At 45.6% G+C, this 60,304-nt stretch overlaps 1 protein-coding gene and 1 long non-coding RNA gene across 3 annotated transcripts; one reads left to right on the top strand and one right to left on the bottom strand.

The window, feature by feature from the left end:
• The first annotated feature begins 837 nt into the window (after positions 1–837).
• Positions 838–36,653, top strand: ST6GALNAC2 (ST6 N-acetylgalactosaminide alpha-2,6-sialyltransferase 2). Its single transcript, XM_079966152.1, has 11 exons — positions 838–1,311; positions 21,586–21,678; positions 22,519–22,576; positions 26,101–26,302; positions 29,906–30,071; positions 30,253–30,391; positions 30,593–30,696; positions 32,251–32,334; positions 33,830–33,929; positions 34,581–36,194; positions 36,553–36,653. Exons 1-10 carry the CDS (start codon positions 1,208–1,210, stop codon positions 34,746–34,748), a joined length of 1,218 nt encoding a protein of 405 aa, XP_079822278.1. The 5' UTR covers positions 838–1,207; the 3' UTR covers positions 34,749–36,194; positions 36,553–36,653.
• Positions 36,654–44,249: 7,596 nt separating this feature from the next.
• Positions 44,250–54,017, bottom strand: LOC307209775. 2 transcript variants are annotated; one of them, XR_013835768.1, is made up of 8 exons: positions 53,892–54,017; positions 53,480–53,575; positions 52,313–52,456; positions 50,007–50,061; positions 47,038–47,246; positions 46,368–46,487; positions 45,889–45,944; positions 44,250–44,625 (listed from the first exon to the last, which is right to left on the bottom strand). It is a non-coding gene; the product is annotated as an uncharacterized lncRNA (long non-coding RNA). The 2 variants fall into 2 exon arrangements; XR_013835769.1 differs by lacking the exon at positions 46,368–46,487 and having other exon boundaries at positions 53,892–54,015.
• Between the last annotated feature and the right edge of the window lie 6,287 nt (positions 54,018–60,304).

Below are 60,304 nucleotides of genomic sequence, written 5' to 3'. Positions count from 1 at the left end.
GCAAAGTGTCCGGGTTTGCCCATTCTTTGTGCAAAGTTGGTCTTGGGGCCTTGGGAAATGCCCAACCTGGTCACCCTCTGGAGCTGGCCTTCGCCCAGTGAAGTTGCAAGGGGTGGGGGAAAGGAGTCTGAATTCTTCAGGGCAGGGCAGAGGAGAGACAAATCTCCCTGGAAATTCAGTGAGTAGTACCTGCAATGGTTGGAGGGGACGGGACGTGGGTCTTTTCCGTGCATTCTTCAGCGAGGGTGGGCGGGTCTTTACTTAGCCCAGCAGCTCTTCCAGGGCTCTTCTGTTTACCCAACAACACAGCAGGAGTAACTCCGGATTTAGATCAGCGTTAACAACCCCTCCCCACCCCGCCAACCCCGCCCGAAACCTCTCACATATCTGCTGCGAGGTTTTCGAAACGGGGGTGCGCACGCGCGCTTCCGTGGGTGCTTAAAAGCTCCTTGTTTCATCGGAAATAAGCGTTTATGAATTCCACCACCCTCTCCCTGCTCCCCCCAAAAGGGGGGGGGGGGAAGAAAACAAAATAAACCACGTTCGCGGGTCAAGGCTAAAGAACGATCAGCTTCCAAGCATGCTCCTTTCCTGCCCGAGTAAATGTTTAATCGCCCGCTGAGAATTAGTAGCTGTTTTAGGAGTAGGAACTCGCGCCTCCCGTCGCCCCCTCCACCAGCGAGCGAGTCTAAATAAGTTAGGGAAGAAGTACCCTGTCCACCCCCCCCCCCCCATTTTACACAGCCTCTCTCCCTGGGAAGGTGCATTGGCAGCTATCAACAGATGGAAGGGCAGGGAGAGGGAGGAGACGCGAGAGAGAGAGAGAGAGAGAGAGAGAGAGAGAGAGAGAGAGAGAGAGAGAGAGAGAGAGAGAGAGAAGGAGGTCTTTATTACGCGCCGCACAATACCCAAAGCCCTGGGGGACCTCTTCCAGCTGGGCTCAAGAGGGCAAAGTCAGGCAGGAGAGCAACTCGGGAACTTTTCAAAAGAGCTTGAAAGAGCCACTGTGGAGTTCCCCACTTCTTTCCACCCTTTTGCTTTTTGAAAGGGAGGGCGGCATCGCTTGGGAAGCGAAGGTGGCTCTGATTTCATTTGGCAGCGCCTAGGATAGCGCGCATCGGGAGGCCAGCCTTTTTTGGAGGAAGGCTTCTTCTTCCTCCTCCTCCTCCTCCTCCTGCTACTGCTGGCGTGCTCCAAACTTGCCTGGATGGGGTCTGCCCGGTGGAAGAGGCTCTGCCTTTTGTTCCTGATAGGGATAACGTTCTCGGTCATCTTTTACGGGCACTACTACACCACGACGGATTCATCCAGGTAAGTCAGGAGGGCGGGGCGCGGTGGTGGTGGGGGAGAAATGTTCCCAAAAGCAGCGTCGCGGGAGAAAAACACAGCCCTGCCTAGCATGCTTTGGGAACAGCCGGCTGCTCAGAAATGAGGGGCATGCCTTGTGTGTTTGGGGAAAATGCGCAATCCCCAAAAAAATCAAAACCAGGGGAACCTGGCAATCGTGTTGGAAACAGAACAGGAAAGAGCGGTGTGCGCACCGCACTTTCCAAGCACATTCCAAGCGCGTTTTCTTTGCTCCCGAAAAAAAAAAAGAACCATGGGAACTGTAGTTTACATCTCGCAGGGCGATAGTTCCCAATACCCTTAAACAAGCTACAGTTCCCATTCTTCTTTGGGTTGGGGTGGGGAAAGAAATGTGCTTTTAAGGTATGGTGTGTGTACCCAGCCTCGGAATCGAAGACTCTTGCTCAATATTCTTTTGTTTGCGTGTGGTTTATTTTGATCCGATGGGGTTGCGACCCAAACCGCAGCTGTATCTAAAAACATCGTGCAAGTTCGTTTATTTTTAAAGCGAGGGGGAGTTTTAAACCTGGAAGAACCTCAAAGCTTGATTTCGGAGATGTGACTGCACATGTTGCTTTACAATGTTGCTTTACACACGCCCTCCGAGGCGCGGGCAGATATGTGTGCAGAAACAAAGCCCACAGCGACAACGCTCCTGGAGAGCGAGGAAGGGCAGGCAAGTGTTGGGAGAGAAGAAGGGTATTGTACTCCCAGCTCCCAAAAGGCTAGGAATAAAAAGCAGGCCAGGCATGCTAATTAAGTTCAGCGGAGTGAGTAATGCATGGGAAGCAGAGAGCTGAGGCTTCCAGACGCCTGTGCATTCAAGAGTTCCTAGCCATAAGGGCACATTCCCACACAGTGGGGCCAGGAAGACCAAGCAGGCGAATGCAGGGTTCTTAAGAGGGTGCCACTAGGTGGCTTCAGGTTTGAAGATGGGGTGCTGTGCATGGTTGCAGCGTGTCCTGTCTTGTTTGTTGACATGCAGCGTGCTGTTGTCCCCCCCACACACACACGGACAAGAGAGCAAAGTGCAGCTCAGATGTTCCCCTTCATTGAGCTGCTATGTCCCGTGATGAGTTGCAGATCCCAGGGAACATGTACTGCCCTTACCTTTGCTTAGGAGCCTTCCTTCTCTGCTCCTGGCAGACTAAAGCCCTGCATTTCTAAGCCAGTGAAGTTGTGTAATCTATTGTAAGAGCAGTGGTGTGAAAGTTGGAATAGACACGTACAGAGGGCTGGAACGATGTTACAGCAGCCTTTGTCAAGCTGGCGCCCTGCAGATGTTTTGGACCATAACTCTCCTCAGGCCCAGCCAGCTGGTGGGAGTTGTGGTTCAGAGCGTCTTCCTGGCGCCAGCTTGACGAAGCCTATGTTGTGAAGTGGCTGCAAGATGGTTCACCCACATTAAGTTCACTAAGCTTAAAGGACTTGCCCTACAGCTCATGGGCTCCTAGATACAGATGTCATCTGCTTTCATTATGGCTGAAGAGTTGGATGAGGGGCTCAGAAGGGATGATTCTCTCGGAACAGGTTGGGACCCAAAACTTAGATCGCAGATAACCGAAACCATTTGGCAAGCATCTAAAGAAAACTTGCTTTAGGCTCCACACTTCATTTCATCCTTAAGTTCAGCTTTTACTTTATACTGTCCACCCACCCATGTTTGAAAGGAGAAGGGTGAAGTTTCACATGGCACCCGCAACCACCCATAGATCTGAGTGCGAGACCCTCCCTCCTTTTTGTATTTTCACTTTGCATTCAATAGTTTTGAATGTAGCAGTATGTTCTATGAATTTCAGGTCTAGTTGTGTATCTTTTGGTTAGAATGACCATATGAAACACTTTATGGACTACCTGTGGTGTGGGGAATCTTTGGCTGTCTGGATGTTGCTGAACTACAACTCCCATCATTATTGCCATACTCTCTGGGGCTGATGGGAGTTGTAGTTCAACTACATCCAGAGGGCCAAAAGTTCCCCATACCAAATGTAGTCCATAAAGTGTTTTGTATACATCAATAATCTTTAAAGCTCTAGTGGGGTTGACCAGGACTATCTCCATGCTATATTTGCAGGAGGTGAGACATAGTGAATTCCTTAACTTCACCCAGCAGGTTCATAGTTTAGCTTTGAGTTAGGGGTGGCCAGCGCATAGGGGTTATTTTGAACAAATGTTTTCTCAGAATAAACTTATCAAGATAACTTTTTTAAAAATAAAAGAATGGAAATGGTTTACTGAATATTTACAGATACAGTGGTACATCGGGTTATGAACTTAATTGGTTCCGCAGGTCCGTTCTTAACCCGAAACCATTCCTAACCTGAGGTGTGCTTTCGCTAATGGGGCCTCCCACTGCCGCCGCGCCACTGGTGCGCAATTTCTGTTCTCATCCTGGGGCAATGTTCACAACCTGAGGTACTACTTCCAGGTTAGCGGAGTTTGTAACCCAAAGTGTTTGTAACCCAAAGTGTTTGTAACCCGAGGTACCACTGTACAGTGGAACCTTGTGTTAAGGACGGGATCTGTTCCGGAGACCCATCCGTAACATAGAACTGATGCGAGGTGAAGTGCTGCATCTACGCACATTCATGGTGCAATTTAGCACTTCTGCACATGCGCGAGCAGCAAAACCCAGAAGTACTTCCGGGTTGCTGCGCGACGCAACACGAAAACATGTAACCTGAAGCGGATGCAACATGAGGTATGACTGTAAATTGTAAACAGATAAGAACATTGGTGAAGGGACGCGGGTGGCACTGTGGGTTATACCACAGAGCCTAGGACTTGCCGATCAGAAGGTCAGTGGTTCGAATCCCCGCGACGGGGTGAGTTTCCATTGCTCGGTCCCTGCTCCTGCCAACCTAGCAGTTTGAAAGCATGTCAAAGTGCAAGTAGATAAATAGGTACCGCTCCGGCGGGAAGGTAAACGGCGTTTCCGTGCGCTGCTCTGGTTCGCCAGAAGCGGCTTAGTCATGCTAGCCACATGACCCGGAAGCTGTACACCGGCTCCCTTGGCCAGTAAAGGGAGATGAGCGCCGCAACCCCAGAGTCGGTCACGACTGGACCTAATGGTCAGGGGTCCCTTTACCTTTACCTAAGAACATTGGCAGGATTATTGTAATAACCAGCAGCTTCATAAAAGTATATATTTAAAGAAGATGAATAAATGCGCAAATTAAGTTAATTTGGATATGCAGAAGATATGCAAAACAGGGCTTTCCCCTTGCACCTCTAAATCTGTGGTGGCAGGTTGGGGGAATCCCCAGAGCAGGTCTAGAGCACTCCTGGGGGAAGGAGAGAGGGGAAAGGTCTTGTTGTATGAGCAGACCTTGTTCCATACACAGATACCCCACTTGGCTTTATGTTGAATGCCACCCACAGTTTGTGGTTTTAACTACAAAACAACCCTGAATCTGAATCTGTACTTCCCTGACCCCAATAGGTGGGTAGAAGTTACCGCTGGTAGTTGCTGGAGCCCCCAAAAGACAGCATCTTGCATGCTGGGCAGGTGGCTGAGCTAGGCCAGCAAAGGACCCACTGAGTCCTGAGCTGGCCCTCCGGAACTGGCGCTGCTGGGCCTCTTTGCTGAGCAAGCTTGGGACATGGCATAGGGAAAATGGGAATGCCTGTAAAAAAAGCACCCCTTTTCTTGCAGAGCAATCCAAACCTCTGATCACCTGTGCCGGAGGTGGGATTTGGATGGGGGTGGAGATGTCCCCTCCACGCAGCCTTAGCCACCTCTGCTGACCTCTGCTGATGGAGGAGCCTTAGCCCCCAATGTTTCAAGGCATACAATAGAAGGAGGGACATTCCTGAACTGAATGGGTCATGTTCAATGTACTGCTAAGTCGCAGAACAACTTTTGCTTGCACAGTGGCCAGGCGTGATGGCTCAGTTGACCGAGCACGAGACTCTTAATTTCAGGATCATGGGTTTGAGCCCATGTTGGGTGAGAGATTCCTGCACTGCAGGGGGTTGGACTAGATGACCCTCGTGATCCCTTCCAACTCTATGAGTCTATGGACTGGGCTACCCCCCTCCCCACTCCCGTTCCATCTAAATATGTTGTGGGGTTTCCTCCAATCCTCCAGAGCAGATTGGGAGATGGCATGGTGTGCACAGGGGGAGGAGGGGAGGGAAAGTCCCATCTTCCAATGAGGAAAAGTCATTCTGCTCACAAACTTGTTTAGTTGAATACTGCCCATTATCTCAAGAACTTGAAAGGCATTCCATATCCCAGCTACATATGGTTTAAGAGCTCTCTCTGCCCCCCTCCTCCTCCTCAGTTTTTCTGCTATGGCCCAACCTTCTCAGCATGACTAAGTTCACAGTGAAATGGACACATTTGTCTTTGTTGTAAAACAGAAAAGTTGTAACTTATAGGATTGCCATACGTCCAGATTTGGCCAGATATATCCAGAATACTGCAGTCAGCAGCATTGTCAAGCCGGAAATCGGCACTGACGTACTGGAAAATCCGGACATACGGCAGCCGATGTCGGCAGTGCCTTTTAAAAATAAAAACAGCATTTTTTTAAAAAGCAATTTTGCCCCAAAAGCTCAACCACTTTGGGCAAAACTTAAACAAGCTCAACAACTGTCTGGATTTTCACGGTTTGAAATATGGCAACCCTAAAGTTAGAGTTTGTGGGCAATTCTTTACTGTTCATGTCCTTCAGGGCAGCTCCTTGGAGTTTAGGAGGCATAATGGCCCAGCCTGTTTCCCAACCTCTTCCTTTCAATTGAGCAAACAACACATTTTGTCAGGTCTGTGAGGGTCGAAGTTCTGATATCTCTTATCCAACCTCCCCTCCCCACCACCCCACAACAATTCCAGTTGAAAGATGGATGACAATTGCCCCAGCATTTTTCAGAATGATAGGAGGTAATAACGTGTCCTATCTTTATTGAGATGGAAAGTTCAGTTTTTCATCTCAACTCGCTTATCAGAACTTTCCATTTCCCACACCATTGCCCTGCTGGTATACGTATAGTCTAGTTGCAAAATAAACATTTGGGTCTCATTGCTTCTTTTCCCCTCTCTTTCTTTTTATACATCAAAGTGACTTCCTCCTCACTGCATGTTTCCAGAGGGGCAGGATCTGGTAAATCTGCACCAGAGTTTTTCCTTACGAAGAAAGCAAATGGCAAGGAGCACTAGAGCAGTGGACTCGTAGTCTGGTGAACTGGGTTCGCTTCCCCACTCCTCCACATGCAGCTGCTGGGTGACCTTGGGCCAGTCACACTTCTCTGAAGTCTCTCAGCCTCACTCACCTCACAGAGTGTTTGTTGTGGGGGAGGAAGGGAAAAGAGATTGTTAGCCGCTTTGAGACTTCTTAGGGCAGTGATAAAGCGGGATATCAAATCCAAATTGACCCCCATTTCTAGGCCAACTAAATGCTCCTAATGAAAACTAGAGCACAGGGAAACACAGCCTTTGGAGGCTGGGATTTGTATCAGATGAGCTGTGGAGGGGAAGGTCCCTTTCTCTGCTCCAGCCTCTAGCTGGTGTTCACCTGTAGAGTTAATAATAATAATAATAATAATAATAATAGTAAATTTTATTTATACCCCGCCCTCCCCAGCCAAGACCGAGCTCAGGGCGGCTAACACCAAATATAAAAACAATTGACTGAAATACAGCTTAAAAAACAAGACTAAAATACAACATTAAAACATTAAAATGCAGCCTCATGGAGTTACATGCACATTTGCCTGTATATGGAACCTCACAGGAGTCTCTTCTCATCCTAAAATTATATGAGTCCATGAGAAAGAAGCTGGTGGGTGGGATGAGAGAGATATACTATTTTCAGCAGGGAAATGGCCGGTGGGGAAAGGATTAAGCAGCCTCCTGTAATGGTTCTAAGGGGTTGCTCGTGCGTAAGCAGATGCCTATCTCCCTGGCTGGGTGCAAACACCTGGCTGGGCTGCCAAAGTGAACCTCCTCTGTCCGGACAGCCACTCACCCGTGGCTGACTCAGTCACTGGCAGAATCCGTGAGTGGGCGTTTCTTAAACTTCTTCCAGCAAAGAAGCTCTTTGACGCCTAGTCTCCGCCTACCCTCTCTGCACGAAAGTCTTCTGCGCAGGGAGGGCGTGGGCAACGGAGGACCTCTACTCCCCCCGCTGGTCCCCGGCAAGGAGTCATGGGACTGCCTCGCCACTTCCCCCACCTGCCCCCCTTCTCCACTGGTGCTACGCTGATTCTCTTCCCCAGAAGATGGGCTGCTTCTTCTGATCCCTGGACGCTCTCTGGAATCCCTCTGGCTTTTGCGCTCTCCCTCCAGTACTGATGGCAGTTCCCTGACACCTCCCCCCCCCCAGTTATTTGTCAGAAAGAAAGATTTATTAAACACATTTGTCTGTAACGTCTACTGTGCTCCTAATAGCAATAAATTGTAGGTGGAAGCTCCTTTCTCTGGATGAAGCAATGGCTTCAGAGGCACAAGGCCTTAGGGGAGAAGACCGGAGGAAATAAAGACTTCCTTTGATGATGCTTCGTAACAGCCATCTTGCTCCCTTGTAGACCTAGCTAACATTCTACTTAACCCAAAATAACACTTGCTGTGCTTTTGGACAATGATAATTTTCCCCAGACACTGGGTCATATTTGAGGAACTGTGTAAGAGCTGCGCCACATTTAGGGCGGTGTGGATTTCTCCCCTGCAGAAGGTGCTGAACCAAAGGGGAGCAAAATAATAATAATAACAATAATGATAATAATAATAATGATAATAATAATGATGATAATAATGATAATAATGATAATAATGATAATAATGATAATAATAATAATAATAACCTATATTAATACGGGAACCTACTGAAAAGATCCATACCAAAAGGAATTATTGTAAAAATAAGAAATATTAAAGTAGGGGGCAAATTTTGTCCTTGCTCAGGGCACCAAGTTATCAAAGTCCACCCCTGGCGACAGCTGCCCTCATCACTCAGCCATTCCTGGGACTATGCTCCAGAAGCTGAAATCAGGTCAGATCCTTTGAATATCTGCTAAATAAGACCACCATTTTTTGCTGTGTTTCCTGATGCTGACTGTCCGGTACCTTGGACAAACTTGGTTCACAAACTTGGTTCCCAGACTTGGGTCTCCAGCTGTTTTTGGACTACAACTCCCACCATTCCTAGCTGGCAGGACCTCTGGTCAGGGATGATGGAAATTGTAGTCCAAAAGTGGCTGGAGACCCAAGTTTGGGGAACCTTGGTCTAAATAGAGCACCACAACATTTGGCAAGGAGCCTATCTGTGGCTGCCCCCCAAAAGATCTCAAAACACAGCTCAAAACCAACTGATTTAGATGCCTCTAGCTTCCACTTCTTCCTTTTATTTGCTGATTCCAGTCCTTGCAGGATTCCCTGCTTTGCATACAGATCACCCAGTATCTCCACAGGCAGTGCCTAGAAATCAGGATGTAATTTCTAGGTTCCTTGCCTGATACATTTAATTAGACTACTATTCCTAACCCTCCCTAGGTCTAACATGTGGCTCCTAATCCTGTTTTCTTCTGTCAGACAAAAACATTGACTGTTGTTGGCGCAAGTCTTTCACACAAATGACCCGGCCGAGACCTGCCCTTATTGCTTTGTAATTCAAGGAACTATGGTAACTGTGAACTGCCACTGAGGTAACCACAACAAAACTTCAATTGCCCTACACATTAGCCACTTATTCAGAGTTTTGCAATTGAGTCAATTGCGTGCTTTTAACAAGTTTACTGATTAAAACGGAATTACATGGTGTCATAATAAAAGTAGAATGTGGAGGGTAATTGAGGCAATAGTTTTAACACAAATAATTTATTTCTGGTAAAGCCAACGTCGAATCTGACCTCAAGGCAACACACTTGGTCAGGGAAGATCTATATCAAATTGGATGGAGATGCCAGAAGGCTGCGAGCTTTTAGCATATGGTGATTAATATGCTTAAAGATGCATTTCAGATGGACACTTTGCTTTGTTCATTTAATTATGTAAAATATAGCACCCTAACGACCTACCAAGTGCGGGTATGATGCATTCCTATGGTCATGATAGGATATGCTAAAAACTAAGGGGAAAGTGCAAGACCAAGTAAAACAGACCTGATAAGGAAGTTATAGGAGCAGGTTGGGATTATAAAATGAACAACCATGTTGAGAAAGCAAGAAAACTAAGGAATGTTTAAATTGTTGGAGTCCAGTGTGTGTGTGTAGTTACAGATTAAGGACCATGGGGTTGATTTGATGATGTAGCTGCTCCATAAGAATTTAAGAAATTAATTAAATCAATTTAATTAATCCATAATCTGGAAGTCAAGCAATATAATAGCTTTACCTTTCTTACCCTTGTAATAATAAATGCATTAATGCAGTGGATTTGTATCTCATTTTCTAAATGTGAAAATGCTGTTGCTGTTTTTAATTTTAAGAAAACAGATGTAGGTTAGCTATAACAATACCCACACCAGTAGACATTCTTTCCTGGCAACGTCTCGAGGGAAAATCTGATTGATGCTTTGGCTCTCATTGGGTTTAACGTCCGAAAGAAGCTTGCAGGGGAGGTGATGGGGAAGAAAGACATGTCTGAGTGAGACAGATTTGTTAGAAGTCATTTTCGCAAGGCTAAATCCAAATACATGTTTCCATAAGTTGTATAGACTTCTGCTGCAGGTCCCTTTAGATCAGGGGTGAACAGTTCTGAGAACCACATTGGCAACATACAATATCCAGGTGCCGGCATCTAATTAGTATATTTGAGCAAATTGTAATTAACAGGTTTTGCACATCATTTGCATAAAGCCGGTGCCTGCCAAGTTGTAACAGATGGACATATTGTGTTTATTTTTGTGATATCTGAAATCATTAACTCCAAATGTGAACGTATCCTCTGCTTAGTGCCGGAGACAATTCTGGGTGGCATCTCCCTTGTAGCCTTGTCACTACTTTGGGTGACCTTTCGTATTCATGAGCTAGAATAGGCAAACCATAGGTTCAGACTGGGACACTCAGGATAGCTCAGTGTAGCAGACCCTCCAAGTTCCCCTATTTTCCAGAGACAGTCCCAGATTTACAGACGTCATCCTGGTTTCTGATTTGATCCCGGAATGTCCCTCTTTTCCTTTGGATGTCCCTATTTTCATTGGAGAAATGTTGGCGGGTATGGAGTTATCCAACCCCTGAGCTATCTTGTAGCACCCTGCTTGTGGTTAACGCTTAGCTGGAATGAAATATTCAATGCAGCAATAGAGAAATTAAAATAATAATTTATTTGTCAGACAAATAAATATGAGGCACAGTGGTATATGGTTACCAAGCTCTGGCCTGCCCTCCTGCCATTCTGGCCAGCACTTATATTTCCTTAATCCAGCCCCCTTGCTCCTCCTGTGGCTGCCTCTGTCCAATCAGCCTGGTTGAAATTCCTATTGGCTGTTTGCTAGAACCAATCACAAAAGATACACCCATTTCCTTCTGTCCTTTTATGGGAAACAAAAAGCTATATATTCTTCTATCTATAAATGACAAATAAGTAGTAATATATCTTACATGTGTCTCAACAAGGAACCTTAATTACCAGCTCACCTCGCCCTATTGCCCTCCAAAACAGATGGTTAATCTTAAATTTTTATCTTAAACAGATGTCAAGGATCATCATTGAAAGATCTCCTTCTCTTGAAGGTCTTTTAAACAAAGGCCTGACAACCAGTGCTCTAATGATGTTTCCTGCTTGGCAGGGGGGGCTGGTGGCTGATGGCCCCTGTGATCTCTTCCAACTATATGAAATAAGAATCTAGCATAAGGATTTAACATTTCTTAGCTTCTAATTCCTTTGCATAATTACATTTAAGCCAAAATATTTTTAATACATAACATAGATAGCTTTTTAGAAGAATAAACCTTTTCAAAGTAAGGAACAGTTTCCAGCCTCAAAAATAGAAAGAAAGAAAACCTATCTTCTCCAGCCAAGCCAGTTGCCTTTTTCACTGCTCTTGACCTTTGAACCTTAGGAAAATATGGCTCAAGTTTAATGGGAGGCACATGGTTTTATTTTACTATTTACCCACTCTTAATTATGTTTATCTCTTTTTTTATCTTCTGTAATATGTAGGGTCAGTGTAACCTTGGCTGTCAGCCTGTAATTCCCTTTTTACGACTTTGAGAATTGTTTTCTGCTATAAATCAGGGGGCCCCCTTGTCTAGGAGGAAAAACATTTTGCCAAGGTTCTTAGGCAGCTGCTCTTCTGCCTGGCATGAACATTTGAAAATCTTTAAGCTCATTTTAAGATACAGGCCCTGATCAAGCCTCAATAAAAATGCAGGCTTATGATTAGATGCCTCAATCTGAAGGCAGCTCTGTATGGAGAAGTTCTTTAATGTTTAATGTTTTATTATGTTTTTATATACAGTGGTGCCTCGCAAGACGAAAAGAATCCGTTCCATGATTCTCTTCGTCTAGCGGTTTTTTCGTCTTGTGAAGCAAGCCCATTGACGGCTTAGCGGATTAGCGCTATTAGCGGCTTAGTGGCTTTTAGCGGCTTAGCGGATAAGTGGATAAGCGGCTTAGCGGCTTAGAAAAAGGGGGGGAAGGGAAAAAAAAACCCGCAGGAACTCGCAAGACATTTTCATCTTGCAAAGCAAGCCTATAGGAAATTCGTTTTGCGAAGCACCTCCAAAACGGAAAACTCTTTCGTCTAGCGAGTTTTCCGTCTTGCGAGGCATTCGTCTTGCGGGGCACCACTGTATGTTGGAAGCCGCCCAGAGTGGCTGGGGCAACCCAGTCAGATGAGCTGTGTATAAATAGATTAATAATAATAATAATAATAATAATAATAATAATAGAATAGTATAAGTAAAGGGACCTATGACCATTAGGTCCAGTCGCAGATGACTCTGGGATTGCGGCGCTCATCTCGCTTTACTGGCCAAGGGAGCCGGCGTATAGCTTCCGCGTCATGTGGCCAGCATGACTGGCGAAACCAGAGCAGTGAACGGAAACACCATTTACCTTCCCGCCGGAGTGGTACCTATTTATCTACTTGCACTTTGATGGGCTTTCTAACTGCTAGGTTGGCAGGAGCAGGGACCGAGCAATGGGAGCTTACCCTGTCATGGGGATTCGAACCGCCCACCTTCTGATCGGCAAGCCCTAGGCTCTATCGTTTAGACCACAGCGCCACCCACATCGCTTAAATAATAGAATAGGTTGGCCACCCCTGGTCTAGGCATGTAAGAAAGATGTCCAAAAGAGCTGCCTACCATGCAGCAGAGTCCTAGAAGAAAAGGTTGCATACGTACGAAGCCACTGTTTTTAGAAATCATTGGGTAAACCACTCAGAATATCCTACTCCTCCAGGCTTCATAAGCAAACTCGTAACTCTTATGCTGATGTTTCTGCCTCCTGCATGAGGTTCCCTTCTTAATGTTTCTCCTTTCTGTCCCCACCAGTAGCTTAGGCAGAGCCTCACATTTGCCCCTGTTGCCATTGTTTGCACTGGCTGTATGAATAATCCTTTCACAAGCAGAACAGTAGCAGAACAAAAACCAGACATTCATAGAAATACATATGTTGCAAAACACATAAGTGTGCAGGTTGAGAAGGGTTGTGCATACTGGTTATTGAGGATTCAAATGTTCATCCGAACAGCTCGAGGTAGCATATACGGTAAGTTTCTCCCCTTCCTCTTTTTATCCTCGCAACAGCCCTGTGAGGTAGGTTAGGCCAAGAGAAAGTTACTGGCCCAAGGTCACTTTAGTGAGCTTTAGGGCTGAGTGGAGATTTGAACCCAGATTCTGGACTTGTACCCCAGAGCAAAAACAAACAGGGCTGCTCCAGTTCACAGATAAGTTTAAACCACCCCTTTTGCTTTGAAAAAGTCTCCGGTCTATATTTCTGAGCATGTGGAGACTGATTCCTCTGAGGGGGGATGTTTTGGAATCCATTCCAATAGTTGCAGTTCAAGGGGTTGACCTTCTGGCCAGGGCCAGTCTGAAGGAGCAGAAAGAGAGACAAGGAAACCTTTGTGACACCCAAATGGTGATTTTCACACAGAGGAGCGAGCAGATCGTGTTTCTTCAGTTCTGCATGTGCGTAGCCTGTGGCAGACATTCCCCTGAAGCCTGTTGTGAGAAAGGTTATTGGTGGCCTTCCTGGAAAGGCTTGTTGTGCAAAGGGCAGGAGTCCTTTCATTAAGGCCAAGCCACAGACCTGTCCATCTAGATGGACGGGGTTGTAAATCCATCAAGCCCCATTGACTTCAGTTGTGGGGGGAAATGGCTTGAATTCTTAATGCCTATGCATCCAGGTCATCAGAGGAAGTCTGTTTCACCTGCAGGAAAAGTACAGTGGCTGTATGTCCAAAAGAAATGACCTTCACTGGGTTGGCACCTGGATGCCAACAGTTTATTATTTTCGGTGCCAGGTTGCAACTTTATTATTTACCCAAAACACACACACACACACTGGTTGGATAGTTATATTCCTCTTCATTTTATTGCATTATTTATTTTTGTAATTCTACGTTTCTTTTTATATACAGCCCTAAAATCCATTTTTGGAGAAGGGGCAGCTGAGGGATAGCTCAATTGGCAAAACACAAGACTGTTAATCTTAGGGTTGTGGGTTCGAGTCCCGCACCAGGTGGAAGATTTCTGCATTGCAGGGGGTTGGACTAGATGATCGTTGTGGTCCCTTGAAATTATTTTGCCATGCTCCTCAATGCCTGATGGTTGTGGGAGCTCTGGTCTACACAAACACCTACACACAGAGAGCCAATCCATTCATTTTGCCGGAGGGAGAGAATCTGTGCTTCCATTCTTTGTACATGGAGGTTGGCTGTCTCTGTTGCAATGAACAAGGCAGTCTGTGCTTGGAGCTTCATTTGCACATTGCAGTGGATGTGGCAGCTCCAGATTACTGCAAGGGAGTACATGCCTGTCTTCCAGTTGTGCCCATGTTTAGTTTCGATGGGCTCTGTTAAAGAGGAAGCAGGTGTTAACTAGGCAGAGCCGCATTAAAACTCAACCCTAAAGCCAGTTCAGGTTTGGGGCGACGCCTTGCAGAAAGTTCAAGCCAGGATGGCGAGTATACTATCAGCAAGAGCTCATATTTCAGTAAATGCCTCTTCAACAACATGTGCCTTGTCTAATCCACAATAAAGCATTTTTCATAGATACACGATGGTGATATTGATTTCCCCACCCACCTGAACTTGGGCAGGCTGCTGTGAGAGTTGCTTTGAAGTCAACCTTCTGTTTCCCAATGAATGGGCCTCTTTCTTTTTCTTCCAAGATGACCCACCTAGCATGTAGGGAGGTGGAGCTGTTGACTGAGAAGGGCTTAGCCAAGTTGCCTGACCTCAGGTTTACCAGTGGCTGGGTAAGATCCAAGACAAAACAGGCATCTGGAAAAGAAGAAGTAGGAACAAAATAGCTAGGGGTTGTGTGGCTGCAACCCACGTTTATTTGTGCGTTAGCCCAGTTGAATACGGGACGCAGGTGGCGCTGTGGGTTAAAGCCTCAGCGCCTAGGGCTTGCCGATCGAAAGGTCGGCGGTTCGAATCCCTGCGGCGGGGTGCGCTCCCGCTGCTCGGTCCCAGCGCCTGCCAACCTAGCAGTTCGAAAGCACCTCCGGGTGCAAGTAGATAAATAGGGACCGCTTACCAGCGGGAAGGTAAATGGCGTTTCCGTGTGCGGCTCTGGCTCTGGCTCTGGCTCTGGCCAGAGCAGCGATGTCACGCTGGCCACGTGACCCGGAAGTGTCTCCGGACAGCGCTGGCCCCTGGCCTCTTAAGTGAGATGGGCGCACAACCCCAGAGTCTGTCAAGACTGGCCCGTACGGGCAGGGGTACCTTTACCTTTACCTTTACCAGTTGAATACAGTAGGATTTACTTCTGAGTAGGGATGGGGGAGAAGTTGATACGAATGACCCAAGTCACACTTCCGGCACTAATAAGATACCCTTCAGAATTCTCACTTCCCCAAATTTTGTGCTGCAGTTATCCAATGAAAAAGTGTGCACAACTATATGGAAATAGTATGCAAAGCAACATAGTTGGGGAAATTCCTTGCAAAAACGATATTGGACAAAATTGCACACAAAGATCGAAAGAAATGTGTGTGAACTGTGAATCTTCATGTGGACTTTTTCAAGGGAAAATGGCAAATGGATGTGAAAATGAAATGAACTGAACTTAAGTTTGGGAAAAATGAGAATCTGAAACTGACAGATTTGTCTGTCCTTCTGAATAAGAAGTGTCAGTTGTTATTGTCTATGTTTGTACAGTACTTTAATTGAGTTAGACTGGGAGACCCATGTCTCAGAAACAATTTTATAATAATATTTATGTAGAGTTTCAGGTTGTATACACACCATACATTTAAAGCACCGTCCCTGCCCCTAAAAAAAATGTACTGGGAACTGTATCTCTCACAGTGCTGCATTTTCCAGTAACCTTTAAATCGATGGTGTGTATGCAGGCTCAAAATGCTTCCTGTTCATTCATTGTACTTTTTACAATAACTCTGTAACAATAATAATAATAATAATAATAATAATAATAATAATAATAATTTATTATTTGTACCCCGCCCATCTGGCTGGGTTTCCCCAGCCACTCTGGGCGGCTTCCAACAAAGATGAAAAGTACACTAAAACTACTTGCTCCTTCTTTAAGTACAGTAAAATAATGGTTTTCACATGCAGATATGCTGATTTGTCCAGACCTACGGCATGATCCAGTGATACTTGAACACATTTGACAATCAATTTGTTTCACTATAGGAGTGAAGCACATGCTTAAATCTCACCAACCTAGAGGTGAAAACAAATCCTAGTTTGGTGTAGTGCTTAATAGTGGTAGACTCATAATCTGGTGAACCGGGTTCGTGTCTCCGCTCCTCCACATGCAGCTGCTGGGTGACCTTGGGCCAGTCACGCTTCTTTGAAGTCTCTCAGCCCCACTCACCTCACAGAGTGTTTGTTGTGGGGGAGGAAGGGAAAGGAGAATGTTAGCCGCTTTGAGACTCCTTAGGGTAGTGATAAAGCGGGATATCAAATCCAAACTCCTCCTCCTCCTCCTCCTCTTCTTCTTCTTCTTCTTCTTCTTCTTCTTCTTCTTCTTTGCATGCTTACTCAGCAGAAAGGCCTACTGCATTCAATGGGACTTTCTCCCAGGTAAGTGTGCAAGGATTGCTACCTTAAATATGCAAACAACAACAACAATGAAGGGTCCTGTGACACTTTAAAGATTAAAAAATTAGCATGAACTTGTGTGGACTAGAGGCCACATCATCAGATGCAGGAATGGTAATATTAATCTTCAATTGCAGGTATGTATACACATGCAAGGGGACGCAGGTGGCGCTGTGGTCTAAACCACGGAGCTTCTTGGGCTTGCCAATCAGAAGGTCGGCGGTTCGAATCCCCACGACGGGGTGAGCTCCTGTTGCTCGGTCCCAGCTCCTGCCAACCTAGCAGTTCAAAAGCACGTCAAAGTGCAAGTAGATAAATAGGTACCGCTCCGGTGGGAAGGTAAACAGCGTTTCTGTGTGCTGCTCTGGCTCGCCAGAAGCGACTTAGTCATGCTGGCCACGTGATCTGGAAGCTGTCTGCGGACAAACGTAGGCTCTTTGACCACTAAAGTGAGATGAGCACTGCAACTGGACTTAGCTGTCAGGGGTCCTTTTTATACACATGCAAAGTGCATAGACATTGGAAGCAATGAGATGCAACAAGTACAGATAACTCCCAAGAGACTGTGATCTACTCCCAGTATAAAAAAAGGCAGTGTTCTACCCATTGCCATTGCCTAGAGTTGTTGAGCTTATTTTGGGGGGAGTGCCCAAAGTTGTTGAGCTATTTTTTTGGGGGGGAGTGCCCAAAATTGTTGAGCTTCTTTTAGAGGGGAGTGCTCAGAGTTGTCATTGCCCAATTTATTTAATCCCGCGATCGACCTGCAGTGCCCCGGCGATCAACCGGTTGGACATGCCTGAATTACAGTTGCTCAAAACAAGCTCAAGTGCTTCTTTACAGGAAGCAGTGACAGATACAATCAACTTGGCAAAACTGAGTTATGCTGTTGTAGGAAAGGAAGCCATTGTCTTTTTTCCGGCCAAGATTCCTTGCTCAGTAAGTAAAACAGCATCTCATACTGGTGCCTCCTTTTGAAATCATTCAAGTAGAATTCCTTTGAAATTCTCATGGACACCTCTAGATCAGTAGCATGCTTGCTTTAAATAACAATAATGATAATAATCCTTCATCTGACCACTATCATTTGGAAGAAAATCCAGTTTCAGGGCCTCAGTGTGGAATGTACTGCATGTTTGATTGGAGTCAGTCCTGCACTGATTTCTCCTGCAAATTGTTAATCTTATGGCTGATACTTCAGCTACCCAAATGGATGTTTACTGCCAACAGCACCTTCGGGAACAAATAGCAGCCAGGGAAGGGGCATTTTCCAGCAGAAAAAAGGAACCTGATCCAGAAGCATGTTCCAGATTGGGCCCTGTGAGTGATTTTATTTCAGAATAAAGTTAGTCAGATTAATAATAGTCAGGATCTTCCTGCATGGGGCAGGGATCCTGAAGCTGTTTTCTTATCCACAATAAATTTAACTGGGCTCTTTGGCTGGATCAACCCTTTGGATTTCCCAAATATACTTTGTGCTCCTTGTTTCCCTGATAGTGGAAGACGTTCACAGCCGCTGCTTTTAACAGGGTCTCCTTGCTTTCCAAGGAGAGAAGGCTGGAGAGTTGTTCCATTCGCTTTCCAAAGAACGTGGACTGGAAAACTTGCGTCTTTTGTAATAATCCCTTTATGTAAAAATGTACTGTTGAGCAATTATTGCAAGGCAAAGAAGCAACACACGGTCAGGCTGTGTTAGGTTTGCAGCAACAATAGTCCTTACATAGTAACAAACAGTAACGTTCAGAAATGCAAATATGGTTGCTCTAGAGAACGCTGAGGTAACCATAGCAGATTTAAAATAAACAGCGGGGGCTGATGCCCATTGAGAGTGGCAGGGAGACCAACAGTGGGCATGCAACCACAGCCCTTGGGAGACAGGGGGAGACAGGTAATTCTAGTTTTGTCCCCATCCTCAAGGGCAACACTGAGACTAAGACTGTGTACACACGACACTCTTAAAGCACATTCTTCCCCTCAAAGAATTATGGGTAGTGTAGTTTACCCCTCACAGAATTACAATTCATAGCAACCCTTAGCAAACCACAGTGCCCATAATTCTTTGAGGGAAAGAATGCGCTTTGAATGTATGTACACAACCTAAGGAGGAGGAGGGTTACAAGCAATGCCACCAGGGGTATGGGTTGAGGGACTGACGGAGGGGAGACTGAGGTTGGTGGGGTGGTCTCCACAGCAAAACAAAACAAAAGCATTTCTTGCAGCAGCTCTCCCTGCCTCCTCCTCCCATTCAACCTGCTCCTATCCTGCAGGTTGATACCAGCTGACCATCCAAGTCAGCGTCGGTTCCAGGTTGGGGGGGGCATGTCTTCCTCACTGCTGCCTCCATTTGCTTGCCCTCTTTCTCTGGGCTGCAGCCTCACACCACCCCAAGGGACTGCTCTGTCTCCTCACTCAAGTCACCACTTGCATTGTCAAAGGAGGTAAGGGGAGGAGAAGTGGGGCCAAGGGGCTCCAGAGATTGGAAGTGGGGGCCCTGCAGAAGAGTTGTGACCCCTGGCACCAACACTGATAAGATCGTAAGAGCCCCCCCTGCTGGATCAGGCCCATGGCCCTTCTAGTTCGCCATCTTGTTTTCACTGTGGTCAACCAGAGGACTATGGAAAACCACAGGCAGGACCTGAGTGCATTAGTACTCTCCCAATCGGTGATTTGCAGATATTGGGAAGCATGAATAGGGTTGGTATTCAGCAACTGGCGTTTGGAGGCATATTGCCTCTGACAGTGGAGAGGGGAACATAGCCATCATGGCTAGTAGCCCTCAACAGACATCCTCCATGATCCAAATGGCTGAGGTGATCTGCTGCACTGATCTGAGCCATAAATTCACACCTGTTGGTACTGGCCCAGAGCCACAAAGGAGGCTTTGGATACTTAATACCAATATTAAGCAGCTGGACATAAAAATCCACACTCCTTGGAGTTTGGTATTCTACTGAAGGCAAAGTATGGGGACTCAGATCCAGAGGAGCAGATCTGCATGCAAAATCCCTAGATCCAGCACCTGGCCAGGCATTGTGCAGGTGTTGTGTTCCTTTGCCACAGATGCAATGCCAGGCAGAGGATGAGAGTTGCCAGCTCACATCTCCCATGTGCGGATTGTGTGTGGCGAAGTCTAAGGGCTGTTCCAATCTAAGCTGACAGCGTTAATCATCTCTTTGATGGGGAGAAGGAGGGGGATCATCCTGCAAAGCCTCCGGCAGGCAGCCTGCTGTTGTGCAGGAATGTCCCTGAATCAGGGCCAGCATGTCTCATTTGTCTCTGGCCCGCTAAGCCTTGTAGGAACAGGAAGAAGTCTGGCTTGCCATTCAAGTCAACAACGTTCCTGCCTTGCCTAATAATATGAGGCAGTTGGGCAGCGCAGAGAAGTTTGATTAGATGTAGGTTTGCCACGCATCTTTCTTATAACATTTGTTTATTCATTGGTTCATTCGTTACACAGATACTCTGCCTTACTACCAGGGAGTTCAAGGCAGCATTTCTGATTCTCTCCCCATTTTATCCTCATCCCTTCCTTTTTTATCCTCTCAGTAGCCCAGTGTGCTTCATTGCTTTAGTGGGTTTTAGAGCCATAGAGAGGCACTCTAACCACCTCACCTCTGCAAAAGGCATGGTTGAGAAACAGCCCTGCGCCAAGCAAGAGATTGCCAAATCACACCGGTTCAAGCTAAGAAAATGTGGATGGGCCGGTTTCAGTTTTACCACAAGACTCTGGCGTTGCAAGTTTCTGCATCTTGTTGGAACATGTCCTTATGCCCTTGCTCCCCCCGCTCCGCCCCCCAAATGCCTTTTGCTCCTTCTTTGTGGATCCTTTTACCAACTCAGGCCAAGTTTGAGCAAACTGGGATCCCTACAAGCACTGGGAAGTCCAGTAGAGAAGGTTGTGTTGTTGTTTTTTTAATGTACCTATTACATACGCTTCAGGTTACATACGCTTCAGGTTACAGACTCCGCTAACCCAGAAATAGTGCTTCAGGTTAAGAACTTTGCTTCAGGATGAGAACAGAAATCATGCTCCGGCAGCATGGCAGCAGCAGGAGGCCCCATTAGCTAAAGTTGTGCTTCAGGTTAAGAACGGACCTCCGGAACGAATTAAGTACTTAACCCAAGGTATCACTGTACTTGAACTCCACATTCTCCATGCTTGTTTCTACTTCACCTGCAATGTAAAAACAAGGAAACCAGCACTGGTGTTCTGAGATCTAAATTCATTGTATAGTTAAGGTGTTGTGCAAAAACTGGGGGGAGGGGGAGGAATTGCTTCATGCTGCCATGCTTTATGGTGGAACACGTTATTCCTCAGCATCTAAATTATGAGTTAATTCAGGAGTTTTGCTAAACACTGACAGCTACATACCTCAGAGCTAAAGTCACACAAAGTTTGCAAGATCTAAGAACTGAGCTATGTGGCAGCTCAGATTGAGGGCCTCTCCAGACTGGTGTTCTTGCAGGCACACTTTGCAACGTGTCCTTGACACAATAATAAGTGCATTAGTGGTGGATTTATCCTGCTTGAGTTTGTTCTGCAATGCTTCCCCAGTGCTATCATAGAACTCAAAGGGACCCTGAGGGTCATCTAGCCCAACCCTCTGCTTTTCAGCAATCTCTACACATGGTTCCCCATCCAATTTGAAACCCATACTGGACCCTGCTTAGCTTTGCAAATGTGCTAGCAGTTTTATTGCTGCTCCACTAGGGGGTGGTCATTGCTGTCTGTAGGGGCTACGGTACAACAAACCTAGGACAAAAATAATCCAGAACATAATTCAGAACAAATAATCCATAACAAAAGGTTATGGGATTTCAGCAGGAGATTATGGGGTATGCATGGACTATTTCATGCAAACCACCCCAAATCATTTAGAAATGCAAACTATTGATAGTGGTATTGTGTGTGACGGATCCAGTAGTGTCATGGGCACAAATAATCATGGATGTGGAATAAAATGGATGTCTCTGGAGGCGAAACCTATAGGAATGCTGGCATGAAATGAGAACTCCATACATAACTTCTCCACCTGCTTCTGTTACTGTATTCCAGACTGCTGCAGCAGGAGACACTGGGGCCAGCGCAAGCAGAAATTCCCCAAGATGTCAGGAACCACAGTCTGCCCAGAGAAAGCATCACAAAGAGGTGAGTGAGGCTGGAGTGAACCCTTCCTCACAGAAATGTTGCCAGAGAATTGGGTGGTTACTTAAAATCAATGCATTTGATTCAGTCACCCACTTCTTCTGGGTCCTTCTTGCCCCTAGAAGGATGTCAGGGCCGAGATAAGTCACAGCTAGCAGATTTGCGCTGTCAGGATTTAGGCTGGAGCTTCTGGGGGTTGTAGCCCAGAGGGTTCTGAGGGCACCATGTTGGCTAATAACCTTCTTGATTCCTCAGTTCCCCAGTGTCCTAGGCTTGCCCACTTCCCTTCTGACAGTAGTTTGCAGCCCTAACCCCCTCTTCCCAGTTTTGTCTTTCATATTCCATGGTTTGCCCTGCACCTTTCCTTCCTTCATCTTTCTTGTCTTTGGACTCCCTGGCCCTTGATTTCCCAGCATCCAGGTTTCCTTCCCAATTCCTAACCTGCCACATGCAACCTTTTAAATCCAGCCATGCTGACAACTTCCCCTTTCCTCACAGAATTACAGCTACCAAATGTTTAGTTCCTTGAGCAACTGAACATTCTGATCGTCACCCCAGGCAAACAGTATCACAGGTTTCATCTTCATAAGTGCACTGCAATGTTGATATATGCTCTTTAATGCTTCCTGTGGGCTGGATGGCAATGGGACAGACCCAGTACAACAAGTTCATCAATCTGTAACTCTCCCATGGCTATAAAAGGGTCTAGATTTCATATCTAAATCACTGGAAGTTGAGCAAACCCTTAGAAAGGGTTGTTGGATAGTGTAGGCATCTCAGTATACAGTGAACAAATGTTTGTGCGTGAAAGTCAGTCTCCTTTTCCTGCTGTTTTCATTCTAGGGGGAACCCAACCAAAAATTCATCTGAGAGAGGAATTCTTAATCATCCTAAGGAGAAGGTAACAAGTCCATCCTTCATTCTAAGGACTTCCTTGCCCTTTGTCCCCTTCCCAAAAGCAGGTCAGCACACAGACATCATCATCATAATGTGTTTACAGCACATGTAAAACATAGCAAAACATCAAACATTGAAAGCTAAATAAAGACAAAACTATTTACTCTCTGCTATTCAAGGCTCACATCGTAAGAGTTAATCTTCCACAACACTTGTTTCTAATTCAGAGTTAGAGAGGTTGACCACATGTCTCTGGAACAGGCATGGCACGAATACAGGTATATCCCTCACTTTCTTGCTTGCTAGTTTACAACCAAGAGGAACAAGTGCTTTAGCGTCAGGTGTGCTTAGTGGAAAAGGGTTGCATGCTGTGAAAATTTATCAGTTGATGGTCTCACTCAATTAACACTCAGAGCAGATGCACTGAAATCCACAGGACTTGAATACCTCATACCTGGCAATCTTTGGGGATTCTAAGGAGCAACAGCAACAACAAATCAGCATAGGTTTGCAATCATTGGTTAAAATCAGTGAAGCTTTGAAAGGCTCAGTCTGCCAGCTCAATTCAAAATGGTACCCTGATGTCCCCAGACATAGATGAAAAGCTTTTCCTTGATCTTGGGAACCATCCTGCAGAATTTAGTTATGATATCTTAAGACTTAACAGAGAAATGTGTAGCATATTCATATAATTGCATGTGTGTGTGTGTGTAATAGTTTAGAATTTATAACGATAAATTATATTAATAATTGCTTAAAGCTAAACTTAGTTGTGACTAATTTAAATCCCATTGAATTCAAGGGATCTACTCTGAGTAAGACTTAAGTTTGAATTCAACATAATAAACAAAATACTTTAGGATGCTTTGCTCACTTTCCCTCTCTCTCTCTTTCACACACACACACAGAGAGAGAGAGAGAGAGAGAGAGAGAGAGAGAGAGAGAAGAAAGGGTTACTGCAAGGCATCAGTGACATGCCCAAAATCTCCTAGTATGCTTTAAGTAGATTTTGAACCTAGATCTTACGTTTTCCTGGTCAATTCAGCATTATACAGTAATTTGCAAGGAAAAGGCAGTTGCCAAGAACTGATGCAAAATCTGCAGGGATGTCTATTTCATGTATCTTAAAGGTAAAGGGACCCCTGACCATTAGGTCCAGTTGTGGCCGATTCTGGGGTTGCGGCACTCATCTTGCTTTATTGGCCGAGGGAGCCGGCGTACAGCTTCCTGGTCATGTGGCCAGCATGACTAAGCCGCTTCTGGCGAACCAGAGCAGCACACGGAAACGCTGTTTACCTTCCCGCCAGAGCAGTGCCTATTTATCTACTTGCGCTTTGACGTGCTTTCAAACTGCTAGGTTGGCAGCAGCAGGGAGCTCACCCCGTTGCGGGGATTCAAACTGCCAACCTTCTGATCGGCAAGTCCTAGGCTCTGTGGTTTAACCCACAGCGCCACCCGTGTCCCTCTTCATGTATCTTATTCACCCACAAATCTACATTCTGCCTTTCAAGTCAAAGGCCCTTCATGCTTTTTTAAAAAAATAGATTTATGAAACAAACCAGTGAAAGAACTAAATACTCACAACAGCTGTTTAAAAGCCCAACACAACACTGCTTAGTAAACACAGTCTGCAACCTTTTTTTTTTTTTTTTTGAAAAGGTATATTGCAAAGGTAACAAAGGTGGGGCCATGTGTACTTCCTTGGGGAGAGAGCTCCAGAGACATGGAGCCTTGAAATGCGCACAGTAAATGGAGAACAACTGCATTGTCCAGTAACTTTGTCTGAAAAGAACCCATTCCTCCATCTGTCGGATCCTTTCCTAAGGGGGATATCACTTTCCCGGGTTAATGCTTTTTTCATTCTGAACGACAGCCAGCAGTATCCTTATCCTCACGCCAACCCTTGCGATCACAGAAATTATCAGAGAATTTGGCTGCTGCTTCACTTTATTTTTATTGTAGGCCACTTAGAGGGTCATTGCGCAAGAGCGGCATCTGAAAGGGTATCCCGTCAAAATAAATAAAATCAGAATTTCTGCAAATGTTTTTGGCTATGAGTTGAATATATTAAAAAAAAAAACCGAAACCCAGCCACGAGCATGCTTAGGTTGACTCTGCTGCACAATATTTGGATTCTGATGCTTGCCTTGGACGTTCTCATCAGAACTCAAATATCATCCATATTTGACTTTAAAAATTGGTATTTGGCCCCCAAAATTGGAATTCAAATTTTGACATTCAAATCATCCGTCTAGCAGCAGATGTCATCCATGCAGCCCGTGTGAATCTGCCTTTGATGTTAATGGCAGGCTTTTAATCATGGGCAGCGTATTTACATAGCCAGTGCAAATGCATCAAACAGTGGGAGCTAGGAATACGATTCTTCGCTGCTGTTTAACATCTGACTTTAAGCTCATGCGGATCCATAGAAGTAAATCTGGAATGCTTCGTTTAGTGCACTAAATTATCTGACTTGTATGACGGTATGGAATGCTATTTTACAGAGTTGCCGAGAAGTGAAAAAGCGTTGATCTCCAACCCCACATCCCAGAACATGTATTTTTTTCCTCTCGTGAGTCACAACAAAGGAGGAAGAACCACAAATCTTAGGCTTTCTCCTCTGACCCACAAGGAGAAGAGAAAAATGGTTCCCTAAACCCTGATTCTTGCCCCCACCCCACTCTGGTGTTTGCAATACTCCTCCACCATTTCTTTGTTCAATATTCAGTGCAGCTTGAAAATAGTCATACATTCCCTTCCTTCCTGTACCATCAAGTGTTATGGGATGCAGGAAAGAGCTGACCCCAAAGAAAGGGCAAAGCAAAGCAAAACTGCTACACAAGTGGGTTGTGTCTGTGTGGGCGGAACATTTGTTTAGTCCTGAGCAGCATCAACCCTTAACAGTCATCTAATTAAACAATGTACCTTCAGTACAGGCGTAATTCCCTGAACTAGTGACCTGATAGCTCCTGCCCACTGGAAGTTTTAACAGACAACGGAAATCCAGCAACCCCTTCTCAGGACACAGAAAAACTGTTAAGAGATCAGATGCACTGATTCAGCACACCTGACTTCCCACCTGTCCCACCAGGGCTGTTCCAGTCTCCTGCATGGCTTCATCCCACATTACGTTTAGCGCAGCTGCTCAGGCTAAGCAAACCCAGAGGGTGTAGCCCAAACCTCTGTACAACGTTGCTCCGACTACTGTTTCCTCCCCTTTGGGTTCAGTGGTCTGTTGTGGTTCTGTCACTGCCATTGGGCAAGAACCAAAGATGTCAACAGGCTTTTTCAAGTTCTGTTTCTTTGCTTGATTTGGCAAAATCGCCCCTGATCTCAGCATTTGAGTTTTCCGAGTGCAGGAAGGTTTTCATCAATGAACATGTGTTTGTAGTGTTGTAACCGAGAACTCCTGTATATAATTTGGGGCTTTGTTAAGGTTGTTCTATGTTCTTTGCCAGTCTTCTCTGTGACCTACCTAAGTAGACATTCCAAAGAAATATTGATTGGTGTTAACTTCTACCACTTTAGGATTTGCTCACACCAAGCCTTTCTCAGTCCGGTTTGTGTCCCCACTCACTGAAGTCCAAAGTAAAGGTGGACCCAACGATGAGGAAGCAGTTTGATTTTGGCATCCCAGTGCTGATGGAGAAGCAGCACTTCACCCTGGAGACCTGGGAGAAGCTAAAAGAGCACAAAGTCCCTTACGGCTGGCGTGGCTTGTCATATTCAGGTAATGGGCTGGGGACATGGCTCTAGAGGGCTACTCTGTTGTATGGTACATTGGATGCATACACTGTGATCTAATCACCCTAGCTCTAAACCGGGCTCACAATGCTCTGCTCCAGGAGGTGTTGGTGGCATAAATACACATGAACCAATCTTGGTGCAAACAAGCGACTGCCCATGGCAATTTTTTGTAATGCCCAGGGAACTTCATACCATCCAGTGCCTGCCAGATGGTCCTAGAACACATGAAGCAAGAATACATCCTTTCTTGGGGCCCTGTGCTTGGCACACTCCATTAATTGATGCTGGTATTCATAACCTCAGCAGCCATGTTTGGACAACATGGTAAGCCATAAAAGCTTGCTGCCAAATCGCTCCCGCTTCACTCATCCCCTGGCATGAGCAACACATCATGACCCTTGCCTTGCTGGAACCTGTAAGCCAGGTGTTTGTCTCCAAACAAAGCAGTATCTGAAGCCAATGTTTTGTTCTTTTGCTTCCCCGTCATGGTTTGTTTGAGAGAAATAAAACATGAGCATTAAGTTTGTAAGGTCGTAGCTCATGATTCCTCGCTCCACTTGCGCTAGGGGAGGAGTGATAAGGCAGGGTGTGCCGCTCACATGTGCTCCTCATTCACATTCAGCCATGGCTCGTGCCTTAACCAGGTGTGCACATTCCGTTTCTGCCTAATCATACATTTTAATTTTTTGATCTGTGTTTATTTCCGTGGATCACAACCAGTGATAATGCAGAGAATTTCCATGTGCTGAACGATTTGATAACATAGGTGGGCTTCTAAAAACAACAACACATTCCTGCCCCAAAAGAAAATAGTCCCCTCTCTTCAACCCAGCTGTCAAAGTTGGCCCTGAGAAATAAAGATCTGGTCCATTGGGCTGAAATGGTCCCCTATCCCTGATTTCTCATGTAACCCAGTAACGGACAGCGGGGCAGGTTGGCAGTGTTTCCCTGGCTTCCCGACAGCTGAATCACTGTTGTTGACTTGGAGAGAGAGGGCAGAGCCATGCCAAGCATTTCCCCACCCAAAGGTTCTAAAGCCCAGGATCAGCGTTGTTGCCTGTAGTTTCTGCACATCTTATCTGCAGCTGCACCCAGAATCTCTTTTCCTCCTTTATGCCCACATGCCACTGCTACTTCTTGGTGCTTCCCACATGGGAGTTGCCCCACAGCCAGTGGAGTACATCACACATCCAGGTTGCCTGATCCAGTCTGAGGTGATGGGGAAGGGGGTGACTGATCCTTATCAGGAATGATATACCACCCCTGATCAGATGTTGAGGAGTGATGTTGTTCACAATTTATGCGACCCAAAAGAAGCATCCTTCCTCTCTGCTCGTTCTGCATGTATTCAGTGAGCATCCTATACAGTGGTACCTCGGGTTAAGTACTTAATTCGTTCTGGAGGTCCGTACTTAACCTGAAACTGTTCTTAACCCGAAGCACCACTTTAGCTAATGGGGCCTCCTGCTGCTGCCGCGCCACCGGAGCACGATTTCTGTTCTCACCCTGAAGCGAAGTGCTTAACCTGAAGCACTATTTCTGGGTTAGCGGAGTCTGTAACCTGAAGCGTATGTAACCTGAGGTACCACTGTATATAAAAAAGGGTGCCTTCTCTGAATCAGCAACAACTGAAGGACATGGGGAAATAGGTAGCGGAAGAAAAGGAAAAGAAAGTCTTTCTTCATCTATCAGCTGCTCAAACCCAAATGAATTTTCAACGTTCTACTTTCTCAGCAATGTCCCAATGTTTGCAAGTGTCGTCATTTTGACGGCAGGCTTCACACAGGCTCTGGCATCTCTTTAAAGAGTTAGATCTGAAGGGAGAGGAAGCCTTTGAAAACACTGGTATCAACGCCTTGTGACATTTGCCCGAATAAAAGGTCCCAGTGTCTTTGTGATGATTAACTTGAACCAAAAGCATTTGGCACAACCTACTGCATTGTTGTCGCTGCTGCCGCCGCTGCTGCTCATGGCCATTGGCTTTTGGGAATTATCTCACTTCCTACCACATTGCCCACTCTTCCTTTTCTTCCAGGCACGCTGTCTGCCTGGCCAGCTGATGTCCTGAATCTCTTAACTGGAAGTGAATGTGGGACATGCTTCAAATCAAAGAAGCAGTGTAGGGGGGAAACTGGCTGCAGAGAGTTTTTGGAAGTGTGAAAGCTTCTGCCTTGAGATGAGTTTAGCACAGAAGCCATGGTGGCAAAGCACCTTTCCTGGAGTTCCCCAGCTCCCTGCACCCCACTCTGTAACCGGTCGCATGGGGAACTGTGGTGCATTTAAGCAACTTTGGACTCTGGGTGGGGCTATTGAGAGTTGGAGTGCAACAACATCTGGAGGCTGTTCAATGGAAGTCATCCAATTTAAGTCATGCTCAGAGCCGATGCACCAAAATCAGTCAATTTAAGTGCATTTATTTCAGTGGGTCCACTCTGTGTATATTATTATTATTATTATTATTATTATTATTATTATTATTATTACCCCGCCCGTCTGACTGGGCTTCCCCAGCCACTCTGGGCGGCTCCCAATAGACTATTAAAAACACGACAGAACATCAAACATTAAAAACTTCCCTAAACTGGGTTGCCTTCAGATGTCTTCTAAAAGTTGTTTGTTTCCTTGACATCTGATGGGAAGGCATTCCACAGGGTGGGCGCCACTAGCGAGAAGGCCCTCTGCCTGTTCCCTGTAACCTCACATCTTGCAGTGAGGGAACCACCAGAAGGCCCTTGGAGCTGGACCTCAGTGTCTGGCCACTAGGGTGAGACTCAGTTTATGCCCTACTTGCATGTTTCATGTTGGTGGGGCAGGTGGGAGTGAGAGGAATCCACATAAAATGCCTTAGATGGTGGCCTTGCCTTAGATGGTGGTGTGTATTACTTCAAAATGGACACCCACTCTGCTGCCTTTGAAGGCTTCTCCTGCTAAGTGGGGCCCTGTGCCTTCTGCCCACATAGTCCTGTCCTGACGGTATCACTGAGAGGAAAAAGTGGGGAGCTCCATGTGGAAGAAGAGGGAAGAGAAGGAATTAAGGCACCTCAAACAAACGCTTCATCTCTATTATCTGCAGGAGTTTGAGCTACCACAAAATGAGTTATTCAAAACAATGACTCAAAGCCATTAATCAACTTGCTGCAGTTCTCAATTGATTCATCATGAACTGTTACTCATTGATTTTGAACAAAAGAACCCCCACCCCAAAAGCTGCTTTGTGCTGGGGAAATAAGTAAGCAATGTTTTATTTGGTGGAGATAGCGTTAAGACATCCTCAACATACTATGTATATTAAGCTGTTCCAAAATTCAATTCATGGATGTTTCAGGGCTCTGTGGAAGTCAAACAGATCAGAAGCTCATTATGTTCAATTCCCTGATGTAGTAAACAAACTAGCTTGTACCATTTGTTTTCAACTAATCAGTTTCAGAGATTCATAGTTCCTTCTGTATCCACTTTGCCCAAAGTGGTTGGCAGCAAAGAATGACACAAGCAATCATTGGGGTGGCAGAGAGGGAACACATCCATCAGCCTTTTGTGCTTGGTACCGCCCTTCTCCTGATGTGCATCTATGTGTTCTGATTGGCAGCAATTGCATCCACCGTGCAGCTCCTCAATGACTCTGCCAGTGGTAGGCTCTTCAGCAAGACCGGGCTCCCTGATGGCTGCAGCCGCTGTGCTGTGGTTGGGAACGGTGGGATTCTGAACGGCTCTCGTCAAGGCAAGGAGATAGACGCTCATGACTTCGTCTTCAGGTACAATGGGGTTGGCATCCCTTCCTCTTAAGTAGGGACCCAAATCCAATTTGCAGATGGGTATAGGTGTAAAAAGCTCCCCGAAAACCCCCGTCAGAGAGTTTGCCAAACAAAAATAAAATATTGAATCTGTTGTTTCTTCTGGTTAACACCTATGTATGTCTGAAAATACCCCTTACAGGCTTAATGGGGCAGTGATCAAAGGCTTCGAGGAAGATGTTGGGACGAAAATCTCCTTCTATGGTTTCACAGTAAACACCATGAAGAATTCCCTCATTGCTTATGCAGAATATGGCTTCACGCAGATACCACAGGGCAAGGTACATACATTGATAATCTTATCTGTTCTTCAAAGGTGAGTGGGAATGGAAAACCAGGAGCCAGGAATGGATGGAGTATCTGGAAAAGAGTCTATATATGGCTGGCTGACACCCTGGAACCCATACAGCAACATTTTGTGCCACATGCAATTCTTAAATTTCTATTCTGTGTTTTGCATTCCTCCCCTATTTTTGCTTCAGGACATCCGCTACATTTTCATCCCCTCAGATCTACGAGATTATATCATGCTGAGATCCGCCATATTGGGCACTCCGGTCCCAGACGGGTATGACAAGGGAGATGAGTAAGTAGGTGTTCCGTGTCTGCTTCTCTGTCCTTGCATTCAGTCCTCCTGGAGACATCCAGAGCAGATTCAGCTAGGAACATCAGCCGCTGTTAGTTCTTAGTGTTGACATCCCTTTGGTCACATTTTTGCACTCTGCTTTCTGTTCAGCCTTAATGTCTCTGTGCTTCCAGTTCCTACTGAGGCAGCTCAGAGGGCAACCTTTCAGGCCGGCAAGCTAACCCTGCAGTAAATAGGTTTTTCAGCAGCCAGACCCCATTGCTAAAAAAGATCGTGTTATCTTGTTCTCACACTTCTGGGGATCGTAGTGCAGTTGTAGCGCATGTCTCCACAACTGTAGATGTGCTTCCTTCAGTCTTCAGTGATGCCAGCCCTATTTTTCAGGCATTCCACTCACGGTTGAAGGGAATTTGCAAGCAGGAAGCAAGGCTGCACTGAATTAGGTATCTTTGCATCCAGCACAAATGTCTGAAGTGGGGAGGGAGTTGTTGCAGGTACAGGATTCTACATGATGTAGAACCTCAGTTGCTCATGGTTCCTGATTGTGTGAGGGGGGGGTTCTAGGTCACATGGAAGCCTTTAGACACATGATAGTGCCCTCCTTTCAGATGTTTGCACAATATGCGCAGATGACAGTGGGAGGTGCAACATAGCTTCACTTCCAGAACACCCAACCAGAGCTATTGTATCATGAGATTGTATTCCGTGTTGTGTGGAAGTCCTAAGATTGAACTCCCATGTCAGTGGTGTGACACTGGTCTTGCAGAGTTTCTCATAAGCACTGAAGAATCTTTTAAAGTTTCATGGAAACTGTTGGGAGGAAGTTCAACTGATCTCATGCTTTCTCTTTCGATGCTTTGTAAGAGTCATGGGTCTAGGGTGCAGGGACACATGGTGAGATGCTTGTGTCCAAACAAGAAGCACAAGGTCTTCCTTTGCGCAAGCATGGATGCAAGCCTATGGCTGGAGCTTACCTTTTATTTTACCTTTCCGGTTCCTTTTCTAAAATTGCCTGCAATTATTCTCTGACCTCTCTCTCATCTCTCTCTCTTGCTCTGTGTTTCTCACCAAAATATCCCTTGATTGCTTTAAAAGCTCTGACTGGCAATACTGCAAGCTCAATCCCACCCACGTTCCATGAACTCTTCATACATTAGTGATCTAAGAGGGGCAAGCACAGGGTAGGCTGGAAGCTTGAGGCATGCAGGGAGATGGAAGGTTTTCAGCACCATTTCAGTAGCTCAACCTCTGGACAGCAGGTGGGAAGGAGGAATAAGCAGAAATCCCTTCTCCTGGACCTCATCCAGCAGCAGGTGCAGATGGGTTCCATTTCCCTCTGCAAATACCATTTGGATTTCCTGTTCCAGATTTCTGGAGAGTTATTTAATTTTTACGCCATCCATTTTTAGTATTTTTATCGTGGCGCTTGACAAATGGTGCAGTTTTTCTGCTTTATGTACTGCATTGTTTTTCTCCCCCAGTCACAGGATCAGTTCAGAGCTGTCTAATTGTTGTCATGTAACAAAACTATTTTTATTTGCTCTATTTCCACAGGCCACAACAATATTTTGGATCTGAGGCATCTGCAGGAAAGTTCAAGTTGCTGCACCCTGAATTCGTGCATTACCTAACAGAGAGGTAATGTTTTGAGACTTTGAACACCACAGCAAAGCCTGTTTTTTAGCAGGACACGACCACTGTTGGTGGAGTACAACTCCCTTTATCCTTGTGTATTGGCCATGTTGGAGCTGGGGTTGATAAGAGCTAGAGCCCAGCAACACCTGGAGATTTATGGCTTTCCCACCCTTAATATGCAACTTAAGTCATGCTAAGAGTAGGTCCACTGAAATCAACATACATAAACACATTGATTTCAGTGGGTCCACTCTGAGTATTACTTACACCACCCAATAGCAATATATGTACTACTTATATCATGTCAGTGGGAGTGAGAGGAACCCACATATTATCACATGAAACACATACAGGGTGGGAACATTTTCAGCTCAGGGGGCTAGATCCTGAGCTGTCTGCAAGCCCCACTTTCAGCAGGGATTGGCCCCATTCCAGAGATCCTGATTGGAAACTCAGGAACATAGCCAATTCTAGCTTGGCTTAAAGTCACCATCAGTCAGCTAATCACTACCAACTTCATGCCTGCATTTGGCAGGATTGGCTTCACTCTGGAGTGCAGATTGGGAGTTTGAGTGGAAAGAATCCCAGTGGGGCTTGTGTTTGGAGCCAGATTTAAAAAACATGGGTACAATCTCCACTTATCAGGGAGCAATTGAGCGTGCGCTCGAAGGCTCCTGAACCATTTCCTTTGCGGTCGTTTCTTTACTGGCCCAGCAGCTGACGTCATCTGTGGGTGGGTGTAGCTTTGGGGAAATTAGGCCAAATTAGGACTCTGACAGGTCTAACTAGGCCAGCAGGTCAGAGATTCCCCACCACTGACCATTTGTTTGTTTGTTTGTTTGTTTTCATTATTCAATATATATACCTCAAAAGATCTCAGGGCGGTGTACAACATTAAAAACAAATGACCAAACATCAATGATAAAAACATAATAAAAACATAGTAAAAAACATACTGACAGACAGCCTAATAGTAAAATAATCATAATAATAACAGTCCTCTTCCCCTACACTTGTACCATAGCTGTCAACGTTTCCCTTTTCTTGTGCGGAATCCTATTCGGAATAAGGGAATTTCCCTTTAAAAAAGGGAAACGTTGACAGCTATGCACTTGTACATACATATGTAGTAGAATTCTGATTGCCCTTCTTTGTCGATGGTGTTTGAATCTCTGGCTGGCGGAAGGGACAAAGGGAACCGTGAGTCACCTGAGTAATTTGGGTGGAAGACTGATACACAATTTCTTGGGGTTTGTGCAGGAATCTTGCCTTTAATTCCATTTTGTATCATGTGAGAGGCAACACCAATGGGCAAAAATTCTCTGTATGTGGAATGCTAGCATGTCAGGGAGAAGAACAGGCTGGACGTTTGAAATCTTTCTGATTGCCACATTCTTATATGGCCCATGGTTCGCACCTGACACAGTCAATTGCTTAAAAACTTCTTTTTTTGTTAATAACCTATAAACACACTCCTGTGCTCCTCTTCTATTTACAGGTTTTTAAGGTCAGAAATAATAAACAGCCAGTATGGACATCTCTACATGCCCAGCACTGGAGCCCTGATGCTTCTAACAGCTCTTCATACCTGTGATCAGGTAAGAGTCTTTATACCGCTAACTTTTCCAGCAGCTGATAAACTCAGCATCGGGGGTGGAGACCTAAGCCTAGTTGTGACGGTGACTTCACACTGCGTGGAAAGGGGAGAAGATGACTCTCACACACCTAGCACCAACGGGGAACATAATCAATTTCCTCCCAACACCTGCAGCTAGAACCTCTGTGACTCTGCGTGGAGAAAAGGGGCAATTTTCATGGGTAATCTGAAAGCGCAAGCACACCGTTAGGTGCCGAATAATAATAATAATAATTTTATTATTTGTGCCCCGCCCATTTGTCTGGTTTGCCCCAGCCACTCTGGGCAGCTTCCAGCAGAATATAAAAACATAATAAAATGCCAAACATTAAAAACTTCCTGATACAGGGCTGCCTTCAGAAGTTATGTAGTTCTTTATCTCCTTGACATCTGATGGGAGAGTGACTACCGAGAAGGCCCTATACTTGGCTCCCTGTCACCTCACTTCTCGCGGTGAGGGAACCGCCAGAAGGCCCTCGGAACTAGATTTCAAGTGGCTTGGCACTGTGCGTGGCAAGGGTGTGTGTGTGGCAGACAAAGCCTGGTAGGTTGGGCCTCAGGTCCACGCCCATCCCTAAGTTGTCCTCCTCCTCTGCTTCTTCCCCTCCCGCAGGTCAGTGCCTATGGTTTCATCACCGACAACTACAGGGCATTCTCCGACCACTACTTTGAGCAGGAGAAGAAGCCGTTGGTCTTCTATGCCAACCACGATATGCTGCTGGAAGCTGAGCTGTGGAAGAGCTTGCACCGGACTGGTATCATGAAGCTGTATCAACGGTGAAGGCAGCTTGGGTGCATGGGCATGGAAAGGGAGAGGGTAGCTTCACCTGATTTCCATCCTTCAGGTGGATCCTGGGCAGCCCTTCCTCTATTTTAGGTCAGCAGCAAAACTGAAAAACGGCAGCTTCCAAATGTGCCAAAGGAAGTCCTGCAACAGCCAGCCTGCCAGCCAGCCTGTGGAGAAATCATCTCCATGGGCAAATTGCACCGTACTAATCCATGCTAGAAGGAAGGCCCATCAAAGCTGGGAGCTGCAACGGCAGTCATGGTCCTGCTGTGACAAAGTGGCAACAGTCCCAGCTCTGCAAGTGTCTCTCACACTTCCGGTGATGTTTCCGGCCAGCATTGTGCTGCAGCTTCTGCTCAGAGGCAAGGCGTGGCTTGGTCTTCCTGGAACATTGGCCTCACCTAACAAAATGGCTGCTCTTGAAGTCGCCCCACTCTTCGCCTCTTCCTGTTAGGAGCTGCCCGGCAAAACTCGTCGTGAAATGGGGCACAAGGGCTGGAGCTCGCTTGTGTTTGCTGTGGCCTCGGTGCAGCCACAAAACTTTGCTCCGTAATGCGATGGGAGCCTGTGGCACTAAGAACAGCTCTCCTGTTCAGAAAAAAAGCCCTACACAACAAGCATTCAGCTCATGCAATGTTATTGGCCCACATTAACGGACAGTACTGTGAAATAGGAACCTACAAGGGGATTTTTTAAGAGGCAGTAATTGTTGCGGGCAAGAATGATTGGATCTTCCACCTTTCACACAAGTTCGTGTTCTTGCACTGCTCAGGCTACCGGCTACTTTCTTCATGTGGGCGCTGAGCATACACACTCCACTCGCCAGTGTCTTATTTTATGATAATCGCTCTTTTCCTCAGTGACACAGCCCAACTCCCTTTCCTAAAGCCTGCTTCCAGATTTCCTCCTCCAGTCTGGCTGTTTATTTTAAGTTCCAGGTGGATCACGCAAAAATATCTCCTCTGCTAGTTGAAGAGATGGGAAGAGCTGTCACTGGTAAATTCGTCCCACGGTCAGCACTGGACAAAAGAGCCAGGCAGCACTTTTGTGTTTACAGAAAAATCTCCACGGTGAAACACTACAGCTCTACCATCCACACTCCTGAGCACCAGCTCTGTCTCTTGGACTCCTTTCAAGTGGGCCAGGACTGGCCTAGTTAGCTGCCTCACAAGAGTTCCCCCTGGTTTTGTGTGGAAGCAGGAATAAGCAGGGAAATTATAGCATTGATATGGAGCCGTCCCTCCCCTGTGGGTAAGGTGCAAGGTTGTGTGTCTAACTCTCCGGTTAAAATAAATAAATAATGCTGTGCCAAGAAAAGTTTAATTCAGTGCATTTGGGACTGTTTCTGTAAGCTGGGTTTCTCTCAGGGTAAACTCAGGGACTGACAGCAAAGACGACTATTAAGGCAACACTACATGCAAAATGTCTAACAGAGTAAAGGTAAAGGTAAAGGTACCCCTGCCCGTACGGGCCAGTCTTGACAGACTCTGGGGTTGTGCGCCCATCTCACTTAAGAGGCCAGGGGCCAGCGCTGTCCAGAGACACTTCCAGGTCACGTGGCCAGCGAGCCAGAGCCGCACACGGAAACACCGTTTACCTTCCCGCTGGTAAGCGGTCCCTATTTATCTACTTGCACCCGGAGGTGCTTTCGAACTGCTAGGTTGGCAGGCGCTGGGACCGAGCAGCGGGAGCGCACCCCGCCGCAGGGATTCGAACCGCCGACCTTTCGATTGGCAAGCCCTAGGCGCTGAGGCTTTAACCCACAGCGCCACCTGCGTCCCTGTCTAACAGAGTAGAGACTACTTATTAACATGTTATATTTAAATATAAATACGAAGGCATGCACATACGATGACAGAGGCAAGAAGATCCTCTTAATAAAGCCACAATCCATTGATATTTCTGTGTCCATGTGGTGTAAAATTCCTTACCTGGGGTGAAGAAGTCCAAGCAGGGAAGTATTGCAATGCTGTCAATCAAGGAAAATCTGGCCGCAAAGATAACAGGTCTGACGGCAACACTGCATAACTACCAACAATCTGTCTTTTACTTTACTGCTGACCTGAATCAGTTGTTCGGGCCCTATTAAAGTGTCAAAGAAAACCTTTTTGGGGCTGCAGCTTGGCTCAGAAAATGTTGCAGGTGGTGGGAAAGTTCGGGGCATATTCTGCTCCAGTGCTCTTCCCCTTCTTTGAAGCTTAAGGAACAATATTATATTGTTAATTTGTTTTGGCATAGGGTCACATCTGCTTTTTTTTTTTTAATTGCGTAATTTGTGACTTGCTAACTTTTGCATAAATCGTACTTCTTATCAAGGAGCTTCCATTATGCTCCACCTTTGGCTTCTGAAATTCACCAGAGCCACGTTTACAGTAGCATTGGCAAGAAACACATTTTCAGAAGGAAGAAGGCCTCTCTTAGAACCATTCCCCCTAGTTTTCTACAGATAGGGAGGCTTTTATACAAGTCAAATAAATAAATGAATGAATGAATGAATGTGCAAGAGAGCATTCAAAAAGAGCACCTCCTACCTGCACTATGAAGCTGGTGGAGTCCAGGAAGTGAAGAGCAGGACAGATGATCAAAATAGGGAATGCTAAATTTCTAACCTGTAAATCAGGTGTCAGGAACCTTTTGGTCCGTCACATGGTGCTGAACCACAACTCCCATCAGGAGAGGGGTTGGGACTTGTAGTTCAGCAGCATGTGGAGAGCTATGGGTTAGCCACCCTCGCTGTAATGTAAGGTTTTGCAATGATGGGTCTCCAGCTGTTGTTGGACTGCAACTCCCATCAATCCCCAGCTAGCAGGACCAGTGGTCAGGGATGATGGGAAATGTAGTCCAAAAACAGCTGGAGACCCCAATTTTGGGAAATTGTGCTGTAAAGCATGATGCCCAGGATATTTGTTAAGGATTACTGTGTTGGTATGGCATGAGATTTCACACCAGGGCAATTCTGGGCCAAATCAGATGTTACAGATATAAAGTGGGCCAGAGGTGTTGTTCTAAACCGTTCCTCCCTAGCTGTTTTTCTCAAGGGTCTCCAAGACCATCAGTAACTACTGGTCGATGAGAACAGCAGAGGGGAATGCAGCCTCATTGTGCTTCAAATGGTGTTCCGTAGGAAATTGTCACGGCAACGTGTAACATGAAAGCAAACTTGGACCAATTTCATGATAAAGTGTGCTTAGTTCCTTGGGCCATTCGTTGATGCCATCAGAGAAGGCAGGTTTGAGGACTGGAATGAAAGCGAGAGGATGTGCAATAAATGGTAAAAAGCCAACAGTGCTTCTAAGGCAGGGGTCAGCAAACTTTTTCAGCAGGGGGCCAGTCCACTGTCCCTCAGCCCTTGTGGGGGGCCAGACTACATTTTGAAAAAGAAGAACGAATTCCTATGCTCCACAAATAACCCAGAGATGCATTTTAAATAAAAGGACACATTCTACTCATGTAAAAACATGCCAATTCCCGGACCACCCGTGGGCTGGATTTAGAAGGCGATTGGGCCTGATCCAGCCCCCGGGCCTTAGTTTGCCTACCCATGTTCTAAGATGTTCCATTAATTTCATACGCAGAGCTGCACACTCGCCTTTGGTATACATGTGTTAACAGGGAATGCTCAAATCTTGTCTCAGGGGAATGCCGACGCCCCCAGATGAATTTTTTAAGTGAAAACGGGCATTTCCTCACTTTTTCAATGCATATCCCTTCTTGTTCATGACAAGTCACATTCAGGCAACTGGCAACACACCAGCAGCACACCTCTGAGTTTTCAGACATCCACAACATTTGTGTAGGACGACCTGCTGTTCTCATGCTGACATTTGCCAGCTTGGTCTGTGGCCTTGCTTAGCGCTAAGGCAGGCCAGTGACACCAGAGGCAGCAACTGAGGGTGCAGCCCGTGCAGAAAGGGGGCACCTTGACCCTTTGACTTCCCGTTCCTCTGGCACAATGGGGTAAGATTCCCTCTCCAGCTAATTAAGCCACAATTAGCAACCAAGAAGCAAAGAAAGCGGGCTTATTGACACCAGTTAACCTTGCAGACCTCCCACTGGTGTTTGTAAGATAATTAAGTGTAAATAGCAACCAAGAGATCAGCATCGGGTCAGTTTTGTTCTGCGGGGAAAGTTACAGCGGCTAGTGACAGACGGAGGGTTGCAGGCGCACAATGGGGGGAAGGTGGAATGTAATCCGAAACATTTTCCCACTTTGTATAATTGCATAAATGTTGAATGATCTTTTCTCCTTTGTGTCTTCCTTTTGTCATGTGGGCGTGAGGTGGAGGGAAATAGCTGTAGGGGGAGAAACAGAGCAAGCAGCGCTGGTTGCGTAAAAAGCAGGACCAAGCTGGTGCAAAGAGGATTGGTGGAGATGGGAGGAGAGAACAAACTGTTTTAAACCGTGTGTTGTTTGAGGAATGAGTGGCAGCCTCTGCAGAAGAGGCGTCATGATGACATGCCACCTGTTCCATGAAATTCCATGAAAACAGATAAACACCCCAGTGCTTTTGACAGAGTATCTCAACTGTGCAGCAAATACTCTCCTCAAAGGTTTTATAGAGGCCCTCATGCACTCGTGAGAGCATAACAGCAGCTGATAAGTGACCAGAAATTTCCAGGTTCAAATCTTGCTTCTGTTATGGACACACCACTTGCCAAAGGGAAGTCACTCCCCTGCGATGCAACTGAGCTCACTTATATGCTTGTTGTAAGGATTCTAAAGATAGATGTATGTAAAATGCCCCAATACTTCACATATATGATGGGATGTGAAGTGCTGAGTAGAAGTAGCAGCAGTTATCAACAGGATCAGCAGCATAGGTAGCATAGTTTTTCTCCAAGAGGCTTGCTCCCATTTCCACTTCCTCTGTTTTATGGAATCATTAGGTGCAGCACCGCAAACTAAAACCCCAGCTAATGCTGCACATTGTGTCCCTATAGATCAGCTGGTATGTGAAGCAGGATTTCCAACATCGAGCCGATTCATTAAATTAATAAATGAAATCGGTGCCTCTGGTTAACTAAGGCAATGGTGGGTGTGGGTGTGTTTTTTAAAAAAGGTAGTAAGTTACCAATGTTCCAAAAACAAAACAAATCTTCAGAACTATTGCTTTAGTAGTCTGCAAATCTGATTAACCCCACTTATCTGGGAGTAAAAAGGCAAAGGGACCCCTGATCGTTAGGTCCAGTCGCAGACGACTCTGGGGTTGCGATGCTCATCTTGCTTTACTGGCCAAGGGAGCCGGCGTACAGCTTCTGGGTCATGTGGCCAGCATGACTAAGCCGCTTCTGGCAAACCAGAGCAGCACACGGAAACACTGTTTACCTTCCCACCAGAGTGGTACCTATTTATCTACTTGCACTTTGACGTGCTTTCAAACTGCTAGGTTGGCAGGAGCAACGTGAGCTCACCCCGTCGCGGGGATTCGAACCGCCGACCTTATGATTGGCAAGCCCTAGGCTCTGTGGTTTAGACCACAGCGCCATATCTGGGAGTAAGCCCTGTAAAATTCAATAGGACTTCTAAGTAGTTGGTTAGCCTTGCAATGTAACTTATACATTCAGTTTCCTACCTTCAACCACCTATGATTTCTTTAATAGGACTGTAGTCCTAATATGAAGTAAGACTTCAAGAGTTTACATTGGAACTAACCCAGTTAGCAAGACCCAAAGGCTGCTTGTAGAGTTGAAGGGCCTCTTGCGCAGGATGCGACGGCAAGCCCACACTTGCCACTGAAAAGGTATACACGGAGCCAAAGCCAGTTCTCAGCACCCTTTCCAGAGGCATTCACGTGCTGCTTTTAAGTATGCTTTTGCAGCATGTTTTGTATACACCAAACAAAATATAACACGCCATGCAACTCTTTTAAGGTGAAAGTTGAGAGTGGGCATGTATAAACACAGATGAAATGGAAGATCGAGAAGGAAGAAATACCTGAGGGGAAATGTCAAAAGTAACCATTAAGGAAGAGGAAAAACCCCTACCTGTGCAGACTTTGTACATAGGTGACAGGAGAGGTGACCCAGGCAAGAGACAAATCCAGGTTTTCAGCCAAAGCTGGAAATGCAAGCCAATATCACAGGGCAGTTTTGGTCAGCTGAAGTCAACAAATAAAGCTGTACCAAATTTAAGTGTTACCTTACAAAATGCAGGTGGGAACCCACCCCATCATACTGCTGCCACATCAAAGCAACTCTTCAAATGGATGCTGAAGAGTGTGGTCCAATTCCACCACAATAGGAAGTCAGAACTTTTTTCCATCAGAGAACTGATTTTTTTTTTTGGGGGGGGGGGGAGGACGTTTTGTGGAGATTTTGTAATGGGCCAGTAAGTCCCAAACTGAACCTTTGGCAGTGCTAAGAGGAGTCTCTGAATGCTTCCTTCATACTGTAGGAAACCTGACTGCACCCCAACGATCAGTGCAACCCTGTACACCCTGACTCCGAAGCAAGTCCATCTGTGTTCAACAGCGCTTACTCCCAAGAAAGTGTACACACAGGATCACAGCGCTTGGAAGCAGTTGACTGATCAAAGGCATGTTTACTGAATCTTCCGTTTCCATTTCCAAAATTGAGGTCTTTTTAAATGTAGAAATTGGCCCATCATAAGAAAGCAGTTCTAGATTGGAGGAAACAAGTAGCCTTTATTGTTACATGACTAACATTTATCTTTCATGCGAATAAGGGAAACTCCATGACTAGCACACGGCTGAAGCCCAAGTTCTTTTGCCAACTACCCTCCCTCTTTACAATCAAGGAACAGCAGCAAAGAATGATGCTGGTTATGCTTCATGGCAAAATACACCATCCCGATTTAGAGGTTTCTCTTGTTCCACGTTGAAATCCAAATAATTTCCTGACAGGTGCGTTTGACCGTTGCGTTCAGTCAAATAAAAGCAGGCTCTGACAGGAACAAACCAGCAAGATACACAATGCTTATGATAGGTTGGGCTGGGGCTGTGATAGAGCCTTGCAGGCAGAAGGTCCAGGGTTCAACCCCTTCTATCTGAATGACCTTGTTGCAGTATCTGAATGACCTTGTTGCAGTATCTGAATGACCTTGTTGCAATCTTAAATAGAGTGGTACCTTGGGTTACATACGCTTCAGGTTACAGACTCCGCTAACCCAGAAATAGTACCTCAGGTTAAGAACTTTGCTTCAGGATGAGAACAGGAATTGTGCTTCAGCGGTGCGGCAGCAGCAGGAGGCCCCATTAACTAAAGTGGTGCTTCAGGTTAAGAACAGACCTCCAGAACAAATTAAGTACTTAACCCGAGGTACCACTGTACCTATCAGTTGTATAGGGTCCTCCTGCTGCCCGTTAACAGAATCCATGCATCTGTTTGAGAAACAAATGGGGATGTATTCCAGGCTCGCACCCCGAGCAATGACCTCTTCAAATGCACCTCTGCACCCGCATAGATGATACGGGTTACACTTCTTTAGGCTACAAATATGGTAAACTGTAGGGATGCAGGTGGCGCTGTGGGTTAAAGCCTCAGCGCCTAGGACTTGCCGATCGAAAGGTTGGCGGTTCGAATCCCTGCGGCGGGGTGCGCTCCCGCTGCTCGGTCCCAGTGCCTGCCAACCTAGCAGTTCGAAAGCACCTCCGGGTGCAAGTAGATAAATAGGGACCGCTTACCAGCGGGAAGGTAAACGGCGTTTCCGTGTGCGGCTCTGGCTCGCCAGAGCAGCGATCTCACGCTGGCCACGTGACCCGGAAGTGTCTCCGGACAGCGCTGGCCCCTGGCCTCTTAAGTGAGATGGGCGCACAACCCCAGAGTCTGTCAAGACTGGCCCGTACGGGCAGGGGTACCTTTACCTTTATGGTAAACTGTGCAAAACTGGCTATGTTGACTCTTGTGCATTAAACAGTTTTATTAAAGTTATTTAGGAGGAAAGAAGGCTGCAACCTCCTGTCAAACATCTGACCACTAGGACACTGGACTACACGAGCAGTTTCAAATGATCCAGAGCTTGTCCTAGCCCTAGAGGGCTTTGGTGGAGCAGCTCCTTTTGAATCTAGGAAGCAGACTGGCATTGCCTTTATGGAGTTTTATGAAAGACTGTAAACCATCAAAAAAATGTACAGGGCAATACTGACAACTTTGAGCAGTAGATGTTCACAGATATGCTTTGTACCACATCCTGGGAAACCTTTTTTTTTAAAAAAAAAATTCCTGTTTTGTAGGATGCAGTTTTGCAAAGAATGCCTACTTCCCCAATCTGCACTATACGTTTAATGCAAGCACCATATAACTTCCAACAGTCATGGCTTCTCCCATCCTGGGGCCTGCAGTTTATGAAGGGTGCTCAGAATTGTTAGGAGACACCCTCTTTTCCCTCACAAAACAACTTTGATATTTAATATCCTACTTCCTGCTCCCCTGCAATTAGAAATCCCTATAGCTCATGCCTTAAGAATTTGAGACTCTTAATCCCAGAATCATGGGTTTGAGCCCCACATTGGGCAAGATTCCCGCATTTCAGCGGGTTTGACTAGAAGACACTTCCCTTCCAACTCCATAATTCTATTATTCCCCAAAAATGGCTCTACTTTGGACTAGCCTGCTGTCCTAGGAGGAAGGGGGTCTAGTATGGCCTTCCCACCCTAGGGTAGTGGGGGAAAAGCCTTGCCTTCTGGCAAGGTGCAAGACCAAACATTTGTTCCATCTCTCATCAGTGGTTCTTGCCTGCTTCAAACTGGAAGGAACTGATCCAGAAAGAGTTGACAGCCTGAACTTCCTTCTTTGATAAAGCAACCAGATATAGCATTCTTGACAAACTGTTGGCACTGTATGAATGTTAAACCACCAGCAGCAGATGAAGACTGTAAAATGAAAGTATAAACTCTAGGAAGTGTTAACTGTTCCGCATAACCTCCTGCTATCAAAAGCAGGGGCAAATGGGTGGCTTGAGTCCGGCAAACAAATTTTGCTCACATGTAACAGGGAGTATCACTTTTCTGACCGCTCTTTGTGCCCAAATCTGCGAGTGATTTAGGGTTCAAAACAGTGGTCTTTTGTGTTCCTAGGAGAGTCTATCAATGTTCTTCTATTCATTACTGTAATAAGTGGATAAAGTTCCCTTAAGCTCACTTGTCTGCCCTTATTCATCTTCCCCAGCATTGTGCTGCCACAGGGGAGTGTGGGGTATTTTCTTGGGAACACTTTGGCTAAGGGCCTGACCCAAACAGTGGGGATAGTGCAGAAGTGCCCCAGAGCCCTCTGCAATGCACAGGTTTTGATGTGGATTCCCTCTGGCGAGGAAGCCTGAAGACCACTTGCCATGTAACAGTTCTGATGCCTACCTTGCTATCAGTGTTAAGTTATTAAGGTTGAATTCCTATGCATGCATACCTGGAAGCAAACACTATTGAAAATAGAAGGACTTACTTTTGAGTAAACATGAAAATCTTGCTTTAGAGGTGAAAGAACTTTAGGGCTGAAAAACAAACACTACCTTTCCCACAATCATCACACACCAGGAGGGAATTTTTTTTTTGTTGGGGGAAAGATTTTATTATTCTTATTCTTATTTTACTTCTCTTTTTCCAAGGATGTGGAAAAAGTGCATGGTTATCCCTCCCCCGTTTTATCCTCACAACATCCCTGTGAGGTAGGTTAACTTGAGAGGCAGTGACTGGCCCAAGGTCACTTGGTGAGCTTCATGGACTAGTCCAAACCTCTAACTGCTCAGCTACGCTGGATACGCGACTTTAGAATCCATGGCTTCCTCCTTTAAGGTTCACTACCAAGGCAGACTGCACTTTTCCACCACTGCTGATCAAGTTTGCTTTCTTGTTCAATGCAGGAAAACCCCTTCTGGGTGGCTTGGCACTTCCAGGCCCTTCTGCTTAAAAGCCAGCACCTGTAAAATGTATAAAACGATGGCAGAGGAGACAAATCAAAAAATGATGGCTCTGAAAGAATAAGGCTGGTAAAAGAGAATGAAGCCAGAATAGCTGTGTTGGAACCACTTGATCTCATGAGCTCCACAGCAGCTTGCACAGAGGTCCATAGGCAGCAGGGCAGAAAGGATTCACCCCATATCTCTGTGGCTGGGTTCCTTCCTTCATGGGCAGCAATGAAGGCCTTTGGCATTATGTTCAGAGCTAACAAAAAGGCAGCCTTCTTCAACACGTGGTGTACAGTGGTACCTTGGGTTACAGTCGCTTCAGGTTACAGACTCTGCTAACCCAGAAATAGTACCTCGGGTTAAGAGCTTTGCTTCAGGATGAGAACAGAAATCGCACGGCAGCGGCAGGAGGCCCCATTAGCTAAACTGGTACCTCAGGTTAAGAACAGTTTCAGGTTAAGAACGTACCTCCAGAACGAATTAAGTTCTTAACCCGAGGTACCACTCTACTACACTCTCTCTCAATGCAGACTAACACGCTAGTTTGATTTAGAGACGTTCAAGGAAACTAGGACTAGCAGCAGTTGTTTGCCAGGAAAACTAATTCATACGTGAACAGCCAGCAAAGCAATATCTTGTAGAGGACAGAGGAAGGCTACCCACATCTGGCATGAGCCTCCTGAAGCATCTCACTGGCTGCTGGTAGACTAGATGGGCCCTCGGTTCTGATCTAGCAAGGTTGCTTCTTATGTTTGTACCCCAGTCCAACCTCTGCTGCTACTGCAGGTGTTTATGTTGCTGCAGCCACACTGTTCTGCCTCTTCATTTGGGGGAAAGAGAAAACAGGTGGAGCAGCCAGCACCATCCTTATGGACTGCAACCAAGTGCTTTGCTCCTAGTAAAATCCGAGTGGTGGACCAAAGCAAAGCATCCCCACTGAAAACTGCTTAACACAACAGGCCGTTTAATTTCTACAACAAGCTACTTGAGTACAGTGTGTTACTAGCAGCACTTGGTCAAACACTACATGATTTCAGGCTGAAAAGGAAACCAGAAAGGCCCCCCAGGTAGGGGGACAGGGGACCTGCCAGAGATCAAGGACTGCTGCAAAGAAAGCTAATGGTATTTTCAGAGACCAACATAAAAGTCTAGCAGTGAAATCTGAATGGGCAACACAGCCAAGGACCAAGAGCTGCAAAAAACGTTAGCTATGAAATGGAGTCCTTCAACCAGTTATTTTCGTTCATGAATACAGAAATAGTCCAGCTTGCTTACCCATAATAAAAAAAGAACTCCTCCGTTCTTGAAATGCATTCTTCTTACAGCTGCACCTGTAGCAAAATAAAGGTTCTTCATTTTTACCTTGCCCTTCAGGTTTTTTGTGCTCAATGTGAAAGAACACCAAAACCCAGAAGTTTCTCAACATAGGCAGTAAAACCATAAAAAGATCACTAAACATTAACAGCAAAAGCAGAGCTAAATGGCCTCAAGGAATGTGTTGCTTTTTTTTTTAATAATAAAAAAACCTGTTTCATCCTCAAACTATTTGCTTGTTATTTCCCTCAAACTATGTTTACGACATATAGCAGTGGTGTCCAAACTTTTTCAAAGAGGGCCAGATTTGATGAATTGAACGGCCGTGGGGGCTGAACAAAGTTGTTGAGTGTTTTACCCTACGAAATAAACTGCCACAGGGGCTGGATTAAACTGACCGGTGGGCCGGATTAGGCCCCCGAGATGGACTTTGGACATACCTGTCATATAGAAATGCTTTGGCATCCATGTTGCCCACAGACATTCATCTGTCACTCTTTGACAGATGTTTTGTCACCCTCTCTGTGCTATCATGTGTGTGACATGCTATTGCTTTGATGCTGTAAAGAGCGATCCAAAACTCCCTTACTAACTTGACACCAGCACTTCTTGCGCCTTACAAAAGTCTGACTCCACTTGTGTGGTGCATGTGGTCTATAAAGAGTTAACAGTTTTAGTCTTTATATCCCTCAACCGATTACACCCTCTAGTATAAACAGCCCTGAGACTATGCCAATAATGTGACATTTAAGACACCTACACATGGCACAACAAGAGCGATTATGTTCAGGGCATCACTGCAAGGCGTTTGCATCAGGCGTGGCATTTGCTTTAACAAAACTGTCGCTCTTCCCTCTGCAAAGATGTGCATACAGAGTCTTCTACTCGGCCGCCTACTGCTGGGTGAGAGTCCTAACAGAAAGCTTGGCTGTTCTGCTTTGTATTCCTGGGCTGATGGGCTTTTATTATTCCCCAGGCAAATGGTCACTACTCCCTTTTCACATGAGCGGCGGGGGGGGGGGGGGGTGTAAGAGAGAAAAGAAACAACAGCAATCATATCCCAAGAGGGAATTTTTTGAGAAGCAAAAAAAGCAGGAACACACTGCTTACCAGGGCATTTGCAGTTAATGGAGAGGCAACTTGCAGGCAAAGTTCAAAGGCAAAACAAGAGATCCCTCTACTTCTGTCCTATAATATCATGGCGGAAGGGACTGTATGATTCCAAGGAAGCTTCACCCTCTTTGCAGGAAAAGACATCACTGCATGATGGAAAAACTGGTCTATGTTCTCCCCATCATTTTTTTGCCTCTTAGCTGTAACTGTAAAAGACCAGAGGGAATTAGGTGATCAACAAGGCCTCTTCTCCAATGAGAAAGTAACAACCGCTTGCTATATGCATAACTGTGGAAAGAGCGCTCTGTACTTAAGTGTTGTGCCCATCCACCAATGCCACCCCTACTACCCTCCCCCAGCCATAGAGGACGCAAACTATGTTCAGGACACCCTGACAGCTTATCAGAAGTTTCACAGGGAGAGGTTCAGTGATGGTGGAACGCCTACGCAGGAAAACAATTTGCTCATCATCATTACCGGCCTGTGCAGCCATAGGGGAATGTTGGGTGTTCGAGGGTGTTTGTGCATGTGGTTTGTTCAGGGTGGCACAGAGGCCCAACAGTTAGAGCAGCACCCCATGTGAAGAGTTTATTCTCCAGAACCCCCCACAATGCTCAAGAGTTTTATGGCAGACAAGCAGATGCAGAAAAGGCCTCTGTGACCCTGAAGATACGACACTGTAAAGCCAATCAACTTAGTTCTCAAACTTAAGAAATTTCTTGTGCTGCTGAGCCAAGGCCTCTCCTTCCAGTCAATAAAAGTGGCAGTAGAAAAATGGCATTTTCTTTTTGCTCCAATGATTTTAGTGCTGCATGGAGGCGAGGCAGCTCCTCCATCTATGTCAAAATACTGGCACAAGGAACAGTCAGTTTTGTCTATCCTGTTCCCAGAAAAGCATACATTAACTCTTTGCCTCTGATACCAGCTTCAGATATATGAATCTCTAGCAGATTCAAGGAACTTTAAAAGTAGACGAAATATTGTTCTCCCTTCGACTGGCATCTCTAGAGTACCCTGTAGCTTCTGTAATAGCCTCCAGAAGGGAATTGGTGTTGCTAAAGGCCTGCTTTCAGAAACCCTTCCATCTCAAATCAATGCCAGAGAAAGAAACTACGGGAAAATGTAGCTCAACAGCTGAATTTTGAATCACGATGCGGCAGGAAGGATACAGCGGTCACACCTATCTCAAAAGAAATCACTCCTGCTGAAGACAACTGTGAGATGGCAAAGCGGGCAAGCCTCAGTGGGTATTTATTTTCCCTCATAGCTGAGTTTTCAGACAGGGATAACATCACATCACAGGCTTTTAGGAGGAGTGTGACAGACGAAAAAGCCAACATCAGGACTGATCCAAAAAAGCTGTAAGTTCTTCAACTGTTTTTCTGTGGTGGCTAAAATATATTCAATCTTTCCTCCAAGGCTACATACCGTATTTTTTGCACCACAACACTCACTTTTTTCCTCCTAGAAAGTAAGGGGAAATGTCTGTGCGTGTTATGGAGCGAATGCCTACAGATGGCGGGGGATCTGCTGCAGTCGTGAGCAGAGGATCCATGGTTCCCCTTCCTTCCCTCCTCCGTGGCTCGCTTTTCAAACAGCAAAGCGGGAGAAGAGCCGCTGAGTGGGGAGGAGAGAGGGACAGGGAGCCTGCTTGCTTCAAAGGAGCAAAGCGGGAAAGGAGAGGAGCCTTCTCCTCTTATACCCCTCTTCTGCATTATTAGCATCCTTCTCTACGCATGTTCCTTCTCTCCTTATACCCCTCTTCTGCATTATTAGCAGCATCCTTTCTCCACACACCCCACACGTGCTCCTTGTCCCTTGAGTGCTCTTCCTTCCCTCCCCACCTAAAACGTGGTTACAAAGCACGGATCCACATGGATCCTCAGGATTTTTGCATTGGGCTGCCCCAAACTCACCGTCAGATCACATGTTTGTGGCCACAGCATGAACCACAAAAATCATACATCCACTGTTTCGTTTAGAATATTTTTTTTCTTGTTTTCCTCCTCTAAAAGTTATGTGCGTGTTATGGTCGGGTGCATGTTATAGAGCGAAAAATACGGGTACGTGGCCTTTTTCTCATAACAACCCTGTGAGGTGGGAAAGAGACCAGCCCAAGGTAACCCAGACAGTTTCGTGCCAAAGGTGAGGACCTGAACCTCGGTCTCCCCAGTTCTAGTTTGGCAACTTGCCTATTACACCACACCAGCTCTGAAATATGTAAAGTTTAGGGTGTGATGACTTTTCACTTGGTTTCTCAGCAACCACCTGTTGAGATCATGAAATTGCATCTTCTGCCTCCATTTAAGAGTTCAGGATTTTTCCATATTCTCCAAAGAATTAAAAAGGATCTTAAAGTGCAAACGTTTCTTTGGTGTTGGCTGATGGATGGATTTCGCCCCCTCGAAGAGGATGTGATTGCTTTGTTTCAAAGAGATACTTTCCAGACTCTCAGAGTTTTCTTCTTGCCCGGTAGCATGGAGGATCCTCCATTTATGTGGCTGCCTGACACAACCAATTATACACCAGGCCAGCACCCTCAAGTGCACCTTCCCTATTCTTTGCTTGGGTCACATTATTATCTGAATATGGAACAGTGTTTAAAATATGGAGGCCGCTGGCTTAATGTTGAGGCATTAAATCAGGGTAACCTTTAAGCCCTTGCCATTTCTATCAAACAAGCAAGTCCTGCCCAGGATTTTTCAGTCATGTGACGCTGTGGACAGAATGGTGGACTTTGACTAGCAACACCCAAGTATTATTTCCAACCACTTGCATTGCTTAAAATGTCACAAATAGGCATTTACACTTGATTTAGAGGCCAAAACCTAAACCCCATCCAGTCATAACTTATCAGGCTTCACTGAAATGAGGGAGTCTGGACCTTGGCAACTCACATTCCACTGACATGAAGGGAATTTGTCAGAAGCCAAACAAATGAATAAGCATTACCCTGAGCTCCTTACCCTGAGCAGCTGTTTCCAAACTGACTTCTGAGTCCAGAGGCAAATGGTCTGCATCCTGTGGAGCCAAACATATCAATTTTATTTCTTCATTTTTCTTTTAAAACTTGCATACTGCTTTCAGACAATTTTCTTGAATAACAACTGAATCACAATCCCCATGACAATTTATTATTCAAAAGGAACAAGAGTCCAGTTTGGAGGGAAAGGGCTTCATCTTGTTACTAGATAAAAAATATGATCTTGTCTTTGAGAGTTCATCTGTTTTGTGCAAAATGAGGGCAATGTGGAATTAAATCAAGACCCAAATTTAATTCTACTGAATTCAGCAGCCTCATTTAAGTCCTGGGATAAACAAGACATGCAAACAAGCCATGGCAAGTCTTCGGCTTGCACACTTCTCCCTCCCTCTTCCTTTTGCTGCTGAAAAGAGATCAGATGCATCTACTTTTAAACTAACCACAGTTCCCGTTATGTTGGGAAGGTGTGCCACAAAAGAATGGGGATGCGAGGGGAAGTGTGCAAACCCACAGCTCATCTTCACACGGGATAGCAGCAAGTCGTAGATTACTGCTGTGTCTGAATCAGGCCTAAAGCTTGTCTTCCAAAACATATTTGAGGAGTAGTACTTTGACAGTTAATCCACCATCTGCTTTCCCCAACTGGATTCATCACTGACACGTCTGTCCAGCTCCAGATGAAAGTAGACGTGACTTTAAGCACATTTCTGCATCATGCGCTTGCAACTGTCAACATCTTTGTTTACAAAAACAACTGCAGGGCCATGGATGGTTAATGCTTTCCTCCGATGTCATTTTCCAAGTGAAAATTCCCCCAACCAACTCCCCCCCACTCAAAACCACCCTATACACAAAGCTATTATGTCACAATTTTAAAAAAATATTTAAAGTTGGGAAAACAGTGCAAGGTGGAAAAGGTTAAACCTCTTTCCCAATCCTCATCTGGATTCCTCTGCAGCCCCTGGCTGCTTTGTCAACAAAAATTTGTAGGCTGTCAGAAAAAACCCCTGAATTTTTAAAAAAGTGCTCTAAGTCACATTTAGCTTGACCCTCACTCTTCCCCAGGAATGACCCTAGATGATAATCTGCTAGCTGCAGCATACCAAACTGTTGCCATTGTGTTCAACTGCACGTGAAGAGCAGCATCAAATTTCCACTATATTAGCGAATTCATCTTTACTTGCTTCAGAGCATTCAAACAATGTGGTCCAGCAGACAAAGCACACCTTCTTTTACAGGGGGGGGGGGGGAGAGAAATCCCTTACATTTTTGTGTGTGTGCATACTTAACACTCTGCAAGAAACATCCAGCCCAGATGGTATTTTACATGTCCTAGGGGTGCTTGTTGGAATCCCAACTTTGCACAACAAATGTCATGGAGATGAAGGACAACTATTTCAACATGAAGTTATCTTATACTGAATCAGATCATCAGTACATCTAGCCCAACATTGTTTACTCAGACTGGTGTCGGGCAGATTTTAGGGACGTGCTGAATTTCTGAATGAACGCTATTGGCCACAGGAACATACTGAATTTCTGAATGACTACCAGAATGCATTAAGTCGAGAGGGATGTGTTGCCTATGTAGTGATTTTCAGGGGCCAAAATGACCAAGCAAAAAACTATTGCCCTTCCAAATAGCCACAGCAAGGTGTTGGGCAAAGGTTGTATGCAGCCCAATCACCTCCAGTCATTTCTACCCTCACCTGCAATCAAGAGAGTTGCAAAATGGTGATAGGTGTGTCAAAGTCTCCCGCTCACCCCTATAAACACTTGACAATGCACTTGGTATTTTATGCAACCAAGGGTAGAAGGAGAGATTTAACAAGATACATCCTATGCCAGTGACCATTTGGAAGGGCAATCTTTTGACATTTAAAGATGGTCACCCACCCACCCTAAAATAATAAAAAAATTGTGTAAAAAAACTAATCACATTTGATTAATTCATTCCAATTGCCATTCGGAAATTCACTATAACCCTATAGGAATCTGGGCATTCTAGTAGCCTCCCTCATTTTAGCACATTGCAAGACTTTATTATTTCATTATTTATTAAACAAGCTCCTTTTAAGTGGCTTGAACTTGGGATGTTCTGTGCGCAAAAGTACTAATTTGGATTCCGCAATAGCAACTGTGTACACACCCTTCTGAGGAAGTCACATGCAGGAGTAGACAGAACTCAGACTAAGTCTCATATCGGATCAGTCAGGCTCATGGGATTTTATACCTGCAACCATAAAGAAATGAATCAAGCAACCAACAAGTCTGCAGGCACACGCTTACCATTGTGCATATGAATCAGATAACCACACCATGCCTAACACTGGCTTCGTTTCTTTTCAAGGGAAGAGGTCTCAGGTGTTTACATCTCAACACAAAGAAACTTTGCGTCTTCTTGACCAGTTTGATTGAAAAGTCACACGCAGCCTGAGAACGGGAGAAATGCAAGGTTAGGGACAGCTGTACAATTCAGCTATTCTGCAGATTGCAGATTTCCCGAAAGCTGAGCTTCAGAATCGACAACTCCACAATGAGAAAGATTTCCTTTTCAGACAGGGATAACTTTATATCATCACAAGCTCAGCTCTAGACAACTCTGGCAAAATGCACATGGTAAAAGCAACTTCATTTCTCTTCCTAGTGGCGACATCTAGCGGACAGCACACAAAACTTACCGGTACTTGGGGTGGGCATTTCCCCCCTTAACTTCAAGGGGAGGTAGGTATCCAGTGCTGGCCAAATACAGAGTAGACCCAGAGAAAATAAAACACATGACTAAGTTGGCTCCATTAATTTCAGTGTGTCTACTCTGTATCAGACCAGTATCTATATCTATACCCAATGGATCACTGCCTCTGCAGGCGAGGGCCTCCTGCAGATCCCATCTTATCAGGAGATCTGCTGGCATGGACATTTAGTGTGGTGGCACCTTCTCTTTGAAATTTTCTTCACTTGAATATTAGACAGGTGGTTTTTTCAGCACCTACTGGCTGCATCTGTTTTGTCTCCCCTGAGCTCCTTTAGAAGGGAGGGCAGAATATTAATCTTGCAAATAAATCTTACAATAATTTGTTGGGGACCACATGCTGGCAATCAAAAACAAGCAAGCTGGAGTCAAGAGTTGGCCATCCCCTTCTCTCTTCGCACCCTCTTTTCTACTCTCCTTGCCAACCACATGAAATTAGGGCCAGGATGGGCAGGAATGTAGACAAGGGGCTCCACACCCTTCACAGAAAATACCTGAGGGCAGGGAGTGAAGAGGAACTTATAGGATCTGTAACTTCTTGGTACTGTACTTAAAAGAATCCTCGACCAACCTTACCTATACAAAAAGACCTTATGTATATTTCACGCAGGAATGCAAACAAATCCATGGTTAGTTTTTGCAATTCCCTGCTCTCTCCCCTCAACTTTCTGCAACCAGTACAATATGCACCACAAAATACACACCCCTTTAAATCAACCAACTTGCTCCAATTGGGACCAGAGGCTCGTAAAGCACAGGCCCGAGTGGCTCCATACTCGCTCTCCTCTCGTGTTCTTCTCCTGCAAAAAAATAAAGGATGCGATTCAAAACGTTTAAGGCCGTGCAACTCATCAATACACTCGTCTTTCTCAGCCTACAGTGGGGAGGCTCGCTTTACTGGCCTGCTACGCACCAACAGCCCGTGTAGAGTCGGGGGGGGCGGGGAGGCAGTTACAATCGCAAAAAAGCTAAGACAGAAAGGAGCCAACCAATAAATAAATGTTCCTGGCTGTGCACAAGCGCCTCCGGGACACATATCACAAGCTCACTTCTGCTTAGGAGCGGCAGCCGTAGAGGATTGCAAGGGATCCTACGGGAAGAGTCCGCGCTACTCACCATCACTGCACCTCTGAAGCCGGTAGCGAGGAAAGAGAAAGCAGAAGCGCCTGCGCAAACTTTGACCGAGGTTTCCCGCGGGCGGGGGAAGAGCTCCTCTCGCGAGACCGAAAGCTCTTTCGGGAAATGTAGTTTTTTATAACTTAAATCCTCCGCTTCAGTACAGATGCAAATACTGTAGTCTCGAATGCTTTTCACTGAACTGTAGTTTAAATAATGCAGCCTGCAGAAAAACAGCCTCACTGTCGTTTCAGAACTTACCACCTCCTTTGGTAAGCACTAAAAGAGCAAGACCTGTTATAAGAAGATCATTGAGGCTTACTTACGAGTAAGAGCATTTATGATCCTGCCCAAGCAAATGCCGCGGTGCAACTGACAGGAACAGCGTGTGTGATTCATCAGCAAAAACTAAATATTCATAATTGTACAATTACTGTTTTGTACAATTATTATTTTGTATAATTGTTATTTTGCGTAAGCACAGACGTCCTTACTACACAAAACAACGAATTATGCTTATTCAGAGTGAGTCGCAGTGATTGCAATGTGGACTTAAATGCAATCTTTGAATATTTACTCAAAAGTAAACACTTCTGAGTGTGGAGGGGGCACATTCTCCAGTGAAGGGGCACGAGGTTCTTCAGTTTGGGCAGGGTAGCCTTTGTTTCATTTTCAAGTTGATGGAAAGGAACATTCACAAATATAAAAAGCATCCTACTTGATCAGACTCAAGACCCTTCAAGTCCGGCATCCTTCTAGTTCTCAAAGACGCCAGTCAGATGCCGGTGGGAAACTCACAAGCACAAGAGCATTCTCCCCTCCTGTCGTTTCCAGAAACCGGTATTCAGAGACCAGCACTCTACCCATTAATTCACACTGCCTAGTTGTACCATTTTGCATTTCTTAAGCTCAGGGATGGAATATGTGTGGCCTGCCAGCTCCCAGCAGCCCTAGCCTGTGGGGCCAATGACCAGGGATGATGAGAGCTGGAAACCAACAGCATATGGGTAGTCACAGATATTCCACTTGCCTTGCTTGCTTTAGCTCCTGCACTGTGAACTCATTACGTAACACAGAATTTAATGGCTGGAGCACACTGCATTTGCCACAAGGGTGTTGGTTAAAGCAGACACTTGGGCAGCACTGGGTGTTCCTCATCCTAGCTAGAACATGTATTACTTATCCTATGGCTTGATATTACTATGATACCTCAGGTTAAGTACTTAATCCGTTCCGGAGGTCCGTTCTTAAACTGAAACTGTTCTTAACCTGAAGCACCACTTTAGCTAATGGGGCCTCCTGCTGCCGCCTCGGAGCACAATTTCTGTTCTCATCCTGAAGCAAAGTTCTTAACCTGAAGCACTATTTCTGGGTTAGCGGAGTCTGTAACCTGAAGCGTATGTAACCTGAAGCGTATGTAACCTGAGGTACCACTGTATTATTATTGCTGTACATGCCTTTAACTTTCCTGCAGCGGTGGAATTGGGATGTAGAGCTTCATAATGATTGGAGATCCAAGAGAAATAATATATTGCATCCAGGACAGGAATCCCTTGCCATAGGTAGGCTGTTCCCCACTCTCCCAGCAGCATCCCCATGGGGATAGTGAGGTGTGAGTTGGCCCCATCTAAAGGTAGGTAGAGATATGGTAAGTGACTTGGTAAGTAAGGCAGAGATGGCAGTGGAAGGTGAAGCTATTTGAGGCATCCAGTTAAGAAGACCACTGGCAGCATTAAATGATGAACCAGCAAGCGAATCAGGCCCTTCAGGATATACAGTGCATCCATTTGGAAATGCACTTTTCCCTGATTCTGGAATATTTTGTCCAAATTCTGCTGTTTGAAGCTTGAGCACACTTTTCCACTAGGGGGTGCTCCAGCCACACACAAAATTTTAGCAGCAGCCCTTGGCTAACATTTCAAGGGGAAATGAAATGAACAGTCTTACTACATCCCTGCTGAAGGACATCACAAGCAAATAAAATCTAGATTGAGCTTTTTTAAAAAATAAAAATAAAAAAGTCACTTGTAAGCAGGACTCTTTACCAACTCATCCATATCTGACCAAACAAGAGAAAGGTATAAACTTGGCTATTCTACATTACCTCGGGTTAAGTACTTAATTTGTACCTCGGGTTAAGTACTTAATTTGTTCCGGAGGTCTGTACTTAACCTGAAACTGTTCTTAACCTGAAGCACCACTTTAGCTAATGGGGCCTCCTGTTGCCGCCGTGCCGCCGGAGCACGATTTCTGTTCTTATCCTGAAGCAAAGTTCTTAACCTGAAGCACTATTTCTGGGTTAGCAGAGTCTGTAACCTGAAGCGTACGTAACCCAAGGTACCACTGCATATGGAAATGGATTTTGCATAGCATACCCTCAAAATGTAGCAACGCTGAAGGAAAATTGGTACACAGTTACATTTTAATGGTACTTTTTTGCCTTATGCCTTGTGAAAAGGAATCTTTCTCAGCTCCACCTGGAGATGCCAGGGATTGAACCTCCGACCTTCTGCATCTCAAGCAGGTGGTCTGCCGCTGATCTACAAACTTTCAACTTGGGGGCTGATGGATTTTTCCCTACAAGGTCATGTGCTTGCAGCCCAGACCCACCACATTCATTCTGGACACTGATAAAATATGCCCCCCATCTCATACTTGCACCTTGATGCTATATTTATTATTAGTAGTAGCAGTAGCAGTAATATTTCTTATATCCTGCCCATTTGACTAGGTTGCCCCAGCCACTCTGGGCAGTGTCCTACAGAAATGCAGAGGGAAAGAAAAGGTGGGGGGGGCATTAAGCATTAAAAGCTTCCTGAAACAGAGCTGCCTTCAGATGTCTATGAAAAGTTATATGGTTGTTTAACTCTTTGACCTCTGCTGGGAGGGCATTCCATAGAGTGGGTGTGACTACAGAGAAAGCCCTTTGCCTGGTTCCCTGTAATTTCACTTCTTGCAGTGAGAACCATCAGAAGGCCCTTGGAGCTGGACCTCAGTGTCTGGGCTGGACGATGGGGGTGGAGATGCTACAGTCCAGACATTTCCTTGGTTCTCTTTACAGTGGTACCTCAGGTTAAGAACTTAATTCGTTCTGGAGGTCCATTCTTAACCTGAAACTGTTCTTAACCTGAGGTACCACCTTAGCTAATAGGGCCTCCCGCTGCCACTCCGCTGCCACCACATGATTTCTGTTCTCATCCTGAAGCAAAGTTCTTAACCTGAGGTACTATTTCTGGGTTAGCAGAGTCTGTAACCTGAAGCGTTTGTAACCTGAAGTGTCTGTAACCCGAGGTACCACTGTATTATTGTAAAAATTGATTCTCACTTAATACAGTGGTACCTCAGGTTACATACGCTTCAGATTGCATATGCTTCATGTTACAGACTCTGCTAACCCATAAATATTACCTCGGGTTAAGAACTTTGCTTCAGGATGAGAACAGAAATCGTGCTCCAGTGGTGCGGCAGCAGCAGGAGGCCCCATTAGCTAAAGTGGTGCTTCAGGTTAAGAACAGTTTCAGGTTAAGAACATACCTCCAGAATGAATTAAGTTCTTCACCCGAGGTACTACTGTATTCTGAAAGTTGAGGGGGTGTCATTCTGCAACTTGTCTGAGTACACCATTTTATCCAGTGCTTAAGAGATTGATGGGTCAAGTAAGTCTGCAGAGAAATCATTCGGTTGGGTGGGCTAACCCTGCCCTCTCATCCAAGGTGTGGATGGAGACAGATGACAAGTTTTTGCAAGACTCTTAAAGATGTTGTGTTAGAGGCATGTTCCTTCTTCCCCTCTCATCCCTAAATCTCACCAGTTCTCCCTGTTCCCTGCACCTAGCACAACAATTTCTCCCCTCCCCTTAACCTCCATCTTCCTCCCTCTCCCAGCCCACAGCCTTGTTGGTTCCCTGCCCCCACCCTGACACATCCTTTAACCTTGCAATGCCTGTGTGTGTGTAAAATGTGTCTTCATGGGACTGGGTGTGTGATTGTGCACGTGTATTTGTGTGTTTCCCTGGCAGACTAGAAATCCATTAAATAATAACAAAACAACTACAGCTGCATCTAACACAGACGCAGCTTTGGATTTGGACCAAAAGACGATCAGGAGGATGTGTAAACACCTGACAAACAAATCAGGATGATTGCAGGATGGCTGCTCAATGTCATATAACCTCCCCACAAACAAACCAGCATGAATGCTCAATAAAGGCTTGATATAATCTAAGCTCTGCATAAGCTTTGGGCAAGCAAATCAGAACGATTGCTCAATAAACAGGTCATCTGGAGGGGTGCTTATGTTTAAAACTGAAGCAAGGGTGGAAGATAACAATGTTTTGACATACAAATATTTATTCTGCTCATCATCACTTGACAGGCAGCCATTACTTTTAACAAGCAACCAAAGTCGCCTCATATCAGCCTTGAGGATGTTCCTTAAGCCTGAGAAAACACAGAAACAATTTTAGTGCCACAGAGCCCAAGATAATACTCATGGTTAGGGCTTGAATCGGCTTTTTCTCAAATAGGTCTGTGAATGTGAATGTTACACCTACAATGGCATATTTGATTCCTCTTTCATGTTCAGTACCTGTACCAGTGGTACCAGAAGCAAAATATTGCATTGTGGAGTATTCTGGATGCCTGCCAGCCACACCCTTTTCTCTGGAAACGCCATTCCATTTCCTTTCCCCTAGTTTTTGCCTCTGCCCATCAGTTAGTCAACTGAAGAAGAAAATAGGCTCAATATCACCTACAGTAGCAATGGCTCTCTAGGGTTTTGGACAGGGAATCTTTCATAGCCCTATCTGGAGATGCTGGGGATTGAATTTGGGCTGGGTGGCGCTGTGGGTTAAACCACAGAGCCTAGGACTTGCCGATCAGAAGGTTGGTGGTTCGAATCCCCACGACGGGGTGAGCTCCTGTTGCTCGGTCCCTGCTCCTGCCAACCTAGCAGTTCAAAAGCACATCAAAGTGCAAGTAGATCAATAGGTACCACTCCGGCGGGAAGGTAAACGGCGTTTCCGTGCGTTGCTCTGGTTCGCCAGAAGTGGCTTAGTCATGCTGGCCACATGACCCAGAAGCTGTATGCCGGCTCCCTCGGCCAGTAAAGCGAGATGAGTGCTGCAACCCCAGAGTCGGCCACGACTGGACCTAATGGTCAGGGGTCCCCTTTACTAAAGGAGAAGCCGACAGAACCGTATCATGCTTGCTCCTTCACAGAGTGCTGCCTCTTGCAGTTTATTTATTTTTTTTAAAGGAGAAGGCTTACTTGGAGCCTTGGGATTGCATTGCAGCATTTCAGGACAGCCTTCCTGCAGCGATCATCTCTTTCAACATATGGCCAAAGTGGGTAAATGGGTTGTGAAGAGCTCAGTGCCTCCACCATGACAGCTCCTTCAGGCAGCAGTCCAGAGGGAGAATGGATTTCAGGGTCAGGAGAAACCAAACTACTGGAGCATAGTGGCTGGGTAGCCTGGAGGTTTCTAAATGGATACATTTGCTCTCAGACAGCAGGGGCATCTCTTCTTGATCTGAGGTGTCTAGCTGGAGCAGAGTGGTTCAGGTGCTTGGCCTGTAGAAAGAAGACAAAGGAAGAAGCATGCTAAGCAATGCGGCCACCCTCATCCCCCATTTCAAAGCCTTTTTCTCTGAAAACCATGCATCCATTCTTCATGCAGTCTGTTTTTCCTTTTTTCTGTGCCTTTTTTATTTTTACAAACAGATATTTGCACATACTCTTATGGACTTCAAGATTTGGGATTCTGGAGAGAGAGGCCACATCAAGTCTTTAAGGAGAAGCTTATCCATTTAGGTCACTTCCAGACAACCTGCTTGTTGAGCATTCATCTCAATTTGTTTGCCACGAGGATAGACAACTTTACTTCAAGAAATTGTTATCCCACACTCTCCAAGACATTTCCCCATCAGAAAAAAGCCTGATTTGGGCAGGGGGAAGAAAGCAAGTTTGTTGCACAAGAGCTCCCAATGCACTTTAGCTGTGCAACCTGAATTTCCCAATATATGATTGAATCCCACCAGAAAATAATGACAGTCTGGAAGCACCCTTAGGTTATTTCCTCAGGGAATCTTGGGAATTACAACTCCATCAGATAACTGAGTAGAGACTTGTTTGAGATTCCTGAGTATACTCCAAAAATAAAGTTCCGATTGGTCCCTTTGTGGAAACCTTGAAAGCTAAACCAGTTTAGGCCAGGGTAGCACTGTAATGGAGCCCATGTTCCTCTCCACCATTACTATTCCTCTCTCTCTCTCTCTTTCTTTCTCTCTCTCTCTCTCTCTCTCTCACACACACACACATACACACACTTGAATAGCACCATGGTGATGTGGCTCTCCAGCTCTTGTCGGTCTCCAACTCCCATCAGCCATCAGCCCCAGCTATTGGCCATGTTC

Source organism: Podarcis cretensis, assembly GCF_951804945.1.
Source record: "Podarcis cretensis genome assembly, chromosome: 2".
In the NCBI taxonomy this organism is placed as follows: domain Eukaryota; kingdom Metazoa; phylum Chordata; class Lepidosauria; order Squamata; family Lacertidae; genus Podarcis; species Podarcis cretensis.
This window is presented reverse-complemented; position numbering and strand designations above follow the sequence as displayed.

Excerpts from the sequence above, each read along its gene's own strand:
- ST6GALNAC2 (XM_079966152.1), top strand. The coding sequence starts at position 1,208 with ATGGGGTCTGCCCGGTGGAAGAGGCTCTGCCTTTTGTTCCTGATAGGG. Across the intron at positions 21,679-22,518 it reads AGAGAAAGCATCACAAAGAG|GGGGAACCCAACCAAAAATT; the intron begins GTGAGTGAGGCT and ends TTTTCATTCTAG. Across the intron at positions 30,072-30,252 it reads GCTCATGACTTCGTCTTCAG|GCTTAATGGGGCAGTGATCA; the intron begins GTACAATGGGGT and ends TACCCCTTACAG.